Source organism: Dermacentor silvarum, chromosome 4, assembly GCF_013339745.2.
Source record: "Dermacentor silvarum isolate Dsil-2018 chromosome 4, BIME_Dsil_1.4, whole genome shotgun sequence".
In the NCBI taxonomy this organism is placed as follows: Eukaryota; Metazoa; Arthropoda; class Arachnida; order Ixodida; family Ixodidae; genus Dermacentor; species Dermacentor silvarum.
The window spans coordinates 182816842-182888930 of NC_051157.2; the positions used below are offsets into that span (position 1 = coordinate 182816842).

The following is a 72089-nucleotide window of genomic DNA, read 5'->3' on the forward strand; positions in this document are numbered from 1 at the left end:
TTGTACTCGGGCGGCGGTGCGCGGTCGCGCGGGCCGTATTTTGAAAGCGATCTGCGTTGGGGGCAGAGTATGGGCGGTGCAGGTGCATCGGCGGCTCGTAGCTTTGTGCGTACTGCGTGTTCTCGGCGCTCAGTTTGCGTTGAAGCGATAGACAGCAGCACGAAGGTCGCTTCGCTCGCTGCTGCTGCGGCGCTTCCTCACGCCAGCGTTTGACAGCACGTGTCCGCGCTCATCGAGTGTGGTGTGTTCATGTTCGCCTGTGTGCGCTGACACCTTGCTTGTTAATATAGTTAATAAGCGAATGTTTACAAGTTTATACGGACGATAAAACTATTATCCTTACTTTGTATAGCTGTCTACTAATTTGCACTCGCAATCGATGCTTCGGCTTTCGGGCGAAACTACGACTTGTTTTTTCACACGTAAGAATTAAAATAATATTGTGTGCAGTTCAACACTAATCTAATTTCTCAATTTTCCCGTTTCTCGGCTCTTGCGTTTTTATGGTCCCATGAAAAACGCATCAGCGGGGTTCTACTACACTAGCTGCATTTCCGGAGTGCATAACGTCCGCCGATGAATCGCCAATTGACCTTGAAGCCACGAGCCGCACTTTGCCGTCGAGCCGCCTTACAAGGCAGACGCCGCGTCGGCGCCGTCCATGGCGCTGTGGCTTAATCGGGACGCACGCGCTAGTACTATTTCGTCTCCTGTTCGCAACTAAGGTTGCAACAAGGCTCGACGTTGCACGTTTTAATACTCGGGGGTGCAATTGTCGGCGATAGACGCCGTCAAATCCAAGACTGTATGGCGCAATTAGGCGCAATTTTCGTCGATTGTATCAGGATGGCGCAGTAAATCCCATTTGGCGCAGGAGTGGAATCACTGACATCATGTCATTCTTTTCCGTGTAAGCATGCGTTTACAAGACTGATTATGACAGATACACACAGCCGTGTTTTACAGGGTAACGTGTCAAGCACAATGATGCAAGTGCGACAAAGATTTTAGGTTATACAGGCCAGGCAAGAGGCCAAAAGGGTCATCAACGCGTTTTATTGCGATAGCAATTACATGGACACTACAAGCGGATTTCTGCCGTCGGCGTCGTCATAGCCGTGAGGTTCCGTATAAAGTCCAAGGGTGATAAAATCGTCGCCGCGCGCCGTATGTGAGAGTGAAAGCTGCGCGAGGGACGCACGCTTTCAAGGAGCGAGCGTATGGTTTGCGAGCGCGCGTCGCATAGGCTTTTTTCGTTTTGATGGGCGCAGTCTGTACCCTTATTTTAAGGACTGACGAAGATGCTTAGCCGCGAAATAGTCTTACATTAGCTACGAATCGTCACGTAAGCCACCTGTTTTCCTTTTTCACGGGAAGCACACATCGTGTGTGTCTCTTGTTTCTTTTTTTTTTTTTCGGTACTGGTTATTTGGGACTAAAGAACGCAGTGCTTCGTCTGGGGAGAGCGGCTGTTTTGTACGTGGTAAGCGAAACATTGTGATTTTCTCTGATTTCTCAGGAGATATCTTGCGGACCTCAGGGTGTTACGTTACATAGTTGATTTTTTAGACTTGTACATATTTGTAGCGTGGTGATCGTAAGCCGATGGCCATTCGTGCTCATTCCCGATCGTAGTGGGTACTGTGACGGTCTTTAAATGCCTGTGCACGGTATGCCCAGGTGTAGTAGAGTTAAGGGGCATCATGGGACCAAAATGTTTCGGCGCTTTCTGGCATGGTGTCTGTTGTAGCCTGTGCATTTCTTCGAAACGTGTGAAGCGAGGTAATACAGCATTGCTTCTGCTAAAATTTATTTTTAAGCACTGTAATGGGTTCTCAGTATTTACAAGGCAACTTTTCATATCAATAATCACTTTTGTTGTTTTACCTGTACTTAGAAACACTTTGAAGAGGACCAGTACGAGGGAAATCAACAGGATGGGCGCCGTCTGTTAAAGTCAACAGCCCTACATCATCATGGACTATATTTTCTAAGTGAAAAACATTGCTAATCTGTATTTGACTCTCTTAGTTTCATTTACGGTTTTTGTACGTGATATGTATGCAGTGTTGTTTATTTTTTCAATGTAGTTATCAGTGTTCTAATGGTTATTTATGAAATGTTCTGTACTCGCCATCGATGTGTTTGGCTGATGCGACGTATTCGATGGTAGCTGATGTATGTATTCTGGCTGGATATCTGGCTGGATATCTTGATTAATATTACCCGCGGTTGCGTTTTCTTGTTTGCATTCTTGTTTTCGATTTATATTGTGTGTAATAAGGTTGATGCACTCACTTGAAACCCCCCCCCCCATGTAATGAATAAATAAAAAAAAAAAACTCTCCCTACCCCGAATTGTGTGTGTCGAGCCTACCTTGCGAATTAATTTTTTATCTCGTCTTTCAACATAACCTTCAGGCGCCACACAGTACATATAATTTTTAATGTACATATCTCTTTCATGATTGATTGTACTAGACATTATAAGTAAATGTATTTTGTGCATCGTTTGATTTCTTGTGTGTACTACGCAAGATTGACACAGGCAAGTTACGTTACATTTTTCTCTACAGCACTAACTAAACCTTATTTTCACATCGCAGTTTTTTTACACCAGCTTAATCCTGTCAGCACACAGTTTTGTGGGCAAAAAAAGCTAAATTGCGTGTAGATATTGTCAAATAATTGCAACGAACGCGAAGAGCACGCGCGACGCAAGGGAAACTAACCGCCGTGCGCGAGTGACTGGCCACGGTAAAGGAGGCGTGACGTGTAAACCAAAATACAACAGCGAAAAAGAAAAACTTCCACACACAGGGGGTCGCAAACCTTATATACCAAGCATCGAAGCGCAAAAAAAAAAAAATCAGTGCGTATTTTAAACATACACACGGCATATTAAATGTGATTGAATTAGGCAACTTGGGGCATGTTCCCGGCGCCATACATTTACGTCTTCGACCTTCGACGAGTTAACGGCTATTGGTTATAAAGATATGCAGATGGGACACCGATAAAAAAATCCTCATCAAGGCAAAGCACTTGGAAGCGCGCCGCGAGTAACACTTTATGAACGCAAGCGTAGCTGAGTCTCAGCTCGTGTGACACAATATGGCGGCGCCAGCGGGGTTGTCTCCACCCTGGACGGCGGCGCTGAGCATCGAGGCACCCTAACGCTTTCACGGAGAGCGAACGCACGGCGGAGAGAAAACGCGACGTCTTCCGTCAAGCGAAAGGTCGTGGGGAGATGGGAGGGAGGCGACGTTTAGCTGCGGCACGAAATGCTTAACTTGCGACCGGGCGCAAGGGAAATTGGCGACTTAATCTCCTTCGCGAAAGGAGGAAAGTGGGAAGGCAGCGCGGGAAGGAGGAGGTGCGGCTTCTACTCTGCCAGCAACTGCCGACTTGTACTTTGCGCGGTCGCGCGCACCATATCTTGAAATCGATCTCCACACGGCTCTTGCCTTTGTATGCGCTGTGCTTTTGCCACTCAGCTTCCGTTGAAGCGATAGACCGCACGAACCTTCGCTCGCTGCAGCTAACGCGCTTGCTCACGCCAGCGTTTTGACAGTGGTTGCCTGCGGTTATCGAGTGTGATCTATGCATATTTGCTTGTGCGCGCCGACACCATGCTTGTTAATTCAGTTAGTAAGCGATTGTGTGCAAGTATATGCAGCCGATAAAACTGCTATCCTTACTCCGTATAGTATTAGATTTGCAATCACAATTGATGCATCGCATTTCGGGCGAAACTGCGGCTTTTTTGTGCAAACGATACAATGCAAAACCGACAAATGGGAAGTATGCTCCTATACCCGTACACAGGTTTAGAATGTCTCAACCCTTCGAAGTTGTGGGAGTAGATTTTGCAGGCCCACTTTACGTAAAAGAAAGGGAGCTTGAGTCTGGCACCACTAAGTCTTTTGATTTTGCTTTTCAATTGCGCAAGTAAGAGAGTGGTGCACCTTGAACTGACTAGTGGCCCGTCAACAACGGTCTTCCTCTATCTATCTATGCTCATAACGCCCTGGCATTCAAAAGAGGATCACAGGTCTTGCAAGACTTCTGGAGCGTTATGAATGACTCACCGTTTGCCAGTTTCCTTGCTTCCCGTCGCATCGAATGGAAGTTCATTGTACCGAGTGCACCATGGTGTGGAAGTTGGTGGGAGAGATTGATACGGTCAATGAAGTCGGCACTATGCAACTCACTTGGAAAACACGCTCGATAGCGAAGCACTAACATTACTGGTGGAAGTGGTGGCTGTAATTCTAGACCACTGACCTATACGTACACGGACGCAAGAGAGCTTGCTCCGATCTGTCCAGCAAATTGTTTAGTCGGAAAATCTTTGTTGGGTAAACCGGGGTATGGCGGCGAGGAACACCAGAGCCAAATTTTGCAGACAAGCCAAGGAGACCTCATTAAAAAACTACGATACCCGAACAAGCTTCTCAAACACTTGTGGCTTCATTGGAAGAAAGAGAATCTACTCGAACTTCGTTTGCATCATTACCCAACATCGACAAATAAAGGTTTGAAGGTGGACGGCATAGTGATCACCGAGGAACCCAATGCCTCACGATGCGTCTGGCCACTTGGAAGAATAACTGAGGTCTATTCTGGACGTGACGGATTGGTACGAGCCTGCCGAGTTCAGACTCAGGACGGGAAGTTAACAAAGCCCGTGCAGAAACTGTACCCACTAGAGATGACATAGTTTCTGCAGGCCGGGAGAACCTATAAAAAAGTCAGTTTCGCCTGAAAGGCAGAGCATCGATTGCGATAGCAAATTAGTAGACAGCTATGCAAAGTAAGGATAGTAGTTTTATCAGCCGTATAAAGTTGTAAATATTCACTAACTAAATAAAGAAGCACAGTGTCACGCATGCACCAGTAAACATAACACATTTCGCTCTATGACTGCGGAAGCTGTTTAAAACGATTGAGAAAGTGCGCCAGTAGTAGCGGGCCAATTGACCTTCGTGCTGTCTCGCTTAAACGCGAACTGAACGTCGAAAGCACAGCGCATACGAAGTTACCGGCACTCGGCGCATGCACTTTTGCACTTTGTACCCATAGCGGATCGCTTTCAAGATACGGGGCTGCTCAGAAATTTTTTCCTTGTCACCTGACAGCCTGTGCAGTAGCTTGTGCCAGTTGACATGATTGTGCAACATGGTGCCACCCACTTCGATCCGAATTCATCCTGGCTACTTGTCCTTCTCTACAAGAAATGAATGCTACAAAATCAACCTTTATTCAGTCTCGTCTCATGCCGAGGCCAAAGTATTAGTGCTGTTTTATTATTAATGGCATTTATCAATGACTGTGAGGAAGGCCTTTTCACTATCGTTAGTTTCCTCCTGGGCTAAAGCGCAGTATATGATGACAGTATATGTTAAATAGAGATCTAATACCCGTGTCACACGGGCGTTTGGAAGGCCTTCCAACCGATAGTCAGTTGACTCAAAGGTCAAGTTCGAGCTGCTACACGAGCGGTTTCGAAGGCCGTAGAGTCTATCGAGTCAACAGAGCACTCCACAACTCTATCGAAATCTCGATGGTCTTTGAGCAACGGAAGTTGAAACAGCGAGAACATGCCCTCTCGTTCACAGTGTGCTCGTACTCATTGTTAGAAGGAACAAATCAAACCAAAATGCTCCAAAAATACTATATATGAGTGTTATTAATTATTCAATAAAGTATTTTCGCCACTTGATATGTGCGAACTGCACATACTCTCGACAACAGCGACGTGCTTGTGTTCGTACACTCTCCCTCTACTGCATGTGCTGCCGGCCATAGACTCGGCCGGCGAGTGCGCTCTGCAGCGGGTGTCACTAAGCGTTCCCATGTGGCAGCCTGCGAATGACACTAGCTGCGAAGTGCACTCGCTCAAAGTGCACTTTACTTTGCCCGTGTGGCACGGGTATTACTCACTCTGGTATCCACCCACGCAGGAACTCACTGGAGCTTGCCCACCTATATTCACAAGCAGGTTTGCTACCTAAGGCCACAGGCACTAACCCATTTCAGGTTCTTGCCCACTCGCATTCAAGTACACTCACACAGCGACACTTCCTCTCACTTTCACTGGCAAGTTCATACTCTCGCCCACTTACTTTTTCTTTATTTACAATATCTGCATACCCATTAAGGCATTACAACAAAGGGGTATAACAAAATATACAAAATATGAAGTGAGAAAAAACGGCATGCATAATATAATAACAAAACAAATACAGGTCAACATGATAAATGTGATAGCTATACATAATATGGATCGATCAAGGAACAGCAAAATTGCGTCTCAGAATTAATATCAATACCTCCCTAGGGTAGTTTGTTCGACATAGTATTTGTAAGAGGGCAAAATCACTTTTTAGGAACCAAAGTGCACCATTTTATTTCACAAATTTTTTGAACATGATAAATTCTCCAAAATGTGGAGAAGATAGGTATGCATCCGCACAGATTGGTTCGAGTAAATTCTATATAGGAGTTCAAGCTTATCCAGCTTGGATCCCATTCGAGCTAGCCTTTTAGGGACGCGATACCAACGTAAGAGCCATGGTTGTTCAAAACGAAGCAGGAGGCACGATTCTGAACACATTGCAACATTTGGCATGCTTTGTTAAATTGGGGATCCCAGCCCTCACATGCATACTCTATGATCGACCTCACATGTTGAAGTATAAAATTTCGTTAATTTTTGGTCGTGCCTTCTCAAAATTTTGATTTAACAAATTTAATGTTCAGAGGGCTTTAGAAGAAACGCACTGTACCAGTTTTGGTCAGGTAAGATCTGATGCGCCAAGGTATTCTTCAGGTCTACTCCACAAGAAATATCAATAGGTCATTTGATGACATTTAGCAGGGTTCAGTGACAGTCCACGTTTTGCACCATTACTGTGTACAATTCAAGTCACTTAGAAGATACGACTCATCCCTTATGTTATTAACACTATGATACACCACACAGCCATCAGCATACTTTACAGGTTAATCCTTCAACTATATAACATGAGGAAAACCAGGGGCCCAAGAACGGACCCCTGCGGAACACCGGAAGTGACAAAAGGATTGGGAACCATTCACCAATATATGTTGTCTGCGATCATGAAGATAAATTCTTATGCACTCAAGTATGGTGTCATGTAAACAAAAAAAAGATAGTTTGTGAAACAGTAATGCATGCGGGACCACATCAAAGGCCTTCTCCCAAGTGTATGCATGTTCTGTCCAAGAACATGCCCTACACTTGTTAATCTCGGTCAAAGTTGGAGATGAGGTCATGACTAAATTCTAGGAGCTGCGTTGTATAAGATAGACCAGATCAAAACCTATGCTTACAGATTGTGAAGTAGCTACAGTTAAGCCTGGATATACCGAAATTGACAAATTCCCGAAAAACTTCGTTATAAAGAGGATTTCGTTATATGCAGGTTCGGCACGAAAATTCGAAAAAGAAACACTTACCGTGTTTACTTAATTCTAAAGCGTCCTCAATTGTAATGCGCACCCGTTTTCGTCGAAGCACTCATCCTTGGAATGTCACACCAAGTACTGGATGCGTGGACGCGTGTCGTTTCGCACAAGCGCGAGGCATCGGAAATGAAGAGCGAGCGTCGCGATGGCGTCGTAACGTTGTTTAGTATTACAGTAGAACCCCGCTGTTACGTACCCGGGTGCTGCGTTTTCCCGGCTGTTACGTCGTTTTCGGGCGGTCCTGGCACAGCTCCCATAGAACCCAATGCATTGGTAACCTTGCTGTTGCGTCGCAACTGTGGGACCGTTCCCGCATCATACGTTGCGAACTGCCACCCTGCACCGGCCCGAGCGGCCGTTTTGACCTTTCATGTCGCTTGGCTTGGTGGCTTGAAGATGGCATTGGCCGCCCTAAGTGCCGGGGGCGACAACTATGACGTATTTTCGGTTTCCGCAAGCAAAAATATGGCCCTTGAGATCCGTATTTGCTATCTAAAGATGGTGTCTATGATGCATTGTGGCCCTAAAATTTGTTTTGGCTCATAGATGTTCCGTATAAAGTCCAAGGGCGATAACGCAGTCGCCGCGCGCCGTATGCTGTATGTGCGAGTGAAAACATGCGAGGGGAGCCGACAACTGCGTCTAAATCTCGCGCGCGCAAGAAAAGCAGGGAGGAAGCGCGCCTTCTGTTGCGCTCGAGGCACCGGCGAGGGAGCGAAGGGCAAGGGATAGCGGGCGGCGTTGTGCTCTGGCATCAGCTGCGTAGTGCGCGGCAGCGCGGGGTCGTGCGGGCCGTATCTTGAAAGCGATTTACGTTGGGGGCAGAGCCTACGCAGTGTAGGTGCGTCGGCGGCTCATAGCTTTGTGGGTGCTGTGTGTTCTCTGCGCTCAGTTTGCGTTGAAGCGATAGACAACAGCACGAAGGTCACTTCGCTCGCTTCTGCAGCGGCGCTTCCACACCAGCGTTTGACAGCACGTGTCCGCGCTCATCGAGTGTGATGTGTTACAGCGTCTGCCAGCACGTCGGCAACATCAACTGGAAAAGGAGAGTGCCAGCTTGGCGGGCTAGGACAGCTGCAGCAAGCGGCAGGATCAGGTTTGAATGAAGGGAGAGGTAAGGTCACGCCCGCGGCGTCAAGATCGCCGGGTCGAGGGATGCAAGCCCGCCTCGCACACGCTCGCTCGCACGCACACGTGCGCTAGCTTCGCATTCCGTCGCGGCGGTGAATGTGCTTCCGGTTGCTGCTCGTGCAAAAATGACAAAATTTGGGGCGAAATCTCTAGATTGTCGGCGGGGAAAATTCGTTATTTCGAGGGGGTCTCCCGCTGACACTTCGTTACGTAGAGGTCTCAAATATACATGTGCTTCTATGGAGTAACGGCGGGGAATAGAAAAACTTCGTTATATCCAGGAATTCGTTATATGCAGGTTCGTTATAAGCAGGTTTAACTGTATTACATTCTCAATGCCTGATGACAGCGCTATGAAGTGCTCTAGGACTTTACAGCAAATGCTCGTCAGGGATGTAGGTCTGTAATTCAAAGGGAAATTTCTGGCGCCACCTTTATGAACAGGGGTTACATTGGCTAGTTTCCAGTCTTGCGGCAGAGAACCACAGTTGAGTGATTTATCAAATAACAGCACTCAAAATATGCGATAGCATCACGGCAGGCATGCAACACGCTGGTTGGTATTCCGTAATGCCTGCCAGCAGAATGAGCTTTAACGTCCTTCAGTAACTCTAAAACCCCGTTGTACGTGATTAGTAGGAGACTCATAGGTTCGAAAACCACTGTAGAGGGAGCGGGAAGACTTCCTAGCTTTTGTACTTATGTCCACCCACTGACAGTTCCTGCGCACACATTCACCTGTGAAATGAGCATGGGAGAGTACGCTGACCTACGACTATTAGTATGGACACAGCACTCAATGCCAGCCAGGTTGGGAGATATAGGATCATATTTCACAATAGGCTGCCACAATTTACTGTGTGTCCTGGCATCTTGCATTAGTACAACTTGGTTTGTTGAACCACTGTGTGCATTTCCTCACACAAGCTTACTGGTTCTAAAGGACACTGCTTGTGGATATGCAGACAAGTTCACTCAAGATCACACGGAGTCAATCTCACATGTACTTCTGTGTACAAAAAAAGTACATGGAACTGCATGCAATTCAGACTTAAAACTCACTCATGCAAGCTCCAGTTCACTGGGACTCACTCACACACACTCACGCACGCACAGGTAAACATGAACAGATCTCACTCGACAACCGCAAACACTTGCTGTCACAACACTGGCATGATGAAGAGCAAAAACAAAGGCGACCGAATGCTTCTTCAACCTCGCTTCAACACATCTCCCAGAAAAAATGTCGCAGTTTCGCCCAAAAGGCTAAGCATCGACTGCGATAGCAAATTAGACAATTATACAAACTAAGGATAATAGCTTCCTTGGCCGTATAAACTTGTAAACATTCCCTTACTAACTAAATTAACAAGTACGGTGTCACACGTGCACAGGTAAACATGAATACATCTCGCTCGATGACCGCAGAAACTCGCTGTCAAAAGGCTGGAGTGAGGAGGTGCGACAGCAGCAGCGAGCGAATTGACCTTTGTGTTGTCTCTGGCTTCAAACATGAACTAAACGTCGAAATCACAGCGTGTATGACGCTACTGGTCCTAGTTGCACTTTGTCCACATGGCAGATCACTGGATAAGAACCTTACACATTGAGAAAAGGTGACTCATACTATGCTGGTTTGCTTGAAACACTTCACTTGGGACAACTTCATTCCTGGGGAAAAAGAAACCAATTAAAAAGGAAGCAATGGAGCAGACCACTGACACTGCTTCCAAGTTGCAGATCACTTTCAAGAGGCGCGTAAGCAGCTGCTTCTGGAGTAGAACCCCCCTCGCCTCGCCTCCCTTCCCATCAGTTTGTTGAGCTTCTGGGTGCCTCTTCGTGCATGGGCATTATGTTGCCCGCAGCAAGTGCTGGCTGCGGCAATGGTCACAGTGCATCCACTATTCCGCACATGATGCGGTCTTGGCTAAGGCAGTGTCCCTGCATGGACACTGAGCCCTGGCTTGGGCAGGCCGCAATGGTGGCTTCGCTTGGCTGCTGCCAGGCTGCAAGGGACTCTGGCTCGGGAAGCATGGTCAGGGTATTCTGGAGAATTTCACGCACCTGCACAAAACAGAGCCATCGAAAAGCCGTCAAATTTCATTCCCTTCACCGAGCAGCCAGGCTTTTTGCGAGCACAACAAACAGCCCACTGAACTTAGGCTACCCCTTCAAATAAGTATAACTTGCAAAACAATGGCAGCAACAGGCATGTCATCGTTAGTTTTGAGTTTTCATTTTTGCATTTGCAAAATAGATTTCATATAACCTTTGCATACTTGTAGGTGAATATGTAGCGCCCACCGACGCTGCAACGCGGGGCGCTTTGGTCGGCGCTCCCAACCGGTGCCTAGCGCCGACTATCAAGGAAGAAAACAATAAAGAAGCGCAGCGCGTGCTCGAAGCGCAAGCTCAGCACGTGCAGTGTTGTTCCAGGAGCTTGAGACACTGGTCGTCGCAGCCTCCGCTCGGCTCGGTGCCTTCCGAGTAGGAACGTCGGCGCGGCTTGTTCGGCGCCGTCACGTTAATTCCTACAATGGTGACCCGGACGTGATCGGCCACGGCGCTCACCAAGCCACGGCACTCACCGGCAACGGCGCTCACCGGCCACGGTACGAGCACGCCGGCCACGGTGCGAGCACGCCGGCCACGTGGAGCGGTGACACGTCAGCTACTCTCACTCCTCGGATCATGGCCCTGCGCCTAGCGCTGACTGGCCTGACCCTGGCCCTAATGGTTCAAGCGACATTTACGAGGACCAGTTCCGGCTCGGGGACGCCGGCAGCCCTACGGCCCACGGCCCCTCACAATGCGGACCGTCAGTGGGCTCTGCTCGAGGGAACGTTCCACCGGGCGCCCGTGCAGCAGCTAAGCCTCACTAGTCCTACCAATGATCCGGCGCCGTGTTCGATATTGGAAAGCTGCAGCGCCGTAAGTCACCGCAGCCGTGACCTCGTCGTTGAGTGTCCGCCTCGGCTGCGGGAGGTTGCGGGTTCAAAACCAGGCGGCCACCGGTTACCCACCGGAATACAAATCGAGCACAAGCGACCCTCGGCCAGACGCCCGGCTTTTTTCAGGGGTGCTCGCTTGGGAGAAGCTCCGCTTAACCCGCCGTCCCCCTCGGGGGATTACTTTCGAACAACCCTTCAGCCTGCAAAGGTGGTTACATACAACCCGGCCTGCGCGGCTATAACTCGAGTGATGCATCGATGCGCAGCTCACTGCGCGCGCATTCCCACACACTGGTAACACCCTCCCAGGGGCCCACAGCTCTCACGCCTGTACAAGTACTACGCCACAATCACCTGGACCGTAAACGACCGTCTCCTGGAGAACTTCATCAACCGCCCTACCCTAAGCACCGTGAAGAACTACGTCCCCGTTAAGGTCTCCAAGATCGCCATCAACCAGCTGGAGAGGCTTACCTCCGACAACGGCAAGTTGGTCTTTCAATGCACGGCCCTATCGATGCGCAAGTCACCAAGGCAACCATTGCGCTTGGTTCCATCTTTGAGGACACCTGCACGAGCAACGCCCAGTGCGAGCCTCGCGGGGCCTCGTGCAGCGAGGGCCGCTACCTCTACAAGCCATCCGAGCCCGTGAGCCTCAAGGCCAAGCACCTGACCTGCCGGGCCGCCGCCGGCCTCGGCTACCACTGCGACTGTGCTCTCGAGTTTGTCCGCTCGCTGAAGGGCAAGACCTGCGACAAGCTACAGACCACCGCCGGAAACGTATCGGACAGCCCTGCAAGGCCAACAGCGAATGCCAGAGTCGCTTGCCTCAAGGACGTCTGCGCGTGCGCCAGCAACAGGCACACCTAAGATGCAGGCTAGAGTACAAGGATCCAACTTAGCTTCTCTCACTTCCTTCATCGACGTTCCGTCTGGGTGGGGGGCCCTGTAGCGCCCACCGACGCTGCAACGCGGGGCGCTTTGGTCGGCGCTCCCAACCGGTGCCTAGCGCCGAGTCTCAAGGAAGAAAACAATAAAGAAGCGCCGCACGTGCTCGAAGCGCAAGCTCGGCACGCGCAGTGTTGTTCCAGGAGCTTGAGACACTGGTCGCCGCAGCCTCCGCTCGGCTCGGTGCCTTCTGAGTAGGAACGACGGCACGGCTCGTTCGCCGCCATCACGTTAATTCCTACAAATAAGTGAAAAGGAAGAAGAAATGCCACACACTGAAGCACGTGAGCTTACCTCCAGCTTTACTGGGCATTCATGTGTGAGAACCCAATTTGAAAATGTAATTCTTACCAGTACCACTCCTGAGAATGTAGAAATTCCACTCTGGTTGCACATATCTAACAAAATGTAACCAAAGTTGGAATTTAGCAATTGGAAACTCCAGGATCAGTTACTTGTGCAGGAAACACTGTCCAGAAAACAAACGTGGCTACGACATCCAGGTTCATGACGGCTCTTTCGCTTGGTGCTGTGCTCAAGTTTCTCGCTTGTGGCATAGAATGGTCTTGGATGTCGAGCCTCAGATGTTGGATTCCCGTCTAATAGCTCCTCCGAAAATGTTAAAAGTGCCCTTGCTGCCAATTACCTTATTTTGATCGGCCTCAAGGATGTCAGCGATGAAACCTTGGAAATAGTCGAGCTGTGCATGCAAATGCCCAGCCTGCCTACCGAGTTGCATCAGCCTTCTTTTTTTTAAGAGCCTCTCAAGTGAGCCCCCAAAAGGTGCAATCACTTGTTAGAGGTGTTGCTCCACTGCTACAGATACGATACTTGACTGTTTTTGACCTTCATATAAGCAACTCTGCACTGTGACTCATGTTGCAGTATATCACATAGCATCCCACAATTTATAGGCAGTAGAATCTGCCATGCCTTCAGAAGCTAAATACAGATATCATGCACTGATAGAATGTGGCAAAAAACTGGTTCTTGGAAAAACTGTCTTTGGATAAAAACAAACGAGTTTCATTTGTAAGTTGGGGTACACCTTCTCATAGTAGTTAGCTGACACATATGATAAGGTAGCCTGCCTTTGATGACTGCTGCTTGTTCGTGCTCACAGTACGCAGTGTTCGAGGTAGGGTGCAGGCTTGGGAACACAGCAGACACCAGACGCCCGGAGGAATTCTCAAACCCCATTGAAATGTCAGAAGTAAATAACAACCAATCAGACCAAGTTGCATTTCTTCCAACAGGTTTCCAAAATTTAGCGAGGTGTTTCCTTTGAGCAGTGTCACTTTTATTAGTGTAAATGCATGACTTGGAAATTAATCGAACCAGTTGTAATAGAATTTAGCTGTGTACCCAAAGTCGGAAAGCACGCTAGCGGCGCTGTGGCCAGGTCGAATGCTCCAAGCCTGAAACTAGAGTTTTTTGCAGTTGCTTGTAAATTTCTTGCAAGCAAATAAACTGACAACTCGCCATGCTGAATGAGAAAACAGCATCCTCTGCTTACAACACTAAATTAAAGCATGCTATGAAAACGATGTCGCCTCGCCGCATAACATGTGTCAGGATCAACTTCAGAACCTATCGAGCTAATTATTCTTCCTGCTACCGGTGCCTGTGGACGAAAGTACATTAGTGACAATATTCCTGCTGCTTAAGGCATTAGTAAAACTAATGCAGGGACAGGAAACTAAACTAACAAAACCAAATAAAGCTTAAGCCTGCATCACTAATTTACTAAAGCACCCACCTAAACAATGTACACTCTAAAGCAACATATCTAAAATATATACAAAGAAAGCAACGGTCTGTTGTCCCAAGTGAAGTGTGTTGAACAAACCAGCATAGTATCAGTCACCTTTTCTTAATGTGTAAGATTCTTATCCATGTCTGCCTCCGATGCGCGTTGTCTGCTTCTTTAGGGAAACAATGAAGTCATATATTGCCGTCTTTCCACTGTGATGACACGCCCATAATGGTACACAGCAAAATTCTTTCAACACCCGTTTTTTTTTTTTCTTTTTCAGGCTTGTACGTGGGGGCATCACGACAATTTGAGAACGGGGCAATGTTGCAGCGCACACTGTAATGTGAGAACCTGAGGCTGAACCTAGATTGGCTGGTTCTTGGCATGGCCGCTAGGAGGCGAGCATTTAGTTGGAGTCGCAAATAGAGTCCCGTCAAGTAGGTCTCACTTTACTGTGTTTGTCGTTTGATTATACCCAAAGGAAACTACACGGTTCAGTAAGCACAGCCATGTAGCAAGCTCACTTGCAAAATCAGTTTCTGCTTTATGCTTGCAGCTACAGGGACTGAACCTTTTCTTCTGAAACTTGGACAATTGCACAGATGCCCTCCATGTATTTTAGTTTTTTTTTTATTCTGACTGCTAACATTTTGCTGCGTAGATGGTTAAGTGTTCTGTTTCTGCACTCCCAATTTCTTGTGTTGCACCATTACTTACTGCTTCACAAAAATTATACGACCTTTCCCGGACAAAAAGTGCAGTTGTTTCATGCTTTCAACTGCTTGTCCTGCAATAACAGGTCAATACCCATCCCAACTTCACCCACTGCAGTAACCCTGTGGCACTGGCATAGCCAAGGGCGGGGGGGGTGTTGGGGGGTCGAACTCCCTCCCCCCCCCTTCTGAAATTTTCTGACGAAACCCCCTTCGCCACTTTCCCACAGAACAGGAAGTTTCAGGCGGTGGGATCCGAAAGAACGACATGAATGAAAGGGGAAGCTTGAATGTTAACACAAGGCGAGAGCTAGTGGTAGTCCGAAGGGCTGGGGTTGTCATAGGGGCGACACCCTCTCTCAGCACAGAACATTGCGGCCCCACTCATGACGCGCCTCTACCTCATTACGGATCGTGTTAACCATAACTGCTGAGGGAGGACCAGCGCTAAAAATTACACACAGTAAAGATGGGACGAGCGTATGCATGAAACTTGGGGGCATTGTTGCTCTCCACCAGGCCTTTGTGTCGTCTAAGAGCTTCTCATTTCTGGTACTTGACCGAATCGTCAACCACGCTGCGCCGAAGAAAAGCATTCCAAAAATATTGAGACAAGCTTGACTAGAAAATGCATAATAAGCACCCCCCTCCCTTTTTTTTTTCTTTCCCTTGTCTCTGACTTTCATTATGTTCATGAACTTGAAAACAGTTTGCTCTTAGTCTATAGTTTATACACACTCTTAAGAATAAAAAAAGGGCAAGAAACCGGATAAGAAAGACTTACAGAACGCTGATTTGCACGCGGCAAAATATATGAAGAACGGAGGTGCTGGGCCATGGAAGCTAAGAAACTGCCACAACAAACAGGTGGGAGGGCTGGTAGGTGAATGGCCTCGAAGTTCACGCAGAAACAGAATTACAGGAATGCTAGGGGCCGCCGTGCCATTCAACAATCCAGTGAATGTTGAAGAGTGCGACAGTGACTAACGGACAAGAACTTTAAAAAGGGGAGTGGGGTGAAGACTGGGGTGATGTGTTCGAGGAGGGGGGGGGGGGAGGTCGCGCATGAAAGGCGTCAAGAACGAAGTTGGCGGATAATTAGACAATTATGGCGCAACTGTGACTTTTTTTTCTTGTGGTCCCTTGAAAAACGTATCAACGGGGTTTTACTATCTGTGTACGTTTTCTTCTTGCCCAAATCGCCAACGATCGCCTTCTGGAAGGCGTAAAAGTGCGTGCACATGATCTCATGAATGTTTTCGCACGCCACTGAACGCCTCAACATGTCGAGTGCAGGGAGCGTTTTGGGCATTGTGGCTGCTGCCGCGATCGTCGCTGCTGCAGCAGTCCGTCTTCTTTCTTGCTGGTCAAAGGTCAAAGCATCACCTAGGCTGGGATGTGGTCCGGTCCGCTCGACAGGGGAACCAATCAGAGATTGCACAGCTGCATGACGTAGCCGGTTGCACAGCAACAATGGATCCCGCCAAGATCACGCTGTGCCAGCTTGTCTGTGCCGTTCGCTCCGCTGGCTCGGCCGCCGCCGCCGCCGCTGTTGCTCACGCGTTCGTATGATCCGCAGCGGTGTGGCAATGCGTTCGCAACAGCCCAATGTTTTTCGTACTAAGACCAATGTATTTCGGTCGGGAAATGTTACGAATTTGTATCACACCGAAATTCATACCAGCCGTGATAGTATCACCGGGGTTTTACTGTAGTTGAAAGTAGTGCTAGTCTGCGTCCCTTACAACGTCTTTGTGTTGTATTCTTGCGCAGTAGATTTCCTCGCAGTTTGTCAATATCCAGAGACGAAACTTGCAGTTTGGTGCAGAGTCAACCAAAATATTATTAGCAGCCATACGGCATTCTTAGAGCCATGAAATTGCCTCGCCAACGAAAGTGGGGGAAAGGTGACAAATTGAATAGCAGCAACTTCGTTCACAGATGCCATGTCTGTGACATTGTGCGCATTATGTTCGAAAAATGGAGTGGGACCCCGTACAGCGTCCGAAAGTTCAGTCACCGTTTTACATTGCTTGGCACCAGCACAATTGCTCACTGCCACCTGAAAAGCAGCGCTGTCCTAAGCAACCCACATGTGGCGGACAATCCAGGGGTGCTATTCTGGGCATTGCGATATTGCCAAATTCTGTAAAGGCAGCATTTTCAGCCAACCAGACGTGCCCAGAGGGCCTCTCTGATTGGCTCAAAATGCCGCCATTTCCAAATTTGGCAATATGGCGAATATTGACAACGTTCAGAATTGCACCCCAGGCTAAAATGAAGATGCCTGGCTTGTCCACCATGTCCTCCCCGCGGAGCTGCTGGTCCACACCATGCCGCGTTTGATGGTGTGAACTTAGTTCCGTTTTTGAAAGTCTGAGCAGCCGTTTCGGTGCAGGGTGGGCGCACAGCTAGATTTCTCATATTTTGATGAAATGCAGCAGGATCTAGCAGGGTACGCCTCTTGGTGCAGTTCAGCGCAATTGGCTCAGCGGCAGCATCACTGCACTAGGCGCCGCCACAATCGCTGCCGTGTATGAAGCCCTCCTACATGCACTGCCACTGTGCATTTCATGCGTCTTTCTTCTCCTGACTTAGGACACTGTTAGTGCTGCATCAATGCAGTTACAACGCATGACAACCAGCGCTGTTGTGCAGGTGCACCAAGCAACCAGTCTCCAGTCTTCCAAGTCTACTGTGCAATGTGTGAAAGGCTTCGCTGTGTTTGATTGTGCCACTGGTACTTCTGAAGTGCTGCCTGTCCAATAAAGTTGGTGGCATGGAGGACAACGCTGTTCTCGCCGACAGCAACAAAGACATCGGCAGTGACAACTAAATTGTGCATGCACTCGTCCTTTCACTTTATTTTACAACGGCAGTTCGCAGTAACAATGAATAAAGCACCCCTGGGGGCTTCCACTTTTATTGTTTCCCGTTTCTTTGAGATATCAGTCGCGTTATATTCTCAATATAATTTTTTTTCTTTTTTTGAGGGACCGAAAGACCTGCTTTGTGTTATAATTTATGGTCGCATTATTTACATGCAAATACGGTAATTTATCAGTCGAAAGTAATTATCAGTCGAAAGTGATCTTTTGTTTCGCCATTGAAGGCACTCACCTTGTCCAGATGCTTGTGGAAACGGTGCGCCGTGTCGAGCCGCTGCCGCCTTTGCATGTCAAGCATGACCCGGAGTGTCTCCCGTGCCTGGTGTGGCCGAAACTCGTTGATGAGGTGGTGCATGTGCACAAAGAGCAGACTCATGTCTTCCTTTTTCTCGAGCCGCTTGGAGGTGTCGGGGCAGCGGATCAGAACGTCAACCATGTCCAGGAAGTTGACCAGCAGCGAGTGGTTGAGCTTCTTCAGCTCCTTCTTGTGCTCGTAGTTCTGCGGGTAGAGCCGCCGGATGCCCTGACTCTCCAGGGGTCGAATGATGGGCTCCTCACCGTGGAAAGGTACGCCAAACATGGAGTAGCCTGCACAAGGCGAGCATGTCTGCCGAGTTCAACCTTTCTATCCCAGTAGGCCTTGGGCTATCCTAGACCCCATCAATAAGTGCGAAAATGATGACGCGGTAATTGTCACACCTTAGTAACAGTGCGGAGGTTAAGACAACAGCCTTGAAAAGAGAAAAAACGCTTACTGGGGGAACCTGGGCCCAGAAAGCAAAGCGACTGTTAGGTGACAATCATTGCAGACACTGATGGTGATGGCTGAATGAAACTGTGCTGCTCCAATGTAGAAACCTATAAACTGCACTGTAAAGACAATTGCCGAGGCCAGCATACTGCTTACCAAGTGACTACATCAACAATCATCCAGTTTCCCTGTTACAATAGGTCAGCAAAATGAACACAACTCGCTTGCAAAATATATTTTTTACTTAGGGCTCACTCAGATCAGGCTCACCAAATTTTACTTACCCAGCTTCACTCAGACTCGCGAAAATACTACTCAGCATGGCTGACCCAGGCTCAAACACATGGTTTGGTCCGAGTCTGAACTCGTGAGCGAGTTTGCCGACTTATGCCTGAAATGCACATATTGTCCATAATTACACCACCCCTTAGGCAGCGAAGAGAGCTTTGTGAAGCGAGAAGAAAGGTGGTGACAGTGTCAAACTATATGCCCAAGACAGGAATGCAACACCGTGTCGTAGAAACACCACAAGAGCAGAAAGGTGCGACTGTCACGTGCAGCTTCGAACCAATGCTCTCACCAAAATTTTTACTCACCAACAATGTCCCGACACAGGATGTATTCCTGAACTCTTTATTGACAAGTATTGACAAGTGACAATACGAGGTCTGCTAGAAAAGTCCCGACACAGGATGTATTCCTGAACTATTTATTGACAAGTGACTATGTGAGGTCTATTAGAAAAGTATCCGACCTTATTTTTTTTTTGCGAACACCTGATGGATATGAAACAAGCGCGCTTGCATCAGCCGACCTTGAACCTTCGTGTGCATGCGCGAATTTCTTCCCGCCTTCCGAGAGCGTCAGTCGCTGGGACGCAGCGTTTCAGTGAGGTAGTGCGCAGTGCTCTCGTCGTTTTTTTTTAATGCAAGGAAAATGACAGAGTGACTGGAGCAGCGCTAATGCATCAAATTTTGCCAGAAACTGGGCGACAGCCAAGTTGAAACCATTCGGAAGATTCAGACGGCTTTCGGTGATGATGCTATGAGCAGCACAAAGATTAAGGAGTAATACAACCAGTTTAAAGACGGCCGCACATCAGTGAAGAGCGAGCCATGCTCCGGTCGGCCATCAACATGCCGAAGTGATCAAGTCATTGCCGAAGTGAACGCTTTGGTGATGCGGGACCGTTGTGCGACTGTTCAAGAAATTGCGGAACAGGTGGGCATCAGCACTTTTTCTGCACATTCCATTATGACCGAAGATTGCACATGAAGAGAGTTGCAGCGAAATTCGTGCTGAAGCTGCTCACGATGAAGCAAAAGCAACTTTGTGTTGAGGTCTCAAAGGACATGCTGGATTCCACATACAGTGACCCCTACTTTATGAACACCATAATCACTGGTGATGAGTCTTGGGTGTACGGGTACAACCCGGAAACCAAATCCCAGTCGTCACAGTGTAAGCATTCCACGTCAAAGTGATGCTGACTGCTTTCTTTGACTCCCGCGGTGTGGTACACCACGAGTATGCACCACAGGGTCAAACAATCACCAAAGAGTACAGGGATGTCCTCCATCGCCTACGTGATGCTGTGCGGCGCAAGAGACCGGAGTTGTGGTCAACAGGAAATTGGCGCATCCATCACGACAATGCTCCTGCACATTCCTCGCACTTGATTCCAACTTTTTTGGTGAAACACCAGACTCCTGTAGTTCAACAGGATCCTTACTCTCCTGATTTGGCCCCCTGCGACTTCTGGCCGTTTCCCAAAATCAAGAGGCTATTAAAAGGAGCACGATTTCAGACAAGAGAGGACATTATGGCTGCAACGACAGCTGAGCTGAGCCATTCCGAAAGAGGCCTTCTCGGAATGCTTCCAACAATGGCAGCACCGCTGGGAGAAACGTGTGGAGTCTCAAGGAGACTACTTTGAGGGTGATTAGATTTCCAACGCTCCAGTTACACCAGTTTTTTTTTCTTCGGCCAAAGGTAGGATACTTTTTTAACGAACCTCATATATCTCCAACAGGCTCACTATGCTACCTAGTGTTGTTACGGGGAAGTGCAAAGCAACAGACAAGCTTGAGCAGTCTTCAGGATGGCATCAACAGTTGGAGCTCCATTAGATGGGCTCAGCTTGCAGTCTGTATGGAAAGCGTTAATGGGAGTCTTGTTATTCTTGTTCTTTCTGTGGTTTTACGTGCCAAAACCAGTTCCGATTATGAGGCACACCGTAGTGGAGGGCTCGGGATTAATTCTGGCCACCTGGGGTTCTTTAACGTGCACTACAACGCAAGCACACGGGCGTTTTTGCATTTCGCCTCCGTCGAAATGCGGCCGCCGCGGCCAGGATTCGATCACGCGATCTCGTGCTCAGCAGCCTTAGCCTTATCTGACTGAGCCACCGCTGCGGGTGTTAATGGGGGTCTTGCCCAGTTGTTCTAATGCATGTCACTAAGTGCAAGCATTCAATGAAGCTAGAGTGGTTAATTACAATGGAAGAAAGCTCCCAGCATTTGGGCTGTACGAAAAAGATGACAGATGTGCAGGACATTGCAACTGCAGTTGATGCTTTCCTTGCTCAAGTTGAATATTGGCCTCGAGGACACACCATGGCTCCATCTGCTGAAATCTCTGACACAGAAAGCAACATCACGCGATACTGGCTACTAAGGGTTCGGCATCTCCAGCGGTTCAGCCACGGTTCATTCCGAGTGCTTGCATGTTTTAAGTGTTGAACGTGTGGCGTCTTGGCTGCAAAACAACCTAGCGCGTACATCCCAGTCTGGTGTGTAGGGAAGTGAAGGCTTTTAGCGAGCGAGCAACTTGATGCTTTAATATTGGCTATTTAGTTTGCATGATCTTTCATAAAAGCAGGTATGAGTACTTTTGCCGCAATAACAGTACTGTTCAGAGCAGTCGTCCGGGGAGTGTGGCTTGCCAATTTCGCCAGAAGCCGTGATAAATCACGGGGCGATAATTTCTCATAGCCGTCAGTTGGGCGAGTTGGCAAACGTTCATGATGGAAAAAGTGCTACTAAAACAGATACTTAGCAAGAACACAGGACAAAGCTTTTTTTTTTTAGAGAGGAAGGCATAAACACATGGAAAAGGGCCCTTTGTACTAGAAATAACATTTAGAATAGCTGTCAGTTGGGCATGTCCATAAACGTTCATGACAAAAAAAGTGCTACTAAAACGGAGACTTAGCAAAAACAGTACTTTGCCCTGTGTTCTCGCTAAGTCTCTGTTTTAGTAGAGCTTTTTCCGTCACGACTGTTTATTATTGGTCTATTATAATACCTGGAAATTCAACTGCTTATATATTTATCTCCTCAATCCACGTTTCCACAGTGTCCGCGCATGCAAATCGCATGCATCTCTGCACAGGGTATTTTGACTGATGTCATATCAAGTGAGCACGCTACAAGCCGTGTGTACATTGCTTGCTCGACTTTTACGATCATCATACTGTTACGATGTCAGTGACTTAATCAGCCAAGCATCTCGCTAACACTTCGTTTTGGGGTCCGCGTGAAAACTCAAGCCGGGCCCGGCCGAATATGTCCGGCACTGCGACACCGAGCAGTAAAAGATGCTGTAAGAGTGAGCAATTCCTGGCTTTGGAATGAAACACATTATCTAAAACCCTACAATCAAGGCTTTGATCGCCCAACCAGAGAGCTGCATTGACTGTGGCAAAGGTGGAGAAGGCGCGCGCGTGTCACGTGATGTCACTTTCAACATCACAGCGATGGCAGCACCGATCTCTCCAGTGGTGGCCCTGGAGAGATCGGCCACCGGCCTGGTGCTCGGCCATTATGGGACCTCAACGCTTGGAAAGGGGTGTTTGACCTCAACCCGAAGGTGCCCCCACCTCAATAGGTGCTTGGGGCGCCACATGGGAAATGACCGCCATGGGAGCGGCACAGACACCACTTTTTTTCCGTGCTCACGTTGGTTTCGACGGGAATTCAGGGCGCAGGCTCCTTTCCCAAGCGTATCACCCCTGAAGGAAGCCGAACGCCAGGCCGGGGTACGCTTGTACCCTTTTGAACAGTGGAATCCAATACAGTGGAATAACGATCCCAGATATAACAATCCATCGGTTATAGCGACCACATTTCAGCGCATATACAATTTTCTGACCCTCCCTATGGAAACTGCTTCCTCATATAATTAATGAATTTTAAATCGCAGCACTGCTACAATCAATGCTTTGAACCCAGTCACGGTAAAAAAGAGGGCACACGCAAAGTGCCAACGCATGTAAGTGGAACCAAACTGGGTGCAGCACGGCAGTGCGCACCCCACTCCAGTTCAACCGTGACGGTGATATGGCCTTCGAGAAGAGCCACAAAGAAGTTTCGGAAGCCACAAAGAAGAAAAACCGTGGTCACGCGTTTTCATTTCAAGGCATGCCTCCCACACCTCCAGGCGGAGGCGTGCTGCATACAGCATAAACAGCATGGCACGGGGCGTGCACCGGCGCGATTTTCGGACGCCTCAACGGCGTCACTCTTCTTACACAATTGTCCGTGTGGCACCATGTGCATTACGTCTGTTTCAACGATTTGGAACAACTATATATGTCTTTCCTCAATGAAAACAACGGCCGCTCAAGCGTTCCTGTCGACGTGGCCCTAGGCGGCCCAAGTCGGAGAGAATGCTACACCACTCGCTGCCACCACGTAATGTTGCAAAGGATCGGCGGCTACTAGGCCGTTATCAGGAGATTCGGCGGCGTTTCGTTTATGCATTGCCGATTGCTGCCTGGCAAACACGGCTTGCAATAAAGACGTAGGTATACCGTGAACAGTTAGGGCCAATAGCATAACTAGAACAATGACAAAAACAAAACCACGTTTGTGTTTTTGACACTGCAACAGAAGAATTGCCGACCGAGCAGTCCAACATTACTTTTTTAAAATATGGTTTTTATTTACTCTTCTTCAGTAAAAAAAGCCTCAGTCGGGATATTTGGTCATCCCGACAGGGCCAAGTTGGGACTCGGGACATTTGCTCAAAAGTTGGGACTGTCCCGCTAAATTTTGGACACTTGGCAACTCTACCTCCGATGCCACTTCCTCACTACGTTGGTGGAAGTGGCATTAGAGGAGTACTGACGAAAAGAATTTTGAGTGCCACTTTTTAGTTGTTTTTTTTAGGTAGTCGTCGACATCTTAATTACGGTATGAAGTTTCAATTTCTCCAGACTGCCTCAAATAATTAATTACATCACCTTTATTTACATCAAGCAGCTCGAAATGCACCAACTACAATGCATCTTGAGAGATAAGCAGGAAATTCACATAACTGAAACCCGTGGTGGTGGCCACAGGGTACAGTTGACTTACGTTAATTCGACCCTAAACGGACCAACGAAAGTGATCGAATTATCCGGTACGTAGAATTGAACAAGATGCAGAAAAAAACATCAAAAGACACTGCTGATTCATTTTCCAGTATTTTCCCGATTCCTAACATGCCCCCGAATCAAACGTGTGCCCACTTTCTATATATCCAAAGTAGAAAGCTAACATAGAGATAGCATTAAACAAAGTAGAATGGGCAAGGCTCCAATGTCTTGCACTGTAGCAGCTGGTTTCCTAAAGTCAGCTTTGATGCTATACAGCGATGTTATATACACATATAAGCACTGCGAACATGGTTTTCGGCTGAACATTCTTTAAAAAAAAAGTGCACATTAGAATCGGGTAAACATCGTGATCAGACATTGCGGGCTACCCTTATTGCTTGAAAATCTTCCGAGGGCATGCCGAAAATAGGCGTTTTCAAGAGATGACATGTGTTCCAACGTATTCACTGTCCCCTATGCATTGTCTAGACAGATGCCGCCAGTAGAGGGGTCAATATTAGGGTCACCATAGTGGTCAGGCACGTGCATCCTGACTACGATAGCAATAACCAAACTTTTGGCCCATAACGATGCATGGGCACCAGCTGGGACCTTCGTTCGGGATCGAATTAACCAAAAAATTGAATTATCTCAAGTCGAATTAGTGGAAGTTTACTGTATAAAAAACAACTGAAGCACATGCCAGTCAGTCCGGTGCCGTGGTTGTTGTCTGGTACAGTGATGCCAAACAATGACCGTGTCATCGGAAGCTGCCAAATCAGGTCTTCCAATTGTGCTCGTTCCACTGTTATCCCTTCGAATGATGAATGGGCTCAGCTTTTGGCACCATGGTCATAGCGAGTTATGTAAGCATCTGTGGTATCTGGTAACGCAAGACCACCACATCAGATTTTGGTGACATGCATAGCCTCCCGCTTCATGTCCTAAACAGTGTTGCACTTGGCACATTTTTAACTAATCACATTAAAAGGAAACATTTGTTGTGCTCTCCAGGAACTAAGGCTTCATAGAGTAATTACTAGGAAGAGAGCTGACCGTTAAAGATGTGAAGACGAAAGATTTTGTGTCAGTGCTGCTTACTTGTTATGGCATACCGTATGCTCGCATGAGTATGTGTGATGCAGGTGCATGGATTGTTCATGCTATGCATATCCAGGATATCAGAGACGTTTATCGTAACACTGAATCGCCTTTGTTCACCCTTTAATCCCACCTGTGGAAGGGCTCTCCTTTTCTACCCTCTTTCTGGAAGCACAAGCAACTGTGGAAAACAGCACTGTAAGAAATAGGGATACATCATGCCCAATGTGCATAAATTGTGACTGAGACTGATTAAATCTTACAGCAGAAAGGCTGCAAGGCTGTAGCGTGCCAAGGGAATGGTAAACTGATCTCTGTAGCTTGTGGAATATCTTTTAACTCGCTCACTTTTTTTTTTAAAGGGGATGCACCCCGAGTATCAGGTTTTTTTGTCAGATATTATAGAACGAACACAACAATTTATTTTCAGTTATTCACAAGGGCAAAAATGACACAAATAATGGCAAATGCACTCTTAGTATGGTGCTCACTAGAGAGTGGAGAATGTACAGTAATGTCAGTGACACGGAAGGGGGGGGGGGAGTCTTAAGAATTTTTTTTTACATGGGAGATAACATTGCTGGATGGGGGCCTAAAAGAGGATGAGAACCAACATGCTTAAAATTGTGAGAAGCATTCTGCACCATGAAAGGAAAATGCATAACAATCAGGGTAAGACTGCCATATATGCATTTTCTGAGAAAAGTGGGCCATCCTCAGACTGGGCTGACCAGATTTCAGTCATCTCTGAAAACTGAGAGCAGACCCAGGATTACGAGCTGCCTTATCTGCTGCAATAAGCCTGCTTCACCTAGATACCTGAAGAATGTGCCTTGCAGGGAGCATTATATCAGTGGATAAGCTGGATGGAGGGGAATATTTTCTGTGCCTCCATCTCTCCATGTCATTTTTCAACATGAAATTGTTAGCACAGTGTCCTTATTTTGTATAATACACTGCCCTTTTGCCACACAATTTTCAACACCACACCCGGTCAGCCAGCCATTCTGTGAAAACGCACCTTCCTGGAGTGGTCGTGGTGGTGACAGTCCACACTGCAGGTTTTCATCCGTGTAGAGGCTGACATACTGCATTGGCGGCAGCGGCAGGGAGCTCACTTGTGTCACCTCACCCATGGTGGCCTTTAAGGTCTCTCTTGCTGCACAGCAGATGAAGAGGCAATGTCAGAGAGGGACCTTCTTTCACGTGGTACAGAAGAGAACACAAGAACCCACAGGCATGCACAGTTTCAAGACTGTATACCTCTCTTCTATTCCTGCTGTAGCGAAACCAGTCAAGTCAAACCCTTGATTGTAGATGATGTAGTCAAACCCTTGATTGCACCATCATTTCTGAGAGCTGTTCAGCTCTCAGGGGGGTATTCCAGTACAGGACAAGGTGCTACTTGCAACCTCTCAGAGGGGGCAATCATTCAAGTACTCAGCACTCAGAGCCATTCTAAGTAATGCCAGTACTACGGGCATTACTTTAAAAAACTTGACGCTCTCAAATCTTTTTTTTAATTGTGGAAACTTATTAAAGGTGTCCTGAACTACTCTGTTATAAAAGTTGAGAAATGCATATCAAGTTAGAATGGGCAATTTCAGAAATACTTTACCACAAAAAGTACTTCAATGTGTTCGGCAGATGTGGAGTTATTGGTAATCAAAGGTCCCCTTCACAGTGCTCCCACTCCTTTCTCAACGCCTTGCACTGCAAAGGCTACAGCGGAGCGGGATGTGCCCACAACGCTCCGCCTACTAAACGTCACCGTGACGTGCAGTTCAAATTTTATTTTGGACCCCTACATAGACGCCGACTGTTTCCGATTTTCCCGCATATGAGGTGCCAAACGCGGTTCACCTGAGTGAGCCGCAGTGCGCTCAGCGAGTAGACTTGTCGTGGCACCCTTCTGCAGCTGCGGTACCTACGCTACGTAGCAGGCCGCAGCTACATGCAAGTGTAGTGCATATGCGCAGCACCTGCTTTGTGCATGGCAGGGCTCAAGTGCCCGCTCGCGCTCATATGTTCCAGTCTGACCGTGCTACATGGTGCAGATCAACTTTGTCCTGCACCAGCTTTACCGATGGATAGTAGCCAGGTCCAATTTGTGCTTTTTGAAGCACTGTCAAAAGCTCAATACGAAGTGAAGTCTGCCTAGGCATCTAGCCAGGAGCGGCCAAGAATGTGCTGTGCGTGCACTGGCAAGCATGCGTGTGGTCTAACCTCAAGTTTCGTGTTCTTCGAGGCTGGTTGAGTGTTCAAAACTAGTCGAAATTATTGAGACCCGACAGCTAACACCGATAAGCAGGGTGGCCAAAGTTTAATCCCTACGTGGGACGTCGTGGCCAAGTGTGAGCAGATGACATTCAGCTTCTTGCGGAAGTACGTAATTCTTATCAGAATTCTAAAACCAGATTTTCGCTTACTTCAGCCCGTTTATTAAAATGCATGAATAAATAAACACAGTAACAGTATAAGAAGAAGTGCACTGATCCAAACACCCTTCTTGATTGATGCCTGCTATTGGACAATAGCAGCCACGTATGGGAATAGGCTACTATATGACAAAATATAGCGCACGGAAAGAGCGAGGAGAAGGCATCTGTTGAAAAGAATGTGAGAAAAAGGTGACTTCGCACTCCGCTTACGAGCTCCCCTCACCGCGCACGACTGCAAAACTTGGCTGAGATGTTCGCAGCAGCGTACACTATCTGCGGACTGTTTTTTTCAATAAGCCCGCAGGGTGCTTTAGGACCCCTTAAGTCAAGAATGCATTTCCAAGGTATTTCGTGAGAAAGAAAGGTGTTACCTGCCTGAGTGCCATTTTATTTGTAGCTTTAGGCAAAATATTATGTAAAAGAAAATATCTTGAAAATAAACGTTTCTTCAATGAAAGTGGAAAAAGTGTCTCAACACCTTTACTGTGCATTCTTCTATGTAGGCCGTCACTTTATTTTTAAAGTGATACCAAACAAACACTGAATCAGTTTAGATTATTACAGTATTTTTAAGAACTATTTTCATTATTTCATGGCATTAGGCTGATTATTAGAAGTGATGGTCCAAGTTTGAATTTCTTTCTGAAACTCTGTCCGTCAGGGTGGCGTCATGGATGGTATTCTCTCACACTTCAGATGTTTTGGTTCAGTAGGAACAGTTTTTGACACTTGCCAAGTTCAGTCTTTGGCTCCTTTAAAATACAATGCAGTAGCCCATTTTTACCGATAAAAATTAAACCAGACGGCATCAAAATGCATTTATTTATTTATTTATTGTACCTCAAAGGCCCCAGAGATGGGGTATTACATGAGGGATGGGCATAGTTTAACAAAACAGTGATTCGAGAGCAGCCTTGAAGTGATGTGCGTCGGAGTGGTAACAGCCACTCCGACGTAATGTAACAGCGAGCTGGTGGAGGAATTTCAAGGCAGCGTTGCCACTTGCCTTTTGCATCTTAACTGGCTCACTAAGCATCTGCTCGCTACAAGAGTGGTTGTTTTGGTGCTGTGGAACGGTAAAATTAAATTAAATTATGGGGTTTTACGTGCCAAAACCACGATCTGATTATGAGGCACGCCGTAGTGGGGGACTCCGGAAATTTGGACCACCTGGGGTTCTTTAACGTGCACCTAAATCTAAGTACACGGGTGTTTTCGCATTTCACCCCCATGCTGTGGAACGGTAATTTACTAAGACAGCTGAAATCCTCTCTCTCTGACAAGTGCGGCAAGTTGAGTTGGTTGGTAAAAGTTGCATAATCAGCACTGCAGGATGATTAGTGAGGTTTATTGGCGCAAGGGTCAGACGTGGCCGAAGAGTGCCAAGGCTGATGATAATGGCTTGTCAATGGTACATGAACTGTGAATTAGGACGGGTAGATGAAACGCGGCTGTACAGAGGCCTAAAGACATTCACTGAAAAGTGCGTAAGACGTATTAAAACTAGGACAATGAAAAATCACATGTGCTATGAACAAAGTATATATTACGGAGAGGTGACATACTGAAGTACGTTGCTGTAAGTAACACTACTGCCTCGAAACAGCCCTTAAGCAGAAGAACCTGGAGACATGTACCACACAAGAAGCTACTATCGGAGCAACAGCTTCTGGTGAGAGGATGTGCTACGAATCTCAAGAACTTGTCATGTGCAATAAGTCAACATCACATAAAAAGTTTAAAATTGATTTATGGTCGAAAATGCTTCTGATCCAAGAAACAATGCAGGGTGAAGGGGAATGTGCAGTGAGTACGCTACTGGAAAGTGCCTTTCCCTTTCAACTTCTGCTTTCCGACACTCCAACAAGACGTGGAGGACTGTTAGCATTGTGCCACATTTACCGCAGATAAAGAGATTCATCACCAGTCAAAAAGTAGGAGTGTGTACCATATGTATCAGGGGCGGATCCAGGTTTTTTCTGAAGGGGGGGTCAGCTTCTGTCAATGATGATGATGATGATAGTAGCCTTTCTCATTTACCGAAATGCACCGTTTCTGCTCACGATAAACCCGCGTTTTATACGGCTAGAGCAACACCTGTAGCCCGCCGTGGTGGCTCAGTCAGTTCAGGTGTTGCGCTGCTGAGCACGAGATCTCGGGATCGAATCCCGGCCGCGGCGGCGGCATTTCGATGGAGGCGAAATGCAAAAACGCCCGTGTGCTTGCGTTGTAGTGCATGTTTAAGAACACCAGGTTGGCAGAATTAATCCGGAGCCTTCCACTACGGCGTGCCTCATAATCAGAACTGGTTTTGGCACGTAAAACCCCAGAAAGAGGAAGAAGCCCTATAGCGAAGCCAGGTATCGGTTTCTCCGAGCATAAAGGAAAAGGACGTTACCCAATACAGCCATGTGCTTGGCGGCTGTGCCTGATAATACAGGGTGTTCAAAACTAAGATTTATGGTTTCCTTAAAATTAGGCACTCGGAGGCACGCAAAGACCACCTGTGCAAATAACTTATGTGGCCAGGTGGGCACAAAGTGAGAGGATAATTATCGCTGTGAGCAGCCGAATTCACTTAAGTTGAACAATTATTTTTTTCTCGACTGCAGTAAGTGGGTATGTTTGTATTGAAAACTTAGAGACAGTAGTGTTTCTACACAGTATCGGTCGGAAGAATTATTCTAGCGTGTTCGTGCTCCGAGATATCCGACTCCAAATTTCTATTGTCGTACTGCGAAGAGTTATGGAATCGACGCGGGAGTGGTTTATGCTTTGCGTTGCTGTGGAAGGGAGGCATTTTGAACGTTTTTAGGGCATTGACATCCTGATGGGTGAAGTGTTGTCATGAGATTCGTGCATGACAACATCAAACTTAAAACGGCAGTATATATGAAATATTCGTTAGCATAGCTAAAAAGGTTTCTGTTGTTGATGGTGTAGTTGTTGCTTTTGATTTCAATAAAACTTACAATACTTGGAAATCAGCAGTCACTTTATTTGCGTAGCCCAGGAAATGACCATGCCCGGTCGTCTAGTCACCATTACGCACGCGCATTGCCCTCCGGCTTCTCCGCTCGCGCCATTATCTTGGCATGGCAGCTGCCGCCAGCTTTACAGGCTGCGCGGTCGCGTGTTACGACAGCGGTTACGGGTTCTTCGATTTCTTTTATTTCGCCAGCCGTCAGGGGAAGGGGGACAGTTATTATATTTGCCAATGCCTCCGCCGCGTTGTCAGACTAAACGCCGCACCCAACAGCCGCGTCACATCATGGAGGAGCTTTGCGCCAATCCTCACTCTCTTGCATGCGTAATCATGCGAACGACAATTAAAATTTGTAGTTGGATATCTTGGAGAATAGACATGCTAGAAGAATTATATCAAGTGAAACTGTGTAGAAACACGGCTGCCTCTAACTTTTCAATACAAACATACACACTTACTGCAGTCGATAAATAGTTAATTATTCAATTTTAGGTAATATTCGGCTGCTGACAGCAATAATTATTATCTCACTTTGTGTCCCCCTGGCCACATAACTTATTTGCACAGGTGGTCTTTACGTGCCTCCCAGTGCCTAATTTTAAGAACACCATAAAGCTTAATTTTGAACACCCGGTATATCTAGCCTGTATTGTTGCTTAAAATAAAATTTGGGATGATCTGTCGCAGGTTTGTTATAAATGCGTAAGCACGGGTCCATCTTTGGAGTTCTGTTGGGACATCTTGATTTCCTTAAGAAGATTCTTTGTGTTCGGCTGAGACACTTTCGTTTGCTTTGGAGCTCCAACGCGGCAACCACTACCCTGGTTGTTTACGATATGCGAATCACCGCGTATGAAGAAGACTCACGACGCCACCTACAAGAACGATGTGGCCTAGTAGCCGAGAGCGCGAGCCAGCGTCTACATGTGTTGCTTTCCACGCGACGTCATCCTTTTACACAAGGCGCGCATCTGCTCCCGTTTCTCTAACCACGCGTGGTTAGCGGCCAACGCCCGCGCGCTGGCGTTGGCCGCTGACGTCACGCTCCCCCACTTCGCAGCCGCTGCTCGATGCTTTGCCCCGCTCCGCGAGAACGGCCACTCAGATAAACGGATCCGACGGCTTTGAGCCTCCTATGCTTAATGTACGACAATAAAACTGCGAAGTTACAATGAAAAACTTGTAGCGTACGAACCGTACTGTGCTCGTACTGGATAATGTCAACGTGTAACTGTGATCACACTTCTTTCTGGGGTTTTACGTGCCAAAACCAGTGATCACACTGAGTGCTACAGTTTTAAAAAAAAAGTTGCCTATGCGAAGTTCTTAGTTTAGCTGTTAGTTGTTATTATTTATATATGAACACTTCAGCGAGAGATCTCTTTCATTAAGCAGGTTGGTCGCGGAACCGATGACACCCCAATCGGGAACTGAGTTGATCAGTTGCGAATGCGCTCGCACGCACATCTGCGTGCTTGGCAAAAGGCACGTCCCCTCGTTCATTCGACGCCACCGATGGGAAGAGTAAGGCACGGCCGGCGCCAGGAGGTCCAAGGTGTTCATGAGAAAAAATAACTACGGCAACTTCGCGACACCACACCCCTACGGAATAAAACTAAGCTTGTGAGCGAGCTAGCTTTACTTCTACATGGCTCATACCACTGGTACTCGCGAAAAATAATTTTGAAGAATGCTGGTGGCGATACTTTTTTTGGGGGGACAGGGCCACTTCCCTGTCAGCGAGGGGGCGATGCATAAATCTGAGGGGGGGGTCAGGACATCCGAACATCCTCCCTGGATCCGCGCCTGTGTATGCCCTATCCAAAGTCCGCAGGAAATGACCTCAGTTCACAGGTTTCTATTTTTTTTTTTGCAGTTGGTGGCCAGTTTCCTAAAGACGGCTTAATTAAGTGGAGCTTGTTCCGAGCTCTTTGCGCAAGAACTGTTTTAAGTCTGTGGTAGGGACAGCTCTGGAGCAGTTGCTAGCTTTCCTTGCTATGGATGTGACAATTTCATCTGCGAGCATGTTTCCTTTAATCCCTCAGTGTCCAGGCACTCAGCATATTATGACATGTTGGTCTGATGCCTAGGGCGTACACAGGATAAAGATAATATAGTTACAGGATTCTTAAGTATTTGCAGAGACACTAAAGCGTTTACGATGCCTAACGAGTTTGTAAATAAGATTGCTTTTTGTAGCTTCAATTCCTTAATGTGTTTAAACGCTGAGAGTACTGCGTAGGCCTCCGCTGTGAAGATACTTGTTTGCGGGTGCACGATGTTGGATTCCGAAAAAGATGGTCCGACTGCTGCATAAGAAATGCCCGCACGTGACTTTGATGCATCAGTGTACAATTCAGGACATGAGTACTTCGACTGAAGCTCTAATCAGTGCATTCGAATATGTGGCTCTAGTGCTTGCTTTGTCACTTCCATAAACGATGTGTCACCTTCAACAAGCTGCCAATTCCACAGCTGCAACAGCTTCGCTGGAACCATTAGAGGATTTTCAAAGAGCGAAACACCCATTTCTTGACCAAGTTTCCTCACACGCAGTGAGAAGGATTGTCACTGCAGGTCGGTTTTGGAAAAGTGTGGCACATGTCAGTTCATTCACAGTTGCATAACAAGGGTGTTCTGGGTTAGAAAATACATGAAACTGGCATCACGTCATTGCAGATAAAGTGACCACTCATTCGATCCTACATAAAGACTTTGTACAGGACTCGTCCCGAAGGCACCTGTGGCCAGCCAGATGCCTAAGCGGTGAACAGGATCAAGCATCTTTAAATCACTGGCTGGTCCTTGGCCCTGTGTCGGCATAGACTTTGGTAACAATTGAGTGACGCATCAAGACTGCAGTTTGGAAATGGCTCGCATTGTCAAAAGATACGCTATTAGGCTTCTTTATGCGACAGTGGAAGAGGGCGGCCTGGGCATTCCCTGCCTCAGGACAACTATTCCCACTCTGAGGTTATGAAAATATCAGAGCAGGACTCACTCTGATTACGCATCCCGTGTCTATGCTGCAACAAAGAAAACTGACAGAGGCAAAGAAGCAGGCAGAGCAGTTGATAACGTACAGAGTTACGAGGATTACCTCAAGCAAAGAGTGGTCGATGTACTGGGCAAGACAATTAGACAGCACATAGGTACAATGGAAAACCTCTTTCGGAAAGCGCAAAATGCCAAAGGATGCATTGACTGGGTCAGAGAAGGTGGTTGCGTTCTTCGTGGCAAGGAATTTATCAATATCATAAAATTTCATACTGGTGCAATACCCAATCTGACAAGATTGCACAGAGGAAGGGAACTACCAAAAAGGTACAGAGCAGAATGTGACACCAATGAGTCACTCGTCCATATCCTCCAAAGATGCCACCGTACATGCCACAGTGGGATTCCAGAGGCATAACATCCTAGCCTACTTGGCAAAGCGATTAAGAGAGCTGGGGTGGTCTACCTAATAAGAAAGGGATTTCAAAATGTCACTACGTTCAAGAATCCCAGATCTGACCAAAATAGCTGACCACAAAACATTCATCCTTGATGCTCAAGTGGTTGGGACATAGGTGGCTTTGTCGGAGGCACATGAAACCAAAACCAAGTACAAGACTCCAGACCTGCTTAGGCAAATCAGTCCCCTACCAGTTGTATCGTCAGAGAGTCTGCCTGAGTTCTGACTGAAGTCAGATTTGGGAAAGAACGACGAAGATGATGACAGTGAGGTGCATACAAGGTGGGGTCAAGGTGTTTCAAGTGCATCAGCTGCTGACTTCACAACGAGGGTATTTCATGGGCAGACATAGCTTCGTAGACCACACGACACGGTTTAAATGGTCCCTCTGCCATCAAATGTCATGATTTGGGGACACACACTTGGACTGGTTACTCTACTTGGGAAAGAAGACGACCAAGCCAGCCTCAAAGTCCCGACAGTTGAGGGTTGCGTTTGAAATGTGTTTTTGAATGAAGAAAAAAAAATGTCTTGTCATGTAATTAGTGACACGCATGAATCGATTAACGAGATTCCCACTGTCCCAACCTCAATTTCCTAGCAATGTTCAGCATTGGAATTCTCTACCTGCGCCTGTTGTAGAATGAAATGTCTCATTGTTTAAAGAGTGCTTCCAAATGTGCTTGGTTTCTGTAACCTATCATGCTTGGGCAGTGCAGCTACTTGCAGTATTGTAATATACATGAGACAAGTGACGACATCATCTTGGAACTTCATTTCCTGGTGTTCAAAGGATTTGGGCCTAGTAACATGTTTTCCTGAAGTGTCAGCCCTTCTTGGATGGTGTTTCCAGAAGATAAAAATAGAACCTGACACACATGGATAAGGCAAGCTTGTCTTTAGCATGGCAGGCACATTACGCGGATGACATCATAAGTTGGGGAAGGACTTTGCACCACCCTGGTAACACCAGGTGCTGGGCAAATGCATGCATTCCAAAACTGCGTACCAACCTGCCCCTTCTGTTCCAAATGTGCTTGCACTGCCCTTCGTACAAAATTTTCCTTAAGTACTTTTAAGTACTTGAGTGTTGCATAAGTAGGCGTATCAAGTGTACGCAACTGTTCCAGCTGATTAACACTCAAGTTTTGCACACAGGTAGAATGTGCAGTGGGTTCACTTTAACATCATGTTTGCAAGCATCAGTCACCTGTGGTAACACTAAAATGCAGAGGTGGTGCCATCTCCCCTGCTCTGGTGAAAGGTGCATTCCACCGTACACGTGACAAATGGCAACACCATTTCATTGCAGCAAATCACCATTTTTTGAGTGGCGTCATTGTAGACAATGTGCACTTGAACTTTTTTTGCGCATGAAGCAAACGTTGGGGGTTTCATGTGCCAAAGCTACACTCTAATTATGAGGCATGCCGTAGTGGGGGATTCCGGATAATTTTTTTACCACAAGGAGTTCTTTAACATACTGCTAAATTAATGTACACAAGCATTTTTGCATTTTGCACCTATCAAAATGCAGCCACTGCGGCCCGGATCAAAATCCGCAGCGCAATGCCATGGCCACCATGCTGCTGCAATGTGGCGCTTGCATGAAACAGGCAAGTAATGCTTGCACACATGGCATTGAACTGAACCCACTGCCCAAGCTACCTCTGTGCAAGATTTGAGTGAATATCGGCCAGCAGTTAATGAGGAATACTCATGTACACCTGGTGCTCCTTTGTTTGCAACACTTGGTACATATACAGTTGGTGCAGGCTGGATTTACGCCGACCCTATCCCCGTAAACATGCATCCCGAATACAACCGCGCACACCGCACAGCACGTGCCACGGCTCTCACCAAAGCCCTTGCTCGGAACGACGGTGCGAGTTTCATCGACGCCACCGAATATCCCCACGGTACTCGCTTTGCAGCCGTCACCACACATGAAGGCTCTCTCCATCATGCTATCAGCCTAGTAACCCCACACGTTGAGGAAGCTGAAGAAGTGGCCATCGCGCTATCCACACTATACCCAACATCAGTAGCGCACCCAGGATCTCTGCCAGGGGGGGGTTGACAGTTTGCCAATACCATTTAAACAGCACTAATTTCGGTTTCTTCACGGGAAATTGTCGAAAAAATGCGCTTTTTGCGAGTGTGCAGACGATTGCGCGTCCTTACATCTTAGTTGCAGTACTCAAATGCATAAGGAAAGAAAAGGGGTTAAACAAAAGGGGGGGTGAAGTCGGCCTCAGGGGGGGGGGGGTTACAACCCCCGAATCCCCCCCCCGTCGGTGCGCCACTGCCCAACATGCCATACCATCGTCTCTGACTCCCGCTCCAGTGTTATCAACTACATCAACGGCCGCCTCTCACAGCAAGCCTTGCACATCTTGCAACAAGCACGCCGCTCAACCGACTATCAGGCTACCCGTGTACATAGATTTAGGTGCACGTTAAAGAACCCCAGGTGGTCCAAATTTCCGGAGTCCCCCAATACGGCATGCCTCATAATCAGATCGCGGTTTTGGCATGTAAAATGCCATAATTAAATTTTTAAAGGTTACACCTGTCTGGTTCCCAGCTCATGTAGGCACCGTCCACCCGCAAGTCCCCAACCTCAACGAGGTTACCACCCGCCGGGGTGGCTCAGTCAGCTAAGGCGTTGCGCTGCTGAGCACGAGGTACCGGGATCGAATCCCGGCCGCGGCGGCCGCATTTCGATGGAGGCGAAATGCAAAAACGCCCGTGTGCTTGCGTTGTAGTGCACATTAAAGAACCCCAGGTGCTCAAAATTAATCCGGAGCCCTCCACTACGGCGTGCCTCATAATCAGAACTGGTTTTGGCACGTAAAACCCCAGAAAGAAGAAGAAGAACGAGGTTACCCACTCCCTAGCGCAAGGCCACACTAACCGCACGGGAGACGGGGAGGCTGCCCCCACCAGTAGGGGTCGCCTGACACGCTACAATGATGTTGCGATATCCTAATTAGAGCGTAGAACTTTCCCCGGCCCACACAACAAGCTATCCCGAGCGCAGGCTACAACTTTCCACCTACTACAAACCAATACCTACCACTTGTTACACCGTTACAAGATCTACCCAGACATTTACCCCAAACCCCGTGCTATATCTGCAAGACACAGCCAGCCACACTTCCACACATGCTTTGGAACGGTACACAACAAAACCACGACACTAACCCCACGGCCCTGTCGTCGAGATGGCACGCTGCCCTGCGTAGCTCCAACCTCGACGACCAACTCTGGGCGACCCAGCAAGCCTGTGAGGCGACGAAAAGGCAACACCTCGACGTCCCCACGTGGGAGGCCTAGGCCCAGCCACCACCTCTTGCTGGTTTCAATAAAGTTCATTCAGTCAGTCCAGAAATGAATGCAAATAACATCAGCAACATACACATTATTGGTACAGCGTTAAATCTCAAATGTAGACCCGCAATTACAAGACAGTATAGTTGGTGTACGTAAATTAATTTGGCCATTTATGGTTAGTTAGTTGAATTATGGAATTATGTGCAGATCACTGTATTATTGCAAACCCTCTTTGAGGCACCAATTAAAGCTGTCCATTAAAAATTGAGTTTCACCACATTTTTTGCATCTTCAGAATCATAAAAAGTGTACAGCTGCACAACAAATGATTAATTTTCAATTCTTGAGTGGCTTTTGTCAAGAATGTGGACTCTATGAGAGAACTCCCGACAGGAACGTCAGACATGAGAACATGAAATATTTTGTGTCAAGCATACTTGTAAAGCACCTGCCTAGCCGCCACTTGAAATATGTGCCGGATGTATAACATTGTGAAAAATAGTAAGAGAAGTGAACCCCCCGCTATATGGCAACAACAGGATGGCAACACAGCAGTCGTCCCTGCTGTGTTGCAGGGACGACTGCTGCCGTCCCTGTCTCTCGCCATCCTGTTGTTGCCATTTCACGCTGTACACCTTTGCAACTTAATCAAGTACCAATTAGACCAACCTGACACCCTTCTAGGCAATGAGGTCCAGGAATTAGGAAAATACAGTAACAAAAAATTATTTTCAACTAATCTTTGAAGTTTGGTTTGAAGCTCTGCCCGTCCTTTTCTGAAAGGCATGTTCGGTCAATCGATTGACTATCAAATCTACTTTGTGGTGCGTGAATGTCACTGACTAAGGCATAACTATTTCGAGGCTTTTGAATGTACCATTTGCTACGAGAGCGTATTCTGTAGGTGAAAGAGTTCTGTTGAAGCTTAGACGTTTCAGAAAGCAAATTATTGTTCTTTCTACTAGCATGAGCTGCCGTTGAGATACTGAGCTTAAGGCCGCCCTTCGCACCTATGACCTCAAGTGCAGCAGAAACACGAGAGAATAAAAGAAAACTAACTGAGCCATAAGAAATGTAACAAAAATTAAAACTGGTATTACTCACCCATTTGTGTGCTGCCCGTGTTGCACAATATATTCACCAAGGTAATTTGTAACAAGATCAGGGCAAGACTTGATATCAACCGAGGTACCAGGCTGGCTTAAAGGGGCCCTGAAACACCTTTTGAACATAGTAAAAAAACATTGCAGATTTGTTAACAAGGCTCCTGTGAACATGTGAGCTGGATATTTTTGCTCTGCATACAGCACAGAATTTACAATCTCTTGTCAAAAGCAGTGAACAATCACTTGCTCTTGCATCCACAAAGTTGTCATCGAAAGTAGTTGGCCCACGTATGCTATTGGCTGATTTCGTAATCGCAAGAACATCCTCGATAATTCATAATTGTTAATTTTTAGTTAAATAAATGAAATACAGATGTCTACGATCTCAAAAAGACAAAAATAATTTTATCTTTGCACTGTGCGTGGCCTCCGAGATGGGCAGCAGAGTGCTGCGCAGAGTAGTCTGCCACGGCCACTACAGGGTGCCGTGATAATCTCTTTAGCATAGATGACGATTTCGTAGAGCTGCCGAGGGAGGTACATAGAGACAACCGAGTTGTACGGGAAGGTCGAAAAGGTAATGAAGTGGAGGGAATTCAACAAGGACTGAAGCAAGGATGCCCTCTGTCTCCACTGTTGTTCACGCTTTATGTTAAGGGCATAGAAAGACGGCTGGAAAACAGCGAATTAGCGTTTGATTTATCCTACATGAGTAATGGACAAATGGTGCAACAGAAGGTCCCCGAACGGATGTATGAGGACAACACAGTGCTACTAGCGGACAATACAAAAGATTTACAGACACTTGCGAATATCTGCGACAATACAGCAATAAATCTAGGCCTCACGTTTAGCACAGAGAAATCAGGAATTATGATCTTTAATAAAAAGACGAGTAGTTACGTGGTGTCAATTAAACAGCAAGTCATACCCATAGTCAAGCGACATAAGTCCCTCGGCATATACATAAACGAAGGAGACTTACTCAAGCAACCATCAAGATAATCTGAAAATAAAGGGGAAGCGAAATGCAGCAATAATGAAACACAGAGCACTGTGGGGCCACAATAAGTATGAGGTGGTGCGTGGAATCTGGAAAGGAGTAATGGTGCCAGCGCTAAAGTTCGCAAATGCCATTCCATGCTTAAAATCGGGTATCTTCTCGGGGTTAGAAGTTAACCTAAGATCAGCAGGCCGGTTGACTTCGGGAGCCCACGGTAAAACCACAAATGAGGCAGGGTAACATGGTTGCGCCTCATTTGCAGTCAGAGATGCACAGAGCAAGATTAGTTTTGAAGAAAGACTCGGGAACATGAATGAAGATAAATGGACAATTAAAGTGCACAAGCATCTGTACCTGAAAAGCGTGGACACAGAATGGAGGAAGAGGTTCAGAAAGTTGGCAACCAAGTACAGGGTAATTGAAACTGTAAATGGACAACCAGGAGTCATCAGAAAGAAAGTGAGAGAAACAGAGTGAATTGGATGCAAAGAAAGGAAACAAAAAGGACCATGCAGATTTACAAGAATGAGAAGAAAGAAATTACAAGGGAAAGTCTGTACGATAACACAAAGGGCAGTGCCTTGCTATTTGAGACTCGAGCCAGTTGCCTAACGACAAAAAGATGTAGAACCTCCTCAGGGAGTTATCTGAATGGTGCGTAAGCATTCGACACTAACGGCGTGGCGTTGAGTGCTCACACTAAACACTGCTGGAACACTGCTCAGCGGCGGTGGTCGTCTTGGCGCCATTGCGATAAATGCGACAGCACTGCGGCGACAAGAACTGCTGCAGAAGGCGGCACAACGTGAACTGATGAGGCAAGCCAACTACTGCAGGTGGCGGTGCCAGGTGCACTGATGACGTTCCGATCCAAAGCCATGGCTGCTCCACAGTTCTGGTGTACTAAAGGTGTGCCTGGTGCATGCCATATTGCACACGTCACGTGGCCACAGGGACAAACTCACGCCACTGCTCGCGCATTCGTCGTCGTATTCTTTCACAAGTGGCTTGAACGCGATCGGCTTACGCGAAGGACGTATGGACGCTTGGATAGTTTTCTCGTTGTGTAACCAAAGAAAGGCTTACCCATTTTAAAAAACATACCGCAGCAAACATTCTGAACAAGGTGAGGCATGTGTATATTGCAGCAAGAATCTGGAGACCACTAAGCACATCCTAATGAAATGCAAAGGGATTCACCCAGTGACGTGCTTAGGTAACGTACACCTTACAGAAACTCTTGTGTTAGTGGACGGAAGCATCAACCAGTCAGCAATCCAAATGAGCAAGGGATGTTTTGAGTATTGGTGGAAAAAATGCAGGGAACAGATTGATACGACTGGACCTCTTGCAGTCATAGGTAGCGGTACAAGGTAGATTTTGAAAGAAAAAAAAAATTGAGATATATACTGCAGTGGACAGTGGAAGTATTGAGGAGATGTCCTGCAGTGGACATAAATTTAGGTTGATGACGATACAAAAATGCTAGATAAAAAACATGTATAGCATGCCTGATTAAATCAAGAAGGCTAGGTGACTATTTGTGACCACCCCGTTTCAAAGGAGATGTCATTAAATCATCGTCATCATCCCCGTGGCCAGACTCCACTACTGGCCGGGGCTTTGCCCTCTTGGCTTCTCTGCTGTGTAGATGAAAGGCGTAGCTGCAGGCGGAGATGAAAAGAGTGAAAGCCGGGTACCAGTGCGATAACTCATAGTTGAATAATTCGAAAATTTATGCAGCACGAGATTCATGGGACGACATACTTTAGAAGTGAGGGCATTCTACGATTATTTTTGTGAAATTTTGTGTTATTGAGAAATCTGTTCCTGAATTAGCCCCACAAGCAATCCCGATAACAAACTCTTACATCCAGAGATACAAAAACACATTGAGTAGAGATACCGGCAATCACATTGACATTGGGGTCGTGTCACAGCTACACATGCTCCTCAGCTACTATAATTACTCGCAGGTTACAAAATATCATTTGGGGGCACAGAATCTCCTCAGGTACTTCATGCTCGCAAAGAAGTATTCATGGTGCTAGACTGGGAAGAATTGGGTGCAACAGTTTCAGGCCACCAGCGGCTTGCACACAGGGGTTTATCCAGAATTTTTATTTTGGGGGGGTGTTACCAGAACGTGGGGGGTGCGGATTCGGAGTTATTGCTTATCTTTTTGTTGAGCGAAAGGCGAGGGGGGGGTAAGAAGTTCAAGGGGATAGCGCTCTTTTTACCACGTTGTTTCATGTCAATAAGGATAAACGCTTTTTTTCAGCAAATGCTGACAGAAAAGCTGCTAGTTAGCAGAAGTACACTAAGTAACCTTTTAAGCAGGCATATTAAACCACATATTAAAAGGGAGTTCGTCCTTGTTGGTGCATGTCGAGCTGATGTTGTTGCGCAAACAATACTACAACGAAGGTGGCACGAACGCGCGCTGTATAGAAGGCCCAAATGTGTGCCTAGTTTTTCGGGATTATAAATTCAGTACTATATTTAAACAGCCATGGCATTCTGTCACCACGTTTGAAAATTGCAAGTACAGCCGCAACGTCTGTGTAGAGCGCGGGAGCAGACGGCCTTGCTCTGCGGGATGACGTCTTTTGGCAGTTGCGGGGTCTGACGACGTATGCCAAGGAGCATGCGTGGCCTAATAGACATGCAGATCGGCGCACGCTGCTTTAAACCAGAAATTATGTTGGTAAGCGCACGTGTTTTGCCGGTTGTGTGCATTAGCCGAGGGCACCGTCTTACTACACGCGATCACAAAGGAATTGCGTACTAGAGTGATAACGCGTGCGATTCTGCCACGGCACTTGACATGCAAAGCTATGTCTTCACCAATCCCAGATAATGTTATCGGCCAATAAAATGACAACATCGCATGCGTGCTGCCTATATTAGACATAGAAGTCAAACCTTTTTGCAGAATCTATTCGCAATGGCTCACAGCAGATGAGCGATGCGCAATTGCTATTATGGGGTGCACAATGTCCCAATGAGCGATATCACCCTATGCACATAGTTAACAGGGTCCTGCAGGCTGCTTATTATGAAGGACGAATTAGTAATGCTCCCCGTGCAAGTCGACAGCGGGTGACATCAGAAGGACCGCCTAATCGTGGCAGCAGCTGTGACCGATCCTTACCTCAGCGCCAGAGAAATAAGGGAAGAAGTTGGACTCGTAAATATCAGCCTTACGACAATCAAGAGACGGCTTCACGAAGCCAGTATCAGAGCAAGAAGTGATGCTGGATGAAAGACATCGCAATGAGCGATTTGCGTCTGCAGTGGAGTCTTGGTGCCCGAACAACTGGCGCACGGTTGTGTTCATGAATGAGGCCTCGTTCTGCATCCGTTGGGACCAGCAGAGAAGGTTGTGGTGTCCGCGCAACTGCCAGTATGTCACATATTCCTAGCGTTGTTACTGGCTGCGAGCGCTGGGCAGTTCCCTACTTCTTTCAGGAAAAGCATTGCTTGAATATGAAAGCACCTTTTGTGTAATCTCAAGCTTCTAAGCAGTTACGAGATGTAATATAAAATTTAACTTCAGCATTGCAACTAATACTTTTTTTTCTTCCTGCATGGTTTCAGAGTTCGCCTTACTCAGCAAAGTTTTAATTGACATCAAGCATTTCCCTTTTTTTTGAAACATGGTCCATGCTGATTTACCAAAAAATGTCAACGCAATAGCTGTTAGTTTTATGCATATGTCGATGACTCATCTCCCGTAGGTACGACTACCGTCTTAGGTACTCATTCAAGCGGGCACACCACTGTTCACGTGTGGGGTGCGGTCAGCCACACAGGTTTGGGACCATTGCATCCATTTTTAGGGAAGATGACCTCTGAAACGTACATGGATGTTTTGGAGACAGTTCTTATTCCGCATGTTCTCGTTGGCCCCTTAACGGATGAACTTTACTGGCTACAACAGGACAACGCACCAATCCACACATCAAAGGCACTGCAGCAGACGCTGGACAATTTAGGGTGACAAGGCTAAAATGGCCTGCGAGAAGCCCCAATTTAAATATCATAGAAAATGTATGGGGAATGATGAAGCCAAATCTAGCCAAAAAGAGCAGGTCTAGCCGCAGTCACTGCTGACGAGCTTTGGTTAGCTACTAACGATGAGTGGGACTGTCTCCGACAGCTGCCAGACCTTGTGAATCAGCTTGTACGACTCGCTTCCCAAGAGGATCGAAACTGTGAAACAGAATCGTGGAGGACCCTTTTTCTATTAGAAAATAGGCGCTACTTTTCGTGGCTTATTTTCACATAAATAAAAGTTTCTTTTTCTCAGTGTTTCCATGTTTATTTTTAAAAAGTAAAAGTCGTGTAACCCAAATGATCCAACCAAGCGGTTATTGCTGCTCTAATGGCTATGGTATTGAGCATAATGCAGTTTTCTCCAAAGAACGACAAGGGAGCCACAGAATATGGGGATACGAAGTAGTCTGCAGCGGACTTACAAGGGGAACCTCAGGAAGGAGGCAAAGTTTTAACTACAAGGCCCCTTGTGGAAACGTTGTCCGTAGGCTGAGATTCTCTTCAGCAATGGCTGAACACGCCACGTTCTGTAATAAATAATGTTGAGCCAAAATACAAAATACCGCATTATCTATAAGCGCCAAGGGCAGGCAGAAGACGTCATCAAAAAACAAACGCCTCGATTTTCTTTTTACGCCGTTGTTGGCGTTATCATTGCGCTGGGTTGGTCCGGAATGAATAAATTGGGGGGTGTCCAGATCCTCCTGGGGGGTGTTAGGAGTGTGTTAGGGGGATGTGTATAAATCCCTGCTTGCACATTACTCTAAAGGGGCGGCTGCGTTGCTGAACCATCTCGGACGACGCCCACTCATAATAGTGCACTCAACAGTTGGGATCTCATATAGGACTGCCAACGGCTTCGTACTCCTGCAATGCCAATGGCTCCTGTTGTGACGAGGAACTGCTGATACCGCATTAAACAAGAAATCGGCACACACTGGAGAGATCTGTCAACAACGCGTGACTAGCCGTGTACGGCGCAGATGTGACGACGGCGTCAGCGCCCTAACCGAGATCACTACGCAGAGAGTGCAATAAGCCCCACAATTACACACGAGTGCAAGTCCAACGAGTTCGCAAGTGACAGGTGGGATGCGCTAAAAAGAGCGCCGGGAGGTCTTGCATGTGCGCCAGGTCGCGCGTCTGTTCAATGCACGTCATTCAATCGAAAAATAAAACATGGCCAAAGAGCATATTAGCGATGTCACATCTTCGTCACAGTACACAGCAAACACAGGGACACGGGAAGAAATTAGTGCTACAAGCGGTACAACCCACCAACACAGGATCATCCAACAGCGGAGTTTGTCAACTCGGCGCCCTAGCAATTGGCCTTAGCAACGGTTACGCTTCGCCAATGCTTGGCTGGCTTTGGCTTGGCTTCGCAGACTTGCTTCCGCAACCATTGCGCTCGTGCGCCGCTACAGGCGCCACAAACTAATAGTCATTAAAGCCCCTTGATGTTAGATCAAGGGGCTTTAATAGTCATGGCTAGGTGGCGTATGCCACCGCCCGGTTTAAAGGGTTCAGCCTCATCCATCCATCCATCCATCCATGTAAAACCCCTCAATGAAGAAAAGTAGCGCCATAACCTCTCTCCTCCTCCTGCGCCGGCGTTCACTCTCTTCTGTCGACCGTGGCTCCCCCTACGCGGTGCCGAACTAGCAGACGCTCTCCGAATGAAACGCTGTGGTTACGTGTCGCTCGCGCTCTTGAACTCGTATTTTGATCGGAATTTTTCGCGTTATGTTATGACTGGCTGCCGAAACAACGAGAGGACGCATAAATGCCCTTGCGCTTAGATGGTTGTACTATTAGCGGTGATACAGTGAGCCTAAAGCCTCTAAGTCGGGCTTTAACTGAGCCATGCCACGCGCGACCTCGGCGTTGGCTCATCTCCGCGTTTCAGTAGCTCCAGTCCCTCGTTGGCCAGCGGCTAACGTGCACAGCGGGCCTCTAACAATGACTACGCTTCGGGAGTGAATGATCCACCAGCTGTATATATGCAGTTGTCTTACAGGTTTCACTCGACTAGTGAGCTACCGATCATTCGGCGGAAGCGGTCCGTCGATAATGAGGCTAGTGGCTTCGCTCGCTTGCAGGAAGCCTTATACACTACTCCACACATTTTTTTCTTCTTTTTTTGCGGACTTGAGTAGCGCGGCAGCGGTCATCTTACAGGTGTATGCGAGGCTGCTTTTGCGGATCATATTGCCGCTTGCATGTGCTGCGCGCGGGTCCGAGAAATTCTACCCTGCGTATTGTATCTACTATCTTATGAAATGCAGAGCAGAAACGATGAGTTAACATCCAGGTTTGTCCTGGCCACTGACAAAGCCACGCAGGAATGAGTTAACTCTATAATCAAGGGCGTTGCAATGTGGATAGCATTGCTGCCAGCAGACGGTAATGTCTTTGAAGTGCACGGTGTATTCTTACGTTTGGCAGGCGGCTTCCTCGGCTTCAGCTGCTTCCGATGAACGAAGAGCGATGGAAGGGCTTGACGCTTCATTCTTTTTTTTTTTTCTTTTTTTTTTTTTTTGTGCCACAGCTCTGCAGAATCACCGGCTCAAATTGATCATCCGTGAATTAGTGATGCTGCGCAAACGTGAAATCAGAAAACAAGGTCACCGTAAAACCTCGCTCCTTCAAGTATACATAACTTGCAACTACGTCACACCGCGGAACTCTGGGATACGATCTCGCAAGGCGCCGCCATTACCGAGCACACTGCGGCAGACGACACAGCGCTACAGCCACTGTAACAGCGCCAAGCTGTGCGGATTTCTCATTTCCCGTCGACGCCGTACGTCGCAATGGCGATTTGTGAAATATTTGGCTGCAGTACGAGAAGTAAGTGCAAATCGCATGAAAAGGGACCAGACTCGGGGATGTACTGTTTGCCTGAGGTAATAACAAATCAGTGCGACCACACAAAGGCGCTGTCCGAGAAGCGGAGAGGTACTTGGCTTGCGCGCATCAACAGGAAGGACCTCAAGAATGGTTACCTGCAGAGAAACAGTCAAAACAAAATATCCGTCACAGCCTCCTTCATTTTCTGTCAGCAATCACATGAAATCGTTTTTTTTTTTCTTTTTTGCTATTCCTCACAACAGTTGTTCATTCTTGTGTTCGGCTGCAAAGCAAAGAAAAAAAAATGTGGTGACTGAGCACCACAATTGCTGTTTGCAGTGTTGTTGGCTGACACAAAGCTGGTAATGATCATGCACAAGTCTTGAAAGCAGCTGTCGTGCTCCCGTTGCAGGTAATCCCAAGTAATTTAAGGAAAAGAACAGGGACTCAGGGGCAGTAAAAAATACAGTTCGGCAGTAGACACACTAAAGCTGCTTTCCTGTAACGGATAGCAGGGAAACAGGAGTGTTTTTTTTTTCTTTTGCTTCCACTCTGCGTTGGCTCATTTCTGATCCAGATTGTGAAATTCGGTGTACGTTATCCCCGCTCGGCGACATCGCCGCGAGGCCGACGCGAGTTGAAGCTTCAATTTCTCTTAGGCTGATGTATGTCGATCCTTTATGTGGTTATTGCTGTTTTTTTTTTATCACAGCTATGAAATGACGAGTGCATTCAACTCACCTGGCTAAGCAAGACAACTCGCTTAGACGGCAACTTCTTCGCAATGAGGTTCCGGACCCATCCGCTCGTAAAGTAGTTGTGCGAGTCGAGCGACTTTTAGCCTTCATCTGATCTAATGAAACATAACACTAGATAATTTATAATGTATTTTGTTGATAACACGAGATAATTTATAATGTCAACATGGGTAACCGGTGGTAGCAGGCTTGCATTAACAGCGGCTTGCGCTCCAACTGGTAGCCGATATGGATCCACGCCGTCACATAGGGCGATTTTTTCTTTGTACCTGGCCCGCGTTGGTCCCACAAGTTCATCAAAGTATGCAGGACAAAGTCCTGCACAATTCTCCTTCACCATGCGCGCAAGGCAATCGATTAAAGCATACGCACAAAGCAAAACGATCCGCCGCACGGACGTAAACACAGCTCCGCTGCTCCGGCACCACGACGTATGTGCTCGGTAATGGCGGACGCAAAACCGGAAGGCAGGAACTGACGTCACGTGCAACTTATGTATAAGGCGTAACACAACATTCCCGGCACAAGTTATCGCCGGGAAGTCTTGTATACCGTTTTCCTTTTTGAGCTCGCCGCCAGCACAGGTCCTTATCTCTTGTTCTGCTACTCGATACACGACTAGAATACTGAGCACACTTTTCACGCGCAGCACTTCCTACCATTTTCGAGATAGTTATCGGTCCTCGAGGATCTAGGACGATAGCGACAAGTTTTAGCGACAAGAACATTGATCTTCGCCGACCACCGAGTTGAGTTTTTGCTGAAGGCGCAAAGTCGCCCTAACTAAATAGCTTCAATCGTCTTTCCGCAGGTAAGCGCCCATTTTTCCCTACGTACCGTCACCGCTTCGTAACATACTGCGATACACTCAAAACGTGCCGTTCGCATACATTCAGGCCACACAAACACAACGCCATGGATTGTATAACCGAGTCAACCACGTGCGTTTGAGGACAAAATGAAATCCGGCCACGAAAGTTGCAAATGCAGCGCGAACATGCAGCGCGAACAGTGCGGCACTTAGGAGGGAGAAAAACTAACGAAGCCTCACACAGCAAGTGGCAGCATGTGAGGTTAGGGATCATTGAAGAATCGCTCGCTTACCTCACACAGCCGGGACCATTGTGTTGAGTTGAAATCAGCGCGGCTGATTCTTTCAAGCCAGACCTTCCTCTGCGCCGCGTCTCGCTGATGGAATCCGGAAGAGTCGCTTGCCGTCTGTTTCGCGTGTTCTGCACCCGAATGCTGAGCAACACGGCATCGCGAACACTACGCCTTAAAAGCGCAAAGGAGACGCGATGCGTGGTGCCTCCATACACGGTTCGCAATGGTCTGGCACCGCGATGGCGGCGGGAGCAAAAAACAAGCAAGAAAAAAAAAAAAAAAAAGGCGCGCGAGAGCACGTGACAGCATTCGGCCAATGCACATCAGGTAGGCGTTGGTTTTATTCTGATGCTGTTTAAATAAAGTCCAATCATCTGGGCTGCGCGATGTTAAAAACCTTTGGAAAAGTTTCTCTTTTTTTTTTTCTTACCATCTTTATGTACTCTCTAGTCATCCACGGCTTACGCGAATTACGCGCGTTCTTTATCTCTTTCAGAGGAAATGATTCGGCATAAGCTTCTGCAAACTTACGAATAAAAATGTCATACGCCTCATCTGATGTCTTCGCTCGAGTTACGGCATCCCAATTTATCAAAATTAATCTTTTGCGAAAGTTGTCTAAACTGTGTGAATTAATGTTCTGTAATGTTCTAATGGATGAGCAATAATTAACGCCGCATTTGTGAGGCGTAATGAATAAAAATATTGGAAGGTGATCACTGATATGGGAAGAAATAACTCTGGATATAACTGTGTCCGTTGGCTGGTTGGTTATAAAAAAAATGTCGCAGTTTTGCCCGAAAGGCGAAGCATTAATTGCGATAGCAAATTAGTAGAGAGCTATTCGGAGTAGGGATAATAGTTTTATGGGCTGCATAAACGTGGTCACATTCGCTTACTAACTGAATTAACAACCGTGGTGTCAGCGCGCACAAGCAAACATGAACAGATCACACTCAATGATCGCAGACAATGACTGTCAAAATGCTGGCAGCAAGCGAAGGCTCGTGCGGTCTATCGCTTCAACGGAAACTGAGCGGCGAATGCACACCGCATACAAAGGTCAGAGCCGTGTGGAGATAACAGACTGTGCGGGCGACCGCCACAGCCGCGGGCAAAGTACGAGCGCAGTTGTTGGCAGAGTAGAAGCAGCGCCGCCGCCCCCCCCCCCACCCTCCCTCCCGCGCTGCCTTCCCGCTTTCTTGCTTTTGAGTGGGAGATTGAGTGGCAAGTTCCCCTTACGCTCGGTTGCAAGATACGCCTTTGCACTACCAGAGCACAGCGTCGCCTCGCTTCCCTCTCTCCCATACCCCCACGGCCTTTCGCGCGACGGTCGCGTTTGCTTTCCGCCGTGCGTTCGCTCTCCGTGATAGCGCGAGTCCCCCGCGCGCTTTCGCTCGCGCATACGGCGCGCAGCGACAATTTTATCGCCCTTGGACTTAATACGGAACCTCACGGCGACGGACGACTAATTGAGGACTGTAACATGTTTATATTGAAATCCCCGCCTAGAACAAGCATATGCTGCTTTTGGTTTACATAATTAAAGAAAGATTCCATTGAGAGAAAGAAGTTATCCATATTTCCACCTGGTGAGCGATAAACTACAGCTAAGATAAGTTTTTGGCACACCAAAACAAGGCATTCGATATCATCTGTCATACAGGTCATTTCATCAAGCAGTTGACATTCAATATTATCTTTTACGTAGATTAAAACACCACCACCACGTCTGATTATTCTATTGACATAAAAAGATTGTAATTTACACGTTTGATGACGTCACTATCCGAAGAGTACCACGTCTCTGTTAACACGTGTACATCAAACGAAAAGTTAAAGCTATCGAAAAGAGCGAAAATGTTATCTTCTTTATTTCTAGCTGATTGTGTGTTTAAATGAAAGCACGTCAATCCCTTGATGTCATGAAAACTAAATATGTTGTCTACATCTTCAGGCAGTATCGCCATTATTGAAATAAAGAGGAAAAAAAGTACAGGCTAAAATGCGCGCCAGGTCACACAATCTTATCAAAGTCACGTTCTCTTCGAATGTTGATTACATTGAATTGCTCATCTTTCCTTGCGAATATTTTTCCTTCCCTCGTCCTCACGAACTTCTACTTTTGTGCCTTCTTTATTTCAATGGTCATGCCCAGGAGTCTCTTTAGTGCTGGACAAATATGGTCATTAATATATATGGAATAGGAAGATGTGTGGCCGAGGTCTGACATTGATAGACGCATTTTCTTGGCTTTCTTGAGAAAGCTGTCACGTTTGGCCCGGCTTTTCAACTCAACAATTATGTTGGGAGGCTCAGAATCGTTGCGACCCTTGACCCTATGGCACACTTCAATTTCATCAGGAATGAACGGTTCATTCACGAGAACGCGAACTTGACAAAGTCTTTACTAGATCTTCATGATCTGCTTGCGGGATTCCTTTAATCTCCATGTCACAAAAGGGGTCGTAATCAAAGCGCGCGCCGCGTGTCACGCAAGCCAGCGAAATTACACGCCGGCCCCACGGCAACTTCAACAGAGGGAGAGCGCATACGCCTCAAACAGCAACGCGAACAACGGCGCCTAGACGTCTAGAAGAGCATCGACGAAGCAACGTTAACCGGAGAGAGAGAGAGAGCACACGGGGGCGCCGAGACACCTTCTCCCCGGCTAGTCGAGAGAGATTGCTACAGCGTGAGCGTGCGCCAACGGGATGAGTCATCAACCCCCCCCCCCCCCTTCGACGACGCTCCGACGGCGGTGGTCGAAGGTACGAGAAAAGACTAGAAGATTCCCAGACTTTGGCCATGCTACGAGATCACGACTCCGATAAGAAAGTTGGAGAACGCCTGTGGAAGCTATATAACCGCCGTGCGAGAATCATCAGTTCAGTTGGAGTTCAGTCCGCACCGGTGAAGTGATGTAACGTGAAGACCGAGTGTCTGCGGAAGAAGGGGATTCCCCCGGCAAGCTACACTCTAAAAACAGTTGCACCATTTGGGGCGTATTTTTGCCACAGAACAATAATCGTCATCTGACTTACGTGGCTTTCCTTTCTTTAACGCTGTGCGCCCGGCACTTCTCGGTCACGAACGACAAGAGCGTTATCAGCGTGACACAGCGTTCTCGACAGGAAAGTAGCAAGTTCACAGTTTTCAAGATAGGAGACGCAAGCAAGACAGATGACGATTATTGTTGTGTGGCAAAAATGCACCCCAAAGGGTGCAACTGTTTTTAGAGTGTAGTCGACGAGTTCATCGAGCGTCTGCATTTCCGGAAGAAGTTCCTTCTTCGAGATTTGCCCCGAGCTACGCCGAGATCGTCTGACAAGACCAACACGGGTGAACACGATTGGACACTTAGTGTTCCTTTTCATTTTGTACTTTACGTGTTGGACTCTTAAGCCCGACCCTCATGGAGCGAACTTCCCCGACGATGTTCGCGCGTAAAAAAGTGTAGCGAGACGCGCCGCCGTGTTTTCGCCTCGGCCGGCATTCCTGCGACCCGGTCGCAGCAAACAAAAGGTGCCCAAAACGTTTGGTGCGACCCATGACGTCACGTCCGCTATAACCAATGATGTCACGTCCGTTTATTTTCATGGCGGCTGTTTTTCGGGGCCGGTCGCGTTGTGAAGCGGTCCGTATTCCGTGCCTTCTTACAGAGTAAGTAATCCATTTTTCCACTCTATATGCATGTAATAAAAGGTTGGGGCTGTCAGCTGCTTGATGTGTTGCCGTCAGTTATCTTGCGCGCATATTTTGCCTCGTGGCCGCGTCAAATTGCAGCCGGCCCGTGGAATGGGCCGTGGCATCCCATATAAAGCTATAAAGCTGATCCTCCGTCAGGATCGTTAGTACGTGTACAGAACCATCCAGTAGTGTGGTTCAGTGAATGATGCGTGAAAAAACGAGGACGCAAGAAAATCCTGGCATGGTGAGCTGTTCCGCCAGATCGTGTTGAATCGCGTTTTTGCGCGAGATGGTCGAACAGCTTTGCTACTGCTTTTCTACAGCTTTGCTGCATTTCATTTAATCACCACCTGCATTCTTTTTAATAAGACAAATGGCATTACTGCGCGAAAGAGCGTCTCGGAAGTTTCCCAACAACAGCCAATGCCGCCGTGCCTGTTGCATGCACGCTTACCAGCTACACGCTGTCCTGATGCAGTTGGAACGATTATGACGCAGTATCAGCCTGCTACTGCGGGCTGCAGGATCACGGTGACAATACAATTAAAATAACTAAAGAAATTAATGTAGTAAGTGTGGTGTTCAAACGTTGCCAAGCGTGATAAGCGGACCTGCCTCGTAAGATGCGTTGAATGAATCGGCTTTCTAAAGTCAGCTTCGCCGCAGTAGACGTGTTACGCGGTGAAGCTTACCCAAAAATTATTGCAGTGAAGCATACCAAAAGTGAAAAGGGGCCGCTATCACGGGACATGTATATGTTCCTTAACTATGTACGCGCGCACTCGCCTTCGCCCATCACATTACGCGCGCCCAGGAGCGTAATAAGTGTATTGGCAGGTGTACTCACATATATGAAAACTGCCAAGAAAAGCTGGTTAAGGCAAGCTCTCTTGTCGAAACGTTTGCACCAGCCTGTTCGACCACTGTTATATCACCGCAGTTTGTGTATTGCGGTGAAGCATACCGATAGTGGGTAGGGGTCACGCGAATCGGGAGTGTAGGGTTTCAGCCAGCGACGAACCCTACCAGTCTCAACGTTCTAGTCTCAACAAAGCTCATTTTTGCGCCAGGATGACGTTTCGACAACTTTTGTTGGCTATTGGTGATGACACAACTCTTTTACAGATAACATTCTCTAAGCCTTTTGAAATGACAGGGAGCACTGACACCGGCCGATAATTTGACATGTCATTTCTGTCCCCTGATTTAAACAGTGCAGTCAGCTTCGCCTGTTGCATTTTTGTAGGGTAAACGCCAGTAGACAAGCAAACATTGAATACGTGGGTGAAAACAGGCACTTTGCTTTGTTGTGTACCTGTCATACTGCTATTAAATTTTCCTTTCCTTTTAAAGTGCTTACGTACATCACATCGCAAGGAGTCACTGTGTAATTAGTGACCTTGTCATGTTAAAAAACCAGGCTCTACTCAAGAGAGGTTGGGGTTAAGTACCTGTGAAATTTTTTAGAGGGGTAGTTTTCTGAGAAGAAATCAGATGCCAGAAACAGACCTGTGGTATCCTGGGTTTGAGTATTTAACAGTGGAAAGGATACAAAATACATTATATTTCTTGTCTGAAACCAACAAGTAAGTGAAATATGTAAATATATTAAATAGCGTCCATGGAGCAACTGCAAGCTGTGCACACCTAGACCCAAAATGCGCTTCTCTTGCTCCAGTCCATGCAGGCTGTCAGCTGCTTTGTTGAAGCCTCTGGTACATTCTCAGTGGTGCAGTAATTTTTGTCTGCATTTTGCTCAAGTGTGCCCTAGACATAATTGAGTGATTTGCAGTTGCAACTGGACTGCAGCCTCAGCTTGGGAGACCAGTGGTAGGGCACATTTTGTAAAACTAAGCTACACATGGCATTACCAGTTTGAGCAGAGACCTGTTTATATATGTGTCGTCTTTAGCATCTAGATTTTTTACCATGAATTCAGAAAAATCTCCAGCACATTGAGTCCCTAGATTTGAAATGCTGTATAAGTTGTCTTCTTGTTCATTGCGGTTGCGCTTAACTTCTGTCCAAATAGGAGAGCACTTCTGCATAGCACATCAAGGACCATTCTTATTAACATGCCTTCCTTTTATTTATCTTACCTACAATCAAGAGCACACGTATATAGCACATGAATGTGCTGTGCTTGAACTTGACTTACATTGCCATGTTTAGTAGCACAGTGCTCATAGTTGGTGTTGGTTCATTCAAGCTAAGCATTACTACAACCTTTAACTGTAGGTATTATGGTGTGAGAGCAGAGAAATGGATATGCAAAGACAGTTGGGCACGTTAAGACATCTTTTTGTGTGTGAAAAGGTGAAAGATACACAAAATGGGATAGAACACGTCCACTTTCATCTTTTCTCACAACAACAACAACAACAAAAAAAAAAAAAGTCGGAGGAATAAGGTTCCTTCACTGTGCCATAGAAACTATATGTTTGCTCTCAAATGTAATTCTGATTCGTTGGATTTGTTCTTGTGCTGTTTTTCTTGAGTGTGCTTTACTTTTCACACGTCAACGTTTCAAACTCGTTTTTATTTTTGACAGACTGAACATCCCACGTCTTGGTTTGACTTCCTGGTACAGGATACTTGCAGTTGGCATGGAGTGGTGAAGCAGCATGGTGTACTTTTATTAAAAGCACAGATTTCACCAGTATAGAAGCAGTTCATCAAAAAAAAAAAAAAAAACATGTGTGCTGAAAATAAAGTGTTCCTACCCACATTCCTCAGTGTCTAATTATGCTTGTATCCCTGTGTTCTCTTCAGCAAAACCACTTATATGGGGAATTGATTGTGATAAGTGCTTGTGAAAGTTTTCAGGAAGAGCTTTGGACCCTTTTTACTGGTGCACAGGTAAAATGTGCACATTTTGTAAAATTGAAACACCAGGTGGAGTAGCAAACACCAATGCTTGATGTGGCATTTGTCGGGCTTGTGTGTCGGCACATTTTCCATACAACAATATACTCTAGGACAGCATGCTAGCACTACAACGCACCCATCTTTTATGTTAGGTATAAATTACTGCAAGCTCTTTAAAGATGGTCACAAGAGAAATGCTGGCTTTAATTCAAAACTAAAGGTGAAGGAAGCTGTGCAAATGTATTGAGCAATTATGCAATCTGTGCCGTTTACTCAGTTAAGGTAACGTCCAAACGTGCCATAAGGCCTTGATAGCTGAAACCCGAGTAACAACTGGTAATGCAATTAAAGAATCTTGCTACACCTCTAAAAATGAGGCAGTGAAATGAAATTAGTGTCACAATTCCTTTTTGTTGGGACTTCGTTTGGGTTGAATATACTGATTGTAACAACACAAAGTGGAGGGGGTGATGCACATTAGAGAAATGCTAGTCTATTTTTATATTCCACCTTCTCTACGTTCAAAGGGCAGTAAAGTTACCATGGAAAGCTACAGTGAAGCCATTGGTTGAGTCTGTATGGTGGCAATCACCAACCTAACTGCTTGGGTTTATAGTGCCTTACTTGTACATACCTATTTAAACGTTGAGCTATTTGAACATTGATTAAGGTAACCAACATATGAACAAGTAGTTTACTGAGTAAATTACATGGGGAAGGGCAGAAAGATAGGACAGAGCACAGGGGGTGTATTCTGCAAGTGTCAACCAAATGGACATAACCATTTCAACTGCTGCTTAAGTTCTGATTGGCTGGGCTGGGGCACACGTGAGAGGGAGACAGGTGCCCCAGTCAATCAACGTTTCAGCAACAGATGAAATGGATGTGTCCACTAGATGAATACTTTCAGAACACCCCCCCCCCCCTCCCCGCATTTCTGTCTGTGACCAACATGCCTGGTATGGCACCCTTGCTTTCAATATCCGTCTTTATCAGCAAAAGTGGGAAAGAGCCACGTTTGTGCATGAAACGTTTTCCTGAGGTTGTCTGCCTTGAAGCCCATGGTGGTAATCACAGGAAACAGGGCAGATCCAGAGTAGCACCAAAGGAGAAGCCTTTATCAAGACAAATATGGAGGGGGGTTACTGCATGCTCAAATTTGTGAGCTCACAAGTTTGCCAAGGCCGCGTCATGTCGGTAGTTGATGAAGACTACATGAGAGAGAGAGAGATAAATGAGATGCGAAAGGCAGGGAGGTTAACCGGAAGGTAACTATCCATTAACATGGTTAATGAATAACCACATAGGCTAAAATTATTTAGGTACTGTTTATGAGGACTACATATTTGCTGGAAATCTCTGAAAATAATTGTGCAAGCGCAGAATAACACCCTCCACTAGTGGTGACGTCCTTGAAGGAATGAATATGTATCAGTTGTACCTGTGTGGTGAATAAAGTTACATAAAAAAAAAACTTGGCAATAGAAACTAAATTCAGAGTAGTACTCCAAATACATTGCCTCTTCTTTAGGACTAGATGAATGCAATTAATTATAATAATCAATTGAAAATCGAATGCCAACCACAAAAAAAAATGTTATAAATGTTTTAGCTCCTACCTGAGAGCCATGATTGTGAACAAAGCTCCAGTTGAACCATCTCTAATTTTTCATTTTCATGATTTGTGTTTAAACTACTTACCATGCCTCTTTCGACCAGACCAGACGAGCCTTCGTCAAACTCTTCACTACTTCAATGCAAATAATTAGAGGTTGGCAAATGTAAATTTTTTCTAATGGGAATAGTAAGTGTCGAATAGTCGAATACAGATGAATACATTTACAGCAGGCTTATTTATCTTGATATAATTAAGCACCGTGCTTGTACTGACTACAAAAAAAAAAGAAAAATACTGCTAACTATCAGGGAAGATTAGGATTACTTTTAAACACAAGTTCACTAATTGTGATTTAAAAAACTGCACAAACACCTCTCAAGATCTTTAGAGCCTGGTGGCAAACAAGAGTTCTAAGAATAAATAGCTGCTGTATGACTAGCTGTAAAAAAGTACTAAATAAATGGTTGTGGCAGAAAAAAAAAACGGAAGACAAAAGCTGCAGAAGGACTATTTTGCTGTAAAGACATGTAAAAGGACAGGTTGCAAGAAAAAAATCACCGGTTATAAAAAATTTACATGCTCAGACTGTCAATAAAAATAAATGATAGGCTATAATCAAAAATCAGGGGTTGTCATGTAGCCTTCCATCATGAAATCAAAAACACAGTTTGCATTACCAATTCTGTTTCTGCATTGCTTCGAAAACTTTTGTTGTTTCACTTGTGATAATTTGGGATACTTTGTTAGCAGATGGTGAACAGTAACAACTTTAACAGTCGGTTACTGCAAAGTATTTGGCTAGTTTTATTTAATCAAAAATGCTGAATAGTTGATTATTTTAGAATACGAATAGTTAGCATGTAACGTTCGATTCATATCCAAAACTTCAAATATTCTTCCACCCCTACAAATAATACTTCCTTTACCAGTGTTCATGCCAAAGCCCCCCCCCCCTCCTTAATATGTACTCGGCATCCACCTCTACAATCCTGAGGCATACTGACGTTATGCCGTGTGGCAACCCAAGCAAATAAAAAAAAAATCCTGAGGCATGATTAGATTTGCATTGTGTGGTAAGTACCAGTCTGCAATAGTTTGGATCTGTCGGCTGTGCTGAGTAATTGCACATCACATACTTGTAACAGTCAAGTAGTGCTTCTCAAGAATCGTGTTCTAACTGCACACACTAAAACATAAGCTGGGATATTCAAAAGACAAGTACATGTTTTGCTTGCCAATCAACGTTTAGTGTGCTCATTTATGTTAGGTGTGCTGTTAAACGAATATTGTAATTTGCTAATGCAAAGAAAAAACAAGCCAGTATCTCTTGCTTTATAAATATATGCACTGAACCAAGAAAGTAATTAACGAAGAAGAACATCAGAAATAAACACAAATATGTGTGCACTTACCGGCATAAAATAATTCTCAATGCAATATTTCATTGAGGCATGCAACTTGAATTAAAGCCAGCTCACAGGCTTTCCAAAGCATTCCCTAACTTGTATGTGTTGCTCAGCAACATTCAAGAAGCTTTCACCAGGTTGATTTTTCCTTTGAATAACTTAGACAATTCTGTCTCGTAATAGGTCATGTAGATGACTTCATTTTTTGAAGTCACATGTCAAGAAACCAGTGCTAGAAGAGAGTATAGCATTATGCACAGCTGCATATTTAAGGCACTTTCTAAAAACACACCGATTCATGATCATTCACTGTGTTAGTAACTACACTCCTACCGAAGCAGACTGAGAACACATCTGGGCTCAGTGGCGCACCCAGAATCTCTGCCAGGGGGTGGGGGGTTGAATTTTTAGGGGGGGGGGGGGGGTAGAGCAAACACTTGCCTTGCTTTAGCTAAAGGAATCCAACAGCCAATAAAATGCCTAATAATTATAATTATAATTACACCAAGGATGATGACGATCTGTATTCCATCAGCATTTTACTCAATGTAAATTAAGTGTGGATGTAATTAAGTGTGAATAAAGACAAGACAATGATAGAGTGTTTTTGTTAATCAGGAAAATTCGACGACAAGCCACCGCCTGAATTGTAATGACAATGTGAACAGAGCACTAAAGGTACACGTTGGACTGGTGGGGCTGGACGCGTCGGGGGGGGGGGGGGTAACTTGGCCACAGGGGGGCGTTACAACTACCGGACCCCCCCCCCGTCGGTGCGCCACTGTGGGCATTGCATTCAATAGCTGATGTAAAATGCGAAAATTACTGCTTGTAGGTATGAATGAACCAAATGAGTCAGAAATATAGGTTCTCAAACTTCTAGTATTGAGTGTGGCAACATTTACGAAAAACACATTGCAACTGAAAGTTGCAAAGCATGCGCTGAAATAACTGAAATAGCTAGATTTAATAGACCAATAAACAGAAACTGCAAATTCCCAACATTTCTAAATACTTTTCCTCACACTACCCTCATAGAGGTGGCTTCCCTTAATTGCTCACACCTCTGCCTTACTTCTATAATTCCCTGCTCTCGCTGCTTTGCCCATGCTGACTGGCACCTTGCACAAAGGTTAGGGCAAAAGCAGCTTGTGTTGTGAGGGAAGCTGTCCACGTCTGGTAGCCACATGTCAGTTTATCATAGTAAATGAAAGGGAAGCCATGAGGGTAAGTCATAGAGAAGACGGATACCTAGGTTCAATGATAAACTAAAACGACAAAATGGAACTATTAGGCAGTCCAGAGGATCAGCAAAACTGACATAGATTGGAAAAACTGGAAAGATGCATCATGGTGTATATTTATGTTATACAGGTCCCAGCCAAGTTGAAAGATTTTTACTTTCTAATAAACTTATAAGACAATACATGACCAGCAATACTGTATAGGGAACTGAAACAATTTTAATAAAGTCATCTAGAAGTCAGGACAGAGAAGGGACTGAAGTGAGGATGCTAAAGTGGATGAAGTGGAAGCAGAATATGAAGATACGTCTTAAAAAATGACATCCAACACACGCATAAAGGTGGCAAAGATTGGACTCAATGTTCAAGAAGAAGTTGAATATGACAATTTATTAGAATACATACATGAGAGGGCAGCAGCAATACAGCCGAGATAACTGTCATGCAAGAGGAAAGGATGCTAGTCTAAACATTAACAGTTGAGCAGAAAATGATTAAGCATGGGTGCAGGCTCATGTAGAATTCCGTATGGTATGCACGATGTGAGAGTTGAATCTCATAAAGAACCGTGGCCTTACACGCCTCAAATATAAAATGATGTGGGCTAAGATGAGTGTATAATCAAGGATAGCATCAAGAGGGGGCCTCCTCCAAAAAAGAGAACAAGAGGGAGAGCGATTTTCGACGTAACAGATACAAGTCATGCGTATCACAATTAACTCCAACATGTCTACCTACAAGCAGTAATTTTCGCATTTTACATCAGCTATTGAATGCAATGCCCACAGTGGCGCACCGACGGGGAGGGGGGGGTCCGGTAGTTGTAACGCCCCCCTGTGGCCAAGTTACCCCCCCCCCCCCCCCCCCGACGCGTCCAGCCCCACCAGTCCAACGTGTACCTTTAGTGCTCTGTTCACATTGTCATTACAATTCAGGCGGTGGCTTGTCGTCGAATTTTCCTGATTAACAAAAACACTCTATCATTGTCTTGTCTTTATTCACACTTAATTACATCCACACTTAATTTACATTGAGTAAAATGCTGATGGAATACAGATCGTCATCATCCTTGGTGTAATTATAATTATAATTATTAGGCATTTTATTGGCTGTTGGATTCCTTTAGCTAAAGCAAGGCAAGTGTTTGCTCTACCCCCCCCCCCCCCCCCCCTAAAAATTCAACCCCCCACCCCCTGGCAGAGATTCTGGGTGCGCCACTGAGCCCAGATGTGTTCTCAGTCTGCTTCGGTAGGAGTATAGTTACTAACACAGTGAATGATCATGAATCGGTGTGTTTTTAGAAAGTGCCTTAAATATGCAGCTGTGCATAATGCTATACTCTCTTCTAGCACTGGTTTCTTGACATGTGACTTCAAAAAATGAAGTCATCTACATGACCTATTACGAGACAGAATTGTCTAAGTTATTCAAAGGAAAAATCAACCTGGTGAAAGCTTCTTGAATGTTGCTGAGCAACACATACAAGTTAGGGAATGCTTTGGAAAGCCTGTGAGCTGGCTTTAATTCAAGTTGCATGCCTCAATGAAATATTGCATTGAGAATTATTTTATGCCGGTAAGTGCACACATATTTGTGTTTATTTCTGATGTTCTTCTTCGTTAATTACTTTCTTGGTTCAGTGCATATATTTATAAAGCAAGAGATACTGGCTTGTTTTTTCTTTGCATTAGCAAATTACAATATTCGTTTAACAGCACACCTAACATAAATGAGCACACTAAACGTTGATTGGCAAGCAAAACATGTACTTGTCTTTTGAATATCCCAGCTTATGTTTTAGTGTGTGCAGTTAGAACACGATTCTTGAGAAGCACTACTTGACTGTTACAAGTATGTGATGTGCAATTACTCAGCACAGCCGACAGATCCAAACTATTGCAGACTGGTACTTACCACACAATGCAAATCTAATCATGCCTCAGGATTTTTTTTTTATTTGCTTGGGTTGCCACACGGCATAACGTCAGTATGCCTCAGGATTGTAGAGGTGGATGCCGAGTACATATTAAGGAGGGGGGGGGGGGCTTTGGCATGAACACTGGTAAAGGAAGTATTATTTGTAGGGGTGGAAGAATATTTGAAGTTTTGGATATGAATCGAACGTTACATGCTAACTATTCGTATTCTAAAATAATCAACTATTCAGCATTTTTGATTAAATAAAACTAGCCAAATACTTTGCAGTAACCGACTGTTAAAGTTGTTACTGTTCACCATCTGCTAACAAAGTATCCCAAATTATCACAAGTGAAACAACAAAAGTTTTCGAAGCAATGCAGAAACAGAATTGGTAATGCAAACTGTGTTTTTGATTTCATGATGGAAGGCTACATGACAACCCCTGATTTTTGATTATAGCCTATCATTTATTTTTATTGACAGTCTGAGCATGTAAATTTTTTATAACCGGTGATTTTTTTCTTGCAACCTGTCCTTTTACATGTCTTTACAGCAAAATAGTCCTTCTGCAGCTTTTGTCTTCCGTTTTTTTTTTCTGCCACAACCATTTATTTAGTACTTTTTTACAGCTAGTCATACAGCAGCTATTTATTCTTAGAACTCTTGTTTGCCACCAGGCTCTAAAGATCTTGAGAGGTGTTTGTGCAGTTTTTTAAATCACAATTAGTGAACTTGTGTTTAAAAGTAATCCTAATCTTCCCTGATAGTTAGCAGTATTTTTCTTTTTTTTTTGTAGTCAGTACAAGCACGGTGCTTAATTATATCAAGATAAATAAGCCTGCTGTAAATGTATTCATCTGTATTCGACTATTCGACACTTACTATTCCCATTAGAAAAAATTTACATTTGCCAACCTCTAATTATTTGCATTGAAGTAGTGAAGAGTTTGACGAAGGCTCGTCTGGTCTGGTCGAAAGAGGCATGGTAAGTAGTTTAAACACAAATCATGAAAATGAAAAATTAGAGATGGTTCAACTGGAGCTTTGTTCACAATCATGGCTCTCAGGTAGGAGCTAAAACATTTATAACATTTTTTTTTTGTGGTTGGCATTCGATTTTCAATTGATTATTATAATTAATTGCATTCATCTAGTCCTAAAGAAGAGGCAATGTATTTGGAGTACTACTCTGAATTTAGTTTCTATTGCCAAGTTTTTTTTTTATGTAACTTTATTCACCACACAGGTACAACTGATACATATTCATTCCTTCAAGGACGTCACCACTAGTGGAGGGTGTTATTCTGCGCTTGCACAATTATTTTCAGAGATTTCCAGCAAATATGTAGTCCTCATAAACAGTACCTAAATAATTTTAGCCTATGTGGTTATTCATTAACCATGTTAATGGATAGTTACCTTCCGGTTAACCTCCCTGCCTTTCGCATCTCATTTATCTCTCTCTCTCTCATGTAGTCTTCATCAACTACCGACATGACGCGGCCTTGGCAAACTTGTGAGCTCACAAATTTGAGCATGCAGTAACCCCCCTCCATATTTGTCTTGATAAAGGCTTCTCCTTTGGTGCTACTCTGGATCTGCCCTGTTTCCTGTGATTACCACCATGGGCTTCAAGGCAGACAACCTCAGGAAAACGTTTCATGCACAAACGTGGCTCTTTCCCACTTTTGCTGATAAAGACGGATATTGAAAGCAAGGGTGCCATACCAGGCATGTTGGTCACAGACAGAAATGCGGGGAGGGGGGGGGGGGGTGTTCTGAAAGTATTCATCTAGTGGACACATCCATTTCATCTGTTGCTGAAACGTTGATTGACTGGGGCACCTGTCTCCCTCTCACGTGTGCCCCAGCCCAGCCAATCAGAACTTAAGCAGCAGTTGAAATGGTTATGTCCATTTGGTTGACACTTGCAGAATACACCCCCTGTGCTCTGTCCTATCTTTCTGCCCTTCCCCATGTAATTTACTCAGTAAACTACTTGTTCATATGTTGGTTACCTTAATCAATGTTCAAATAGCTCAACGTTTAAATAGGTATGTACAAGTAAGGCACTATAAACCCAAGCAGTTAGGTTGGTGATTGCCACCATACAGACTCAACCAATGGCTTCACTGTAGCTTTCCATGGTAACTTTACTGCCCTTTGAACGTAGAGAAGGTGGAATATAAAAATAGACTAGCATTTCTCTAATGTGCATCACCCCCTCCACTTTGTGTTGTTACAATCAGTATATTCAACCCAAACGAAGTCCCAACAAAAAGGAATTGTGACACTAATTTCATTTCACTGCCTCATTTTTAGAGGTGTAGCAAGATTCTTTAATTGCATTACCAGTTGTTACTCGGGTTTCAGCTATCAAGGCCTTATGGCACGTTTGGACGTTACCTTAACTGAGTAAACGGCACAGATTGCATAATTGCTCAATACATTTGCACAGCTTCCTTCACCTTTAGTTTTGAATTAAAGCCAGCATTTCTCTTGTGACCATCTTTAAAGAGCTTGCAGTAATTTATACCTAACATAAAAGATGGGTGCGTTGTAGTGCTAGCATGCTGTCCTAGAGTATATTGTTGTATGGAAAATGTGCCGACACACAAGCCCGACAAATGCCACATCAAGCATTGGTGTTTGCTACTCCACCTGGTGTTTCAATTTTACAAAATGTGCACATTTTACCTGTGCACCAGTAAAAAGGGTCCAAAGCTCTTCCTGAAAACTTTCACAAGCACTTATCACAATCAATTCCCCATATAAGTGGTTTTGCTGAAGAGAACACAGGGATACAAGCATAATTAGACACTGAGGAATGTGGGTAGGAACACTTTATTTTCAGCACACATGTTTTTTTTTTTTGATGAACTGCTTCTATACTGGTGAAATCTGTGCTTTTAATAAAAGTACACCATGCTGCTTCACCACTCCATGCCAACTGCAAGTATCCTGTACCAGGAAGTCAAACCAAGACGTGGGATGTTCAGTCTGTCAAAAATAAAAACGAGTTTGAAACGTTGACGTGTGAAAAGTAAAGCACACTCAAGAAAAACAGCACAAGAACAAATCCAACGAATCAGAATTACATTTGAGAGCAAACATATAGTTTCTATGGCACAGTGAAGGAACCTTATTCCTCCGACTTTTTTTTTTTTGTTGTTGTTGTTGTTGTGAGAAAAGATGAAAGTGGACGTGTTCTATCCCATTTTGTGTATCTTTCACCTTTTCACACACAAAAAGATGTCTTAACGTGCCCAACTGTCTTTGCATATCCATTTCTCTGCTCTCACACCATAATACCTACAGTTAAAGGTTGTAGTAATGCTTAGCTTGAATGAACCAACACCAACTATGAGCACTGTGCTACTAAACATGGCAATGTAAGTCAAGTTCAAGCACAGCACATTCATGTGCTATATACGTGTGCTCTTGATTGTAGGTAAGATAAATAAAAGGAAGGCATGTTAATAAGAATGGTCCTTGATGTGCTATGCAGAAGTGCTCTCCTATTTGGACAGAAGTTAAGCGCAACCGCAATGAACAAGAAGACAACTTATACAGCATTTCAAATCTAGGGACTCAATGTGCTGGAGATTTTTCTGAATTCATGGTAAAAAATCTAGATGCTAAAGACGACACATATATAAACAGGTCTCTGCTCAAACTGGTAATGCCATGTGTAGCTTAGTTTTACAAAATGTGCCCTACCACTGGTCTCCCAAGCTGAGGCTGCAGTCCAGTTGCAACTGCAAATCACTCAATTATGTCTAGGGCACACTTGAGCAAAATGCAGACAAAAATTACTGCACCACTGAGAATGTACCAGAGGCTTCAACAAAGCAGCTGACAGCCTGCATGGACTGGAGCAAGAGAAGCGCATTTTGGGTCTAGGTGTGCACAGCTTGCAGTTGCTCCATGGACGCTATTTAATATATTTACATATTTCACTTACTTGTTGGTTTCAGACAAGAAATATAATGTATTTTGTATCCTTTCCACTGTTAAATACTCAAACCCAGGATACCACAGGTCTGTTTCTGGCATCTGATTTCTTCTCAGAAAACTACCCCTCTAAAAAAATTTCACAGGTACTTAACCCCAACCTCTCTTGAGTAGAGCCTGGTTTTTTAACATGACAAGGTCACTAATTACACAGTGACTCCTTGCGATGTGATGTACGTAAGCACTTTAAAAGGAAAGGAAAATTTAATAGCAGTATGACAGGTACACAACAAAGCAAAGTGCCTGTTTTCACCCACGTATTCAATGTTTGCTTGTCTACTGGCGTTTACCCTACAAAAATGCAACAGGCGAAGCTGACTGCACTGTTTAAATCAGGGGACAGAAATGACATGTCAAATTATCGGCCGGTGTCAGTGCTCCCTGTCATTTCAAAAGGCTTAGAGAATGTTATCTGTAAAAGAGTTGTGTCATCACCAATAGCCAACAAAAGTTGTCGAAACGTCATCCTGGCGCAAAAATGAGCTTTGTTGAGACTAGAACGTTGAGACTGGTAGGGTTCGTCGCTGGCTGAAACCCTACACTCCCGATTCGCGTGACCCCTACCCACTATCGGTATGCTTCACCGCAATACACAAACTGCGGTGATATAACAGTGGTCGAACAGGCTGGTGCAAACGTTTCGACAAGAGAGCTTGCCTTAACCAGCTTTTCTTGGCAGTTTTCATATATGTGAGTACACCTGCCAATACACTTATTACGCTCCTGGGCGCGCGTAATGTGATGGGCGAAGGCGAGTGCGCGCGTACATAGTTAAGGAACATATACATGTCCCGTGATAGCGGCCCCTTTTCACTTTTGGTATGCTTCACTGCAATAATTTTTGGGTAAGCTTCACCGCGTAACACGTCTACTGCGGCGAAGCTGACTTTAGAAAGCCGATTCATTCAACGCATCTTACGAGGCAGGTCCGCTTATCACGCTTGGCAACGTTTGAACACCACACTTACTACATTAATTTCTTTAGTTATTTTAATTGTATTGTCACCGTGATCCTGCAGCCCGCAGTAGCAGGCTGATACTGCGTCATAATCGTTCCAACTGCATCAGGACAGCGTGTAGCTGGTAAGCGTGCATGCAACAGGCACGGCGGCATTGGCTGTTGTTGGGAAACTTCCGAGACGCTCTTTCGCGCAGTAATGCCATTTGTCTTATTAAAAAGAATGCAGGTGGTGATTAAATGAAATGCAGCAAAGCTGTAGAAAAGCAGTAGCAAAGCTGTTCGACCATCTCGCGCAAAAACGCGATTCAACACGATCTGGCGGAACAGCTCACCATGCCAGGATTTTCTTGCGTCCTCGTTTTTTCACGCATCATTCACTGAACCACACTACTGGATGGTTCTGTACACGTACTAACGATCCTGACGGAGGATCAGCTTTATAGCTTTATATGGGATGCCACGGCCCATTCCACGGGCCGGCTGCAATTTGACGCGGCCACGAGGCAAAATATGCGCGCAAGATAACTGACGGCAACACATCAAGCAGCTGACAGCCCCAACCTTTTATTACATGCATATAGAGTGGAAAAATGGATTACTTACTCTGTAAGAAGGCACGGAATACGGACCGCTTCACAACGCGACCGGCCCCGAAAAACAGCCGCCATGAAAATAAACGGACGTGACATCATTGGTTATAGCGGACGTGACGTCATGGGTCGCACCAAACGTTTTGGGCACCTTTTGTTTGCTGCGACCGGGTCGCAGCAGTCACGGCCTTCGTAATAAGAAAAACTGTCGTAATGCCGTCATACCATCGTCGACTATACACCGTCTCCGTCTTGCTTCTGTCGTCCTGTAAAGAGGCTTCGCGTCACACACACAATTGCTTGCTTCGCACAAACACGTTGATCCATACGGTAAACCTTTGAAACAATGCTGGACGTGGTATGAAAAATGATTTGCATAACATCGATACCCACAATGCGTGGGATCTGCAAATGTTTTACGCTATTATAATCAGCGTCGCCGGTGCCAGGTGCAGGCGCGATGTGGAGTCCGAGAATAAAGGCCACAGCCCGCTCGGTTTGCGGACTGATTCTGCAATAATAATCATTGGGCTTTAAAAGGAGTACCGCGACCACACAAATTTTGTATACAGCGTTTTTTAAGTTATTTTTATAATTAAATATCTGTCAACCCCGCAACGACAGTGCGTTGCCAGAATTGTTCGAACGCGCAGCAAGTTATTAATTATGCCCTGTTCATTACAACCAGTTCAGAACACACGTCAAACGCTGCGCGCCTTTATATAGTATAGGTGGCGGTTATACAACGGCTTTCAGTAGGGAAAATGCATTCTGTAGAGCGGTCCGCACTCCTGACCTCTCAATTAACAGAATTTGGAAACCTTGGTAGCAACAAAGTATATTCTGTCGAAGCGAGAACTATTTCTGTCGATAGTCCGACGTCTTTTTGGCGCCGCGGCTATATATACGAGTTGATCACTTTTATTTATGAAATTTATAAAAGTCACCTGTTGCATGGTAACATAATTCTGGTCCTTCAGCTGGATTGTTCGGAGAGGCGGACATTACTTGCACGAAAATTTGAAACACATATTCAACTAATTTAAAAATTCACTAATTACCGTCTTAATTACTTTATGGCACATATTGCAATTTACGAATTGTAGCCGGTGAGCTTGTCAGGCGTAACCGCTTGGAATGAATTTCCAGGATGGCACCAGTTTGGCGATACGAGCCATGTAATTCGCCGTAAGAATGCAATGTTGGTCCGCTTATATATACTCTTTTAATAAAACACTCTTTTATGCATTGAAGCACAAAAATAACTGGAACACCCGTATTTCGTCCCATACTTTGGAAAATATTATCTCGAAACAGGTCTCGTGCTGAAAATTCATCTCAAATGGATGCGTCTTGCAAACTCACAGGACGCAAATAAAGTTCATCTGTCTGTCTGTTGCAAACCATAGGCTGCAATTTGCAAATTGCGATATTTGCCGTGAAGCAACTAATTATATATATATATATAATATATATATATATATATAATATATATATGGTGTGTGTGTGTGTGTGTGTTGTGTGTGTGTGTGTGTGTGCGTGTGTGTGTGTGTGTGTGTGTGTGTGTGGTGTGTGTGTGTGTGTGTGTGTGTGTGTGTGTGTGTGTGTGTGTGTGTGTGTGTGTGTGTGTGTGTGTGTGTGTGTGTGGTGTGTGTGTGTGTGTGTGTGTGTGTGTGTGTGTGTGTGTGTGTGTGTGTGTGTGTGTGTGTGTGTGTGTGTGTGTGTGTGTGTGTGTGTGGGTGTGTGTGTGTGTGTGTGTGTGTGTGTGTGTGTGTGTGTGTGTGTGTGTGTGTGTGTGTGTGTGTGTGTGTGTGTGTGTGTGTGTGTGTGTGTGTGTGTGTGTGTGTGTGGTGTGTGTGTGTGTGTGTGTGTGTGTGTGTGTGTGTGTGTGTGTGTGTGTGTGTGTGTGTGTGTGTGTGTGTGTGTGTGTGTGTGTGTGATGCGGGTCGAGCCATCTTATCTTTTTATCTTATTTTCATCTAGCATCAAAATGATGAATGTTCACAGCGCCAGAAAGACGGGGGAAAAAACAAAAGAAAGCTTAGATGAGTTTGATTTGGAGAGGAACAACGGCACCAGAGTAACGGCTCGCGACGCAGCTGTGCATCTGCTGAAAATAATCCATCCAAGGTCTGCACAGCTGGCGACCGACTATAGCATACATTTATTCTATACGTCCGCGTTACAGGCACACGTACTGCTAGTACACGTGTCTCTCATCATGTTCTGCGTGGCCGCAGGCAGTGGTACGTAGTATAACACTACTGCCGCCATTGCAGTAAGGCGATAGTAGTGCAGTATTCGCAGTATAACAGTGCGACTTCTTGAACGAGGACAAAACCGCGGAACAGACAAGGAAAGCGCTTGTCCTTGCCGCTTGGTATATATCCATTTGGTATCCGCGTGGATATGTCGACCTGTTCGTGTCTGCGCTCTGCTATGTCATGCATCACTGCTACCTACTGCGAATAAAGTTAGGCTGGCGAACGGCTGGCGCAATGGGCTTACTGCATTTATTGAGCGACGGTCATTCGACAAGTACGAAGGCACAAGCGACCAGCATTGGACGCGGCTCGGATATAAGCCAAGCCTCAGTGATAAGACACTGGTATCGCGCCTGTGCACAGCCAAGTTTGCAAAACGTCCTGCGTTGAGCGTCGGCGTAACCGAGCGAACGAGCACAGCGAAGCATGAAACAGCGAACGCGGAGCGCAGCGGGGGATGAAAGACGGCGATAGCGAAGTGAGCGCGAAAAGGAATAGCGGAGAGGAGTATGGCGAAAAGGAGAGGAGGAAAGCAGAGTGCCCCATTAAGAGACGTGCAGCAGACTTGGACTGACACTGGGGCGCATATAAAGCCGAGGTCGATGCCCAAGATGTGTCCATGTGGTAGGTATCCTGAGGTTGATACCAATTTATGAGGCTTTCATCACAGCTAAAAAAAGAAAAAAAAGGAGGCGGACGAAATAAAACAGCCTTTCATATTTGTTGCTACAGAGATCGTTCGTTTTCTTATTATAGAAATAATAACAAAAAAACCTACGAAAGCAGCCTGACGTTCTTCGACAATCAACACGCTCTGTTCAACCAATAAATTATAGATATCATTGTACTTTCTACCCACCATCTTGGCAATCATTGCAACACGTTTTTATTCCGTTTAGAGCTGGGATGACGTCTTCAAAAAGAATCAACGACACCAACTGGCTTCCAGAAGACAGAGGAGGGCAGTCGACAGGTGGCATGGAGAATAACGATTATTTCACAAGCGTCCGCATACGAAAAGGCGACTGCCACGTAAAGCCAAATGGAGCGACCGTGAAACGTTGTCGCGTTGCAACGACATCAGCCAAGTAGCGAAAAGGTCTCGATTCAGTCGGAAATGTAGTAGCGGACGAGGCTATTTCCCTGGCATACATCGAGCAAAGCGGTGTCCTTAAATAACGCGATCTCCCCGGAGCGACTTACCAGCGAAGAAAACCGCGATATGTTATACACACGACACGTGGGCCTTGTCTATTTTAGTACTCCGTATGACCGATGAAACGGGCGCCCAGTGCGACATTTTCAAATGCTAAAACATACACACGTCAGAGATTTTTTTAAATGTTTTCTGAAGAACAGCTCGCACGCAGCACAAGTGCGCGCATGCCCAACATTGTATTTGTCGTCGAACAACGAGGTGTTGCGAGATTACGACGCGCATACTGCACGTCGCAGCCTCGCATACCTCAGAAGGATGGTTTGCTATAGGCGAGTCGGTATTCCCTTCTTGAAGCAAGCAGCGCGGAAAAATAATACGGCCGAATGAAAGCACGAACTGAGCACTGCGTTCGTCTCTTCACTCTGTCGCTCCTTTTTTTTTTTTTTCTTTTTTTTCTTTTTTTTCCCAAGCTGCTTGCTTTAAACAAAGCACAGTTACAGGCACAGTTAATGAAATCCCGAGAGAACATTTTATAAAGGTATACAAATGCCACCGACCCAAGCATCTCCGGTATGTGCGGTTCAGATCGGAGTCAAAGTTAGTACGAGGTCCAAAAATCGTCTCAGCAAATTAAAAAAAAAAAAAAGAGGTACTGCGCCGCTCGCGAGCACATTAATTACCTCGAGTAATTAAAACAGAACCGGTATCTCCGAGACATTTGTATAAGGCACGAGAGGCCGGACAATAATGAGACGTCATACAATCTCCCTTGCGTCATACGCAAACGCCAGGTGTGGGCTCGAATATTAAACATTTCAGGACACTCTACGAAACACATGGTGTACCTTTCTTTTCTTCTTTTTTTTTCCGAAACACTAACAGAATTTATTTGCTTGAAGCATGCCGATGTAAACGCGTGTCTAAGAAAGAAACATGGAGGTCGACATTTCAAATAATCGCACTATCATGCTAGCATGTGTGCAACGGTTTGCCACAGAATCTTTAAAAATCACCTGTGGCAGATAGCATAATTCCATTCCTTGAGCTGGAATATTCAAAGATGCGGACATTACTTGCGCGAGAAATCAAATCATATTGAACTCATTAACGAAAATGCACTAATTAACTTCTTAATTGATTACATTACGGCACATGTTGCAATTTACGAAATGAAGCCGGTGAGTCTGCAAGGCGTATCCACTAAAAAATTAATGTTCAGGATGACACCAGTTTCGAGATATTCATTGCCAAAGTGTGCGACGAAATACATGGGCGTTCCAGTTACTTTTGTACTTCAATGAACGAAAGAACGTTTCGTTAAAAAAGTAAGTGGAACAACAGTGCATTTTTACCGCGAGTATTATGGCGCATATCTCGAAACCGGTGCCATCCTTAAAATGTGTTTCTAGTGGTTATGCCTAGCAAATGAACTATAGCCCGTTACAATTCGTAAATTTGAATATGTGTCATAAAGTAATTAATTAAGAAGTTAATAAGTGAATTTCTGTCAATTAGTTGATTATGTGTTTCCATTTCTCGTGCAAGTAATGTCCGCCTCTTTGAGTAGTGCAACTCGAGGAATTGAATTATGCTATCTGCCACAAATGACATTTTAAAAATTCTGTAGAACTTAAAAATTATCACCCGTAGTATATTTGCAACAATGAAAACGGCGGCTGATTGCTGGTGAAATGAACTGATGCGCGCAACTCGGACACGACACCTAACGTAATCTCCGCCATCCCCTGAAGTATTTCCACGATAGTTCTTACGGGCGAAACGGCGCGGCGCTACAAGGTCAATATAGTTAGTCCCTATATAGGGACTTTAAGATAAGATAATGAAGTACAGGGTACTTCATTATCTTATCAAGGCTGTAACGGCAGCGGTAATATTACACAAAACGGCATTTTCCTTTACAATGTCTGACAAAGATGAAACTAAATACTCGTTCTCCTGCTCAGTGCGTTAATAACTGCATTTTTTATTGATTAAATAATTTTTTTAACAGCACGTTTGCACACCGCTCTATAAGACGTCACTTTGGAGCTCGCCTCGCCAATTATGTAACGATCGAAACATTTTTCGAGACGATGAGCATGGCTGTCGAACCATTTCCCCCTAGAATTTTTTTTTCTTTCTTTTCTTTTTTTTTTT

General features: G+C 45.7%; 1 protein-coding gene across 3 annotated transcripts; it reads right to left on the reverse strand.

Annotated features, from left to right (window-relative positions):
• Nucleotides 1-6094: 6094 nt before the first annotated feature.
• LOC119450826 (mediator of RNA polymerase II transcription subunit 7) lies at nt 6095-44859 on the reverse strand. Of its 3 annotated transcripts, none has more exons than XM_049666259.1 (5): nt 44762-44859; nt 38420-38536; nt 26117-26254; nt 18114-18469; nt 6095-10689 (listed from the first exon to the last, which is right to left on the reverse strand). In XM_049666259.1, the coding sequence occupies exons 2-5, from the start codon at nt 38421-38423 to the stop codon at nt 10513-10515; spliced, it is 675 nt and encodes a 224-aa protein (XP_049522216.1). In that variant the 5' UTR covers nt 38424-38536; nt 44762-44859; the 3' UTR covers nt 6095-10512. The 3 variants fall into 3 exon arrangements, with proteins under 3 accessions (XP_049522216.1, XP_049522217.1, XP_037570249.1); XM_049666260.1 differs by lacking the exon at nt 44762-44859 and adding an exon at nt 43906-43924; XM_037714321.2 differs by lacking the exon at nt 44762-44859 and adding an exon at nt 37187-37337.
• Nucleotides 44860-72089: the final 27230 nt, after the last annotated feature.

Excerpts from the sequence above, each read along its gene's own strand:
- LOC119450826 (XM_049666259.1), bottom strand. Across the intron at positions 18,470-26,116 it reads ACCACGACCACTCCAGGAAG|GCTACTCCATGTTTGGCGTA; the intron begins GTGCGTTTTCAC and ends CGCCTTGTGCAG. Across the intron at positions 10,690-18,113 it reads TCCACAAGCATCTGGACAAG|GTGCGTGAAATTCTCCAGAA; the intron begins GTGAGTGCCTTC and ends TGTTTTGTGCAG.